The 59,244-nt window shown below is 36.3% G+C and overlaps 4 protein-coding genes across 8 annotated transcripts; 2 read left to right on the plus strand and 2 right to left on the minus strand.

Annotated features, from left to right (window-relative positions):
• Positions 1–486: 486 nt before the first annotated feature.
• LOC107777832 (alpha-mannosidase 2-like) lies at positions 487–7,144 on the minus strand. Its single transcript, XM_016597983.2, has 4 exons — positions 6,448–7,144; positions 5,757–5,906; positions 5,236–5,268; positions 487–3,845 (listed from the first exon to the last, which is right to left on the minus strand). The coding sequence occupies exons 1-4, from the start codon at positions 6,991–6,993 to the stop codon at positions 1,110–1,112; spliced, it is 3,465 nt and encodes a 1,154-aa protein (XP_016453469.2). The 5' UTR covers positions 6,994–7,144; the 3' UTR covers positions 487–1,109.
• An 11,849-nt stretch (positions 7,145–18,993) lies between these two features.
• LOC107777830 (protein transport protein SEC13 homolog B) lies at positions 18,994–21,830 on the plus strand. Of its 2 annotated transcripts, none has more exons than XM_016597980.2 (2): positions 18,994–19,112; positions 20,612–21,830. In XM_016597980.2, exon 2 carries the CDS (start codon positions 20,644–20,646, stop codon positions 21,550–21,552), a length of 909 nt encoding a protein of 302 aa, XP_016453466.1. In that variant the 5' UTR covers positions 18,994–19,112; positions 20,612–20,643; the 3' UTR covers positions 21,553–21,830. The 2 variants fall into 2 exon arrangements, with proteins under 2 accessions (XP_016453466.1, XP_016453467.1); XM_016597981.2 differs by having other exon boundaries at positions 19,105–19,270.
• A 1,195-nt stretch (positions 21,831–23,025) lies between these two features.
• On the plus strand, positions 23,026–28,554 carry LOC107777829 (E2F transcription factor-like E2FF). Of its 4 annotated transcripts, none has more exons than XM_016597978.2 (11): positions 23,026–23,219; positions 25,036–25,103; positions 25,219–25,271; positions 25,342–25,419; positions 25,528–25,584; positions 25,799–25,868; positions 26,033–26,100; positions 26,170–26,242; positions 26,332–26,393; positions 26,493–26,901; positions 27,783–28,554. In XM_016597978.2, the coding sequence occupies exons 1-11, from the start codon at positions 23,128–23,130 to the stop codon at positions 27,815–27,817; spliced, it is 1,065 nt and encodes a 354-aa protein (XP_016453464.1). In that variant the 5' UTR covers positions 23,026–23,127; the 3' UTR covers positions 27,818–28,554. The 4 variants fall into 4 exon arrangements, with proteins under 4 accessions (XP_016453464.1, XP_075090775.1, XP_016453463.1 ...); XM_075234674.1 differs by having other exon boundaries at positions 26,682–26,901; XM_016597977.2 differs by having other exon boundaries at positions 27,664–28,254.
• Positions 28,555–28,629: 75 nt separating this feature from the next.
• LOC107777831 (uncharacterized) lies at positions 28,630–31,001 on the minus strand. The gene is made up of 3 exons (XM_016597982.2): positions 30,844–31,001; positions 30,592–30,680; positions 28,630–29,026 (listed from the first exon to the last, which is right to left on the minus strand). The coding sequence occupies exons 1-3, from the start codon at positions 30,880–30,882 to the stop codon at positions 28,879–28,881; spliced, it is 276 nt and encodes a 91-aa protein (XP_016453468.1). The 5' UTR covers positions 30,883–31,001; the 3' UTR covers positions 28,630–28,878.
• Positions 31,002–59,244: the final 28,243 nt, after the last annotated feature.

Raw genomic sequence — 59,244 nt, forward strand, 5'->3', positions numbered from 1 at the left:
GCTTACTTATGGCAAGTAATTTCCAGATTCAAATAATGAGCAAAACATGAGCCATAAGTTGCCCAAAAATAGTAGACGTAGATGATCTATAAAATCGACTTCAGCTTTCTTAAAAGTTGATGTGATATACAACAAATCCTCTCTGCCCGTCCAGGGTAGGGGTAAGGCTGCGTACATCTCTACCCTCCTCAGACCTCACTTGTGCAAATACACTGGTTGGTTGTTGTACAACAAATATAATTACAAGCTTATTACAGTGCGCAGACGGACTAAGAGGTGATCTTAGCAATTCATGCATAATAGGAAATAGAAGAACTCATTTTTGAATTGTCTATTATATAGAGAATTAGAGATATATATATAGCTAGCCCATATTTGGTAAAGATTCGCCAGTGTACTCAGAGGAAAATTCGACGAGCATTTATCTTAGAAGTTTGATGTTCTTATGTTGAGTCCGTCTGCTACATATTTGTGTGAAGTGGAATATTGCCGAATCAATAAACAAGATGCACTGATATTCCAATTCCCGTTAATATACATGATATCAAGTTTATGAAAGGTAAGCTAGAATGTAATTGAGAAACACAACATGTCCATCCCAGCATGCTGCCATTTACTTCCTAAGGAATCCTTCTTAGACAATTGTGTTTCAAGACTCATTTGGACAAACAAGCAATGCCATATTTAGCATAACAACAAAAGAACTTTGTATTCTAAACAACCTCAATTTCTATCCTATCTGATTCAAAATTACCTGAACATTCTAATCCTGCAAACTTTTAACACATTCCTGGAAGAGAACCATGTGCAATGCACTTCTCCTTTTATGTGATGAGATATACTGTCAACACCAGCAGCTTTGGTAAAGTTCTCTGCATATTTTCTGATGTAGCTGTTACAGCAGGAAAACTTCCCAAGCCCTCAGGCTCAATTGACAATGTCAAAAAACCCACTAGGCAAACCACAACTGTCAGAATTTTCACCTTCATCTTTCCAAATTACAGTAGATGATTCCAGTTATAATTTGGAAAAAGAGTTGCAGTGGTGGCCCTTGCACTAGCACCGTAATTCAGCTTCAGTTGGGAAAAAAATATACCAGTGCTCTACCTTCACTGGTGGGGCCTTAGTTCCAATTTATAAGCCTGTATCTCCATTGGGGAAATGAGGACATGCCCGTCATGAGCTCCATCTCCAAAATGGTCACTATAACCAAGCATCTCTGCATCGTCATGCAAAAGATTTAAAGAAGTAGCCTTTGCATTCAACACAGCTAGGCTCTTGAACATGTCAAACAGATTAACGGGCACATCAGCTACACTTGAACATTCTGACCTGCCCTTTCGACAGTAAGAAGAATCCCAATGACGTCTCTGAAAGACTAGGACAAATCTAGGCTCTTCAAGTTGTTGTTGGGTATACTTGAGAGGGCGAGGAACCTTGAAGTTGACAATATGCAAGTCACATGGTAAAGAAGCTGCCAGGGGAGAAAAGGACCTAGGGGGCGGCTGTACAGAGATTTCCTCAGATTTCTTAGCAATGAATACATGAAGGGGATAGTTTAGGTGGGCACCAACCAAATGCGATAAAAGGGAAGGATGTAGGGGATGAGGACCTGTAGTGTGGTTTGCAGCTGCTGTAATATTAGACTCCAAAAGAATATGGAAAACAACATTCATTGCGCGGTTATCCATCACCGCTTGGCCTAGACCACGTCCATCATCCCTTACCAATCTCCTGTCAAGCATTATCTCCAACCATCCATCCTTGAGACTTGCAACACCCAAAGACTGCCGAGTGTGGACTGAGAAGCGATGTCCACTTGGTCCTTGCATAAATGCAAGGGAAGGCATTGGATAATAGTTGCCCTGTGTAGGGATCTTATCATAGGTTTCTCTACGGCTCATCTGGAATCCATTTAGATCAGAATGGAAAATCCTTTTGTTCTCGATATCAGTCTTGTACCTAACTATCAATTCCCTGTCATTGAATTCATGACCAAGAAGCTCAACATGATACTCCTTCTCAATAATGTGTTCCTGTATGGTATTATGACCATTATATATACGGGTACTGTGGGAAATTGGAGACTTGTCCCATGCTGTCATTGGGTAAGAATAGACCTCCTGTACCAAATGGCCCACCGAGACAACCATTATCCCACCAGCTTGTATGATTGGCTCAGCCTCACCCTCCGGTTTGAACAGGTAGGCTCCACCTGAGCTAGAGTACATATCAATTTCTTCATCTATAACATTTTGTCTGCCATCACTATGGCTTACTTTCTGCAACAAGCCAAACTTGGTACTGAAGGTTACTGTCAGATGTTCATTCTGGATTGCTGCTTCATTGCTGTCCAACTTTGAGCAAGTGTATGGTGCAGGGCAGGAGAAATTTCCAGACGGCAGTAATATTCTAAGTTGTGCAGGTATGGCCTTCTCACATCCAGCAAATCCATTAGCAACGTAATACGTTTGCAATCCCATGGCAGGTACTGAAGCTTTCCAGTAGACACGATGTCTTCTCGAAAAAGTTTTTTCCTTATCATGTGACAATTCTGGAGATATCTGGCTTTTAATACATGTCCAGTTTGAGTCCAAGATTGTTACATCCGGCCTCTCAACAATGACCATGACAACTTCATTTCTAGTCTGCTCTGATGGATTAAAAAGGACCACAGTCTGAACAGTTCCTTCACGAGCACTAATGACTTTAACCACTGGTTGGGCATCATATTTAGATCTCACCTGTGCTGGTTCAAACTGAGAAGGATGTTGGTCATTTTTCTCATGGCGGATCCCTAACAACACCTCAATAGCCTTAGACATAAAAATTTGAAGGTCTTGCAGAGCCATGTGCATCCGTGTCCCGTAGTCCTGCACCACATGGTCCTTGGCAGTACCAGTGACCCCATCATGATGCTGAAAAAGTGCCAAGTTCCTTCTCGCTGCAGTCAACTTGTAGGAAAATCCAGTAGGCAATTTTTCACACTGTGCTCTCTGGCAGTATCCTAATAAGAAAGCCATCAACATTTCGGCGCTGCGAAGGTTATGCTCCAAAACACGATCAACTGCCTTGAAGAAAGGCCTGGAGACATAATAGCCACTCCAGTAATCCTGTTGCCTGTCAGCATAAGTGAAGAAATCACCTGACAGAGAAGGAAAACCTCCAATCTCACCAGAACCAATCTCATGCGGACGAGAATAGTTTATTCTTTCAGCCTCATCACGCAGCGTTCGGAAATAATCATCTAAAGTACCAAACTTTGCCTCTGCATTCAAGCTAGGGTTAGAATTGATATAATCAAACAGCAGTTGGTAATTCCGAAACTGAGCTTCTGCTTCATCAACACTGACATATCGGAAATCATCACCGAGGGGAACAAGAAGTGTATTTGTTCGATATAGTGTTGATTTCTTTCTATACTGATCTAATAGTTTAAGTGCTCTTTCCTTCACATTTTCCGGGGTGGTCTCTTCAGGATTCTCTCCCCAAGGACATCGTTCATAGGGAAACCCATACATTCGAGCAAAGTCAAACTGACAACAAATTGCAGGCTCAGGCCCACAAGTATGTGGAATATCATAGGAATAAAATGGCATCATATGGACAAAAATATCAGTTCTTTCTTCAGCATCCCAGCTCTGCCGCCACACGTATTCCAAATTCTGGTATAAAGCCAGTTCCTTCTTCAACTCATAATGAGTTCTCTGTATAAGCATGTTCTCGAAACCCATACGCCGCAAAAGATATGCCATAGTTGGTGAATAACCAAAAGGATCAATAGACCAAGAATTTTTAGGAATTACACCTATAGTCTCATTCAACCACATATTTCCTTCTGTAATCTGAACATGAATGCAAAAACCAAGATCTACATTAGCGAATATTGAAGAGAAGCACATAACGGAATGAGAAGCATATGAATAAGAGACCATCGTGCATTAAGAAGAAAACAGAATAAGCACCAAAACATGCAAAACAAGGATGGGAGAAAAACTAATTTATCCAATCGGTAGGATCTAATTTAAATCAAGTTAGGTTGGCAGAGAAATTTGCAACAATCTCACAGACTAACTAGAGTTAAATGACATCAAATCTTTTTTTGATTGTTAGTCAAACGACATAATATCTACGTAATGTGAAACTATCACGATGCGGAAATCCAGCATGTGTACCCATATACCAAACAGATTCAGTTGACCTTTAATAATTAATACCCCCTTTAGGTTAATAATCTCAACAACAACAACAACAACAACTCAATATAATCCCACTAGTGGGGTATGGGAAGGGTAGTGTGTACGCAGACCTTACCCCTACCATGAGGTAGAGAGGTTGTTTCCAATAGACCCTCGGCATCCTTCCCTCCAAGAACTCCCCACCTTGCTCTTGGGGTGACTCGAACTCACAACCTCTTGGTTGGAAGTGGAGGTTGCTTACCATCAGAGCAACCCCTCTTGTCAAATAGTATAATCCCATTATTAACCCCTTTAGGTTAATAATCTCAAACAGTGAAATCGATTTGACAAATTTCCATGCAAGATAAATTCTAGTTACAGCCAATATTTAATAACTCTAGACGAAATTTCCTATAACATATTTACTAGAGAAAAAGATTGGATGAATTTTAAGATTTTAGCTATGACTCTTTTGTATATAAGACGTAATCTTTTGATAATTATATGAAGTAAAATATACCAGTTCTAATGCAATAGGATATGGCCTTTATGAGTGTTTGATATCTCATTAATTTTCTCAAAATGAGCTAATTATCATCACAAGAGTACCAAATTTAGCATGCTCACACTATTCTTTTCAAAATGCACCTAATGACTACTAATTAGAAGCTTTTTACGGTTCCTAATATTATTAATCATTTGAGAGTTACCTGAAATACAAAAGCATAACGACATAAACCACTTACTCCATGTGTCAAGTATTCCAACAATCAGCATTCACCACAAGGTCCACAACAACATTGAAGACAAATCTAGAATTATACTTGGAGGACAAAAACCATCATAGCACTTCCCTAAATTAAAGAAATGTTCTCGATTTCTAATAGTGTTCTAATCTGTCATAATTACAAATCATAAGCAAAATTTCATAACTACAACCAAAAGGAAGATACAATCTCCTCTTTTTCATTTATAGATACAATCATTACTGCATGATACAGCAAATTCGCATAGATAACTAAGGCAGTGAAGATTAAAAGAAAAGCCTCTTGCTTACCTGTTCAATGATTGCGAAGTAATGTGAATTAGCCTGCAGAAAAAGAAAAAGATGAAAGGCCGTAAGTCAACCATAATGACATAAGATTGCCAAAAGCTCCGTTTCCTAATGCTGTTTACAGGATTATTCAAAACAAACTTGAATCCTTCAAAAGCAATTTAATATCTGTATTTGGACGAAATTTTCTAATAATTATGGCATTTCCTTTTAAATATTTTAACCAATTTATGCACTGAAAAGCTATTTATCACTGCAATTACACTTTGAATTGCATTACAGGAAGAATCATGACTCCCTCATAATAAGTTGCCATACTAAAACCATGGAAACTTGTTCTTTGAACCGCATGCTTGACCTGATTTTACCTAGTCCTGAATATATTCATGCTCAGAAAGAACTATAAAAAATAACCAACAAGAGAGAGAAAATCAATGATTTTCAAGCATCAACTTCAGAATTCATTTGGCCGTAAAACTAATGTTCTACTGTTTCAAAGCTATGTGACCTTCATGGAGGTTTACCTCATCATTCATCACCCAACCACCTCCAACAATTTCTAGCTGCCCATTCCTCACTAGATTGGCGAATGCCTCTTTCTTTTCCTCTGTTGCATCCCTCCACCATCTCTCCAGATAGGACATCTCTTCCCATATAAATTTCCGCCGAGAGTCCTAGAAGGAACAGAATTCAACAACCAAAAAGTTATTCAGCAATTCAACAGCTATGATAAACAATGAACAACAACTACCACTACTAATATGCCTCAATGCCAAACTAGTTAAGGCATGTTATATGACATGTCCATTCTGCTCCATTTGGGCCAGTTTCATTCCAACATTAATAAAGGGGTTCTTGAAAACTATGATTGCCTAAGCACACACTTAAATAAGCTCAATTAAAACATTAGATAAACAGGGAAAATCAAATCTCATTACAAACCAAATGATCGAAGACCATCACATAACTGCATATAACCACCATACACTGCAATGTCTAATAAGTTTAAGTCCTATGCAGTGACGGTGTAAAATATATTTACACAATCAGGTACTTAAAAAGGTAACTGCAAGTAACACTATTTAACAACATTAATTGGTAACATAGAACAAATGGTAAATAACCTCTGGTGTAAAAAATTAATTATAGTGTCGATGCATATAACTTAAATCCATGCCTAATTACTCTTCTAATTAATCTTAACACTGAAATTACCTTTGGAAGCGTTTCAACAAGGGTATCAAGGATGTGCTTGGACTGTCTATCATAATATTCCTCAACCGTAAGCTTCCAACCAGGATCATTATGTGAATGTGGGACCACAAATATTTTCAATTTCTCAGAATCCCACTCGTCCCCTTTGTAAGTCACCTTCCAACCCTGCTTCCAGGGCCCACCATCTTCATCCTTAAACTGAATCTTATCGTACAAGCCCTTAGTAGTTATATCAACAACCGCGCCCGAAACGGCGTCGCTTCCAGGAGATTTACGGTAAGTGGGCTTTCTGGGACGAGGGAATCGGGCTCTGGAGGCCCGGAAATGGGATGAGAGAAGGGGGTTAGGAACTCCATAGCTATAGATGATGAGAAGGAAGATGAAGATAGAGAAAGAGAGGCCAATTGTGTAGAAGTTTGAGCGGAGGAAGTCTCTGAGGGCGGTGCGTCTGCGAGATTTACGAGGTTGTCGGGAAGGAGATGGTTTGGTGGTGGGGAGGAGTGAATGGGCCCACCCAGCTCCGCCGCGGCGGGAGGAGAAGGCCATGCCAAAGGGCGGTGATGGGCGGCGGAGGACTCAGATCTGCTGAGTAATATGGGTGATCGGAGAGTATCGGAACTACTGAGTACTTCAGTGTGATGGGAAGGAAGACTTTGCGCTATTTTTCCACCTAACATCCGGTTGTTACCATATTGTATAACAAATAATGTTCTTTTTATTTAAAATTGATTGTATCATATAATTAAATTTATTATTTCGAAATAATTAAAAATTCTATTTTATGTAATAACTAATTTTTATTTTTTTTTCTAATTATGCTCTTACTTATTACTGCATAATTCTATTTTATCATTTAATTTTTTTATTTTAATTTTAAATCTCTAACTTATTGACCTACTTTGTCTTCTTTCATCTTTTCTAGAGTTGTTTAACCCTGTTCTTTTTATTTTTGAAGTCTCCCTTTCATTCTTTATCTCTTTTCATCGTTTTAATTTTTTTTTTTTGGTGTTGCTAATATTAGTTAACCTTTTTTTTTCATATTTTTGCTCTTGTTTCCAAGCTACGTAATTAATGATAAATTAGTAGAAAAAGGTTTTCTTAAATTATTTTTATATGTAATTCTTGATAAATTTTATTTAAAATAATTACGGGTATTTTAGTGAACTTATCAGTTATAGTACTGTACGATACAGTCAAACCAACAACAAAAATGTTATTTAACAATATTAAACGATACAATCTATTCAAACGTTGTATCCATAAAATGATACAATATAGTACAGTACAGTACAATACAACATAATACAATACATTATAAAATGATGCCTAACATCATCCAAACATAGTGTAAAGTAGGAAAACTTTTGATGCTGCTCAATCAACAACGATCACATACCGATCCAGTGTTTAATAAATTAATTTTAAAATATATATTATACTTTTTTGTAATAAGAGTGTATTTATTCATTAATAAAATGTCTTTAAAATAATGACATTACAACCCTTTTTACCTTGATAATGTAATTTCTTTACCTTGATTATTCAAATGCTTTTGAATATTCTTAACTGTAAACAATACTTACTGTGAGATTTCATTATTGTTTTGTTATTTGACGAATAAGATTGTTACCTAATGTCCATACGAGTATAGTGGAATTAACGGTTATCTCAAAATGACCAAAATTAAGTTGGCTTCATTCCTCTAATTTTTATTTAGTTAAAAACGGATGTAAAATTGTAACTTTTTATAGTATACTCACTACTACAACTCGGTCTAATGCAGTTAATCAAACATTTGCTAAAAAAATATGCGTACTAAGAATTTCAGCGATTATTAATTTTATAACATTACAACATGAGCATTACAATTCTCACATTCGTAAATCAAATGATTCCTAATGGATTATTTGATTCACATTGCTAGCTACGTAGGAATTATAATATATAAATTGTTTATACAGTGAACTAATAATACATTGAATGTTATATGGGAATTGCCTACTTTGAAGGTATGTGCACATACTTTTATCTCCATATTGCAAATTAATGTTGTTTACCCTAAAACGTATAACAATTGAATTTATATGTGATTTTAAGGACACGTGATTTTATTTGGCACAAACTGAGAAAATATGTAAATTGATATTGAAATTGATTGTAAAGAAAAATAAAAGCAAATCAAATGAGATGTGCAGCTTTGGCCCTCGAGCTAAGTTACCCTCGAACCAAATAAAATAGCAAACAAATGAGATATGAGCAGAGTAACAGAGTATTGAGAACTTAAAGAAAAGAATAGTATATTGCTTTGTATTGCGTGAATATTCTCCCTTTACAAATTATTAGACTCTCTTCATATAGTAAGGGAATCCTACTTATGGTACAATTCTAAATACAGTAAGAAATCCCATGATTAGTTAATTAATCTCTCCTTGATTTGTGCCGTGATTTTCGTCGAGATTCTCCCCCTAATTACGGTTATAACAGCTTTTTTGTTTCTTGGCTCGATCTTGATCCTGGCTGATCTCGATCTTGATCGGTCTCTGGGTCTTCGAACTCGATCTTGGCCGACCTCGATCTTGATTGGTCTCTGGGTCTCGAGCTCGATAACATATACTTCGCACCATGGCTCGATATTACAATGATGAACATTTGACCATCATGTTCCAATATCGATTAATCATACGAAGGCAAAACTCGATTTTGACCGTATACAGATAGTCCCCTCGTTTATCGGAAAGAAGATGACGAGAAACGATATGAATTTCTGTACTCCGACTTGGTGGATGATGATGTCAGTGACGAGCCCGATTATGATGTATCTAACAAACGTCTTGTCGGTCCAGTTACCAAGATGGAGGAAACCAGAGCCCGAAGGTTGGCCTTCCTTAAGGAAGACTCCGAGAGCTCGAGCAAATCTGAGGACGAAGAAAATCCCGAGGACGCAGCCTCCGATGAAGACCAAGCCACTTAGGATATTAGGTTTCTTGTTTTTCTTTTGTATCTTTTCTGGGGCCGATTCGTCCTTTTGTAAAAAAACTTTTGAATATATATATAAGGCTTTTCTTGCTCTTTTGATTCTTGTGTTTTTCCTTTGCTTTTCTGTATTTTACTAAGGTCGAAAATGCCTTAGCATAAAATTGTGTCTGAGGTTTAGACAATTTGATCGGAACCAAACAAGTATAGCCCTTAGGTTTTTCAATCGAGTGAGTGCTTGCTTGAACTCAAAGTAATGTAGCCCTTAGGCTTTTGTAAGAAAGGCTGTTTATGGCTTTCTTCCCTTTTCGGCTTGAAAAAGTTTTTTATCATTTGTATTTGCAAAAAACTCGTAATGCCTTAGCTCGAAATAAGGAATCGTTCAAGAGTTCGAACAATTTTGTACTCATTAGAGTTTTTGAGGCTTGATATTATCGAAACCTTTTATGATTTTGCCGGGGTAGCCTTTTTAACCGATTTATGTAAGAATTCGAATGCTTGTTTTGTTACGAAATTCGGACGTCTCCGACCCATATTAATTCAACCGTAGCCTCTTTAGTTCGGGATTTGCCCCTTGGGCTTATTTTTTCATTTTACTTCGAGCTTGCCTGAAGTGTCAGTCCCCGAGTGGGTTGGCTGTGGCCTATAAAAATCGAGGGTTGCCTAAAAGGTCTTATGATCTCGAAATTTTAATAATTCAATCTCGTTTATTTTTCGGACGTCAGTCCCCGAGCGTGGGGGTAATTATCCGAACTCTGGTTATGGTCGGCCCTTAAGCATGTTTACATAATATATCGAGAGTATGAAATTGTAAAGTAAAAAAACTTTTCTAAGGCATGAGATATCGGTGAAGAAAAATACTTCTCTTTATAAACGATTATACATGCATACATGTTCTTTGCCAGGGCTCGAGCAAACTAAGTGGGCACGGTTCGTTTGACCGTTTGGCCATTACAAATTTTTCCTATCGAGACCCTGCTGCCATGAAGTAACTTCCTCGCATCAAAGTTGACATTCGAAGGCAATGCCCCCCAGTGTTCGAAGTTGATTGTAAAGAAACCTCGGATACTGTCGAAATGTTCTAAGTTAGCACGATCGATGGTTGCCTCATTAAAAACCTCGCCGGAAAATCCTTCTGGGACAAAACCGGTCTAAGGGGAGAAAAAAAAAGTGCAACACGTGCTTTCAGACCTAAAGTCTTCGTGTCGAAGAATCCATCGTTGTTTCTGGTCGAACACCTGCAAGGGTTAGTTTAAAATACAAATGAAAATAGAAGGGGTCATACCTTAGCAGTAGTATCGTTTTAGGTGCGATACGTTCCAATTGCTTGGCAGTTGTTCGCCATTCATCGTGCCTAGCTTGTAGGAACCTTTTCCGATAATTTTGAGAACCTGGTACGGTCCTTCCCAGTTCTGACCCAGTTTTCCTTCATTCGGATTTCGGGTATTGAGGGTGACTTTTCTTAGCACCAAGTCCCCGATGTTAAAATGTCGAAGATTGGCTCTTCTATTGTAATACCTTTCGATCCGCTGTTTTTGGGCGGCCAATCGGACGAGGGCGACTTTGCGTCTTTCGTCCAACAATTCTAGGCTCGTATTCATGGTCTCGTTATTCAACTCCTCTGTTGCATATCGAAACCTGATGCTAGGTTCTCCGACCTCGATCGTATGGCTGATATCGATCTCTGTTTGATCGCGTTTCCAGGTTAATATCCCTTTTAACTCTGTCGATGGTCCTGTTTGGATAAACGGGCCCGGAAGGAGTCCCCAACTGGCCATCCACCCTAATCTTTGACTGGTACCGATTATGCACATCGGCCCGGGTTACAGCTAGATATTCAATCAAGTTCTGTTTCAACTATTGTGAGGCTACCGAACTTCGTATGTTTAGGCCTTGAGTGAAAGCCTGAAGGGCCCAATCGTCGGCGACCGAGGGCAGATCCATACGCTCTATTTGGAACCGATATACGAACTCTCTGAGCATCTCGTTGTCTTTCTGTTTTATTTTGAAGAGGTCTGACTTTCTAGTCTCGACCTTTATCGCTACGGCGTGCGCTTTGACGAAGGAATCTACGAGCATAGCAAAAGAATCAATGGAGTTAGGTGGTAAATTATGGTACCATATCATCATCCCATTTGATAAAGTTTCTCCGAATTTCTTCAGCAGTACATACTCAATCTCATCGTCATCTAGATCGTTTCCCTTTTTTGCGCATGTGTAAGAAGTGATATGCTCGTTGGGGTAGGTAGTTCTATTATACTTGGGAATTTCTGGCATGGGAAATTTCTTTGGAATGGGCTTAGGAGCCGCGCTCGGGGGGAGGGTTTTTGTACGAACTTCTTTGAGTCCAAACCCTTCAAAATCGATGGTGCTCCCGGAATTTGATCAAATCGGGAGTTATATGTTTCCACTTGTTTGTCATTTGCTTCAATCTTCTTCTTCCCCGATTCAATTCACTTTGTCAGCTCCTCGAACATTTTCAAGATAGCGGGGTCGGTTCCTGACTCATTCATATTTGACCTCCCCGATACTGGTTCGGCCCTGTGAACAATTTTATGTGATGGCTCGGATTCGACCCTACTCGGTACGTGGTTCTGATTTTGAAGTTGTGCTATTGCAACTTGTTGAGCGTGCAGCATTTCGAATATTATTCGAAGGTTGATTCTGCCTTCTTCGCCGCCCTGTGCGTTCTGACCAGCTGATCGAACGTCTTTGCGGACGCTATTTTCGGGGTCGACGCCCAGATTTGCATTCAGGGCAACATGGGAATTGACGTCGATGGGGTCTGCAACTGGTACTCCCTCGAGGTCAACTGGAAGCACTTCGTTCCCTGGGGCGGCTACGTTGTCGTTTTCGCCATGAAAGCCAAGGTCGTGCTTGAGAGTGGGTACTGCTTGAGAGTTCGACATGATGATCCTGGAATAAAAAATGCTTACAAGAACAAGTGCAAAACGGTGTGTGTTATGAAAATTAGCACTAGGCAATCACTATTATCCTTAGCACCACGGTGGGCGCCAAACTGTTTACCCTAAAAACGGATAACAATTGAATTTATATGTGATTTTAAGGACGCATGATTTTACTTGGCACAAACTGAGAAAATATGCAAATTGATATTGAAATTGACTGTAAAGAAAAATAAAAGCAAACCAAATGAGATGTGCAGCTTTGGCCCTCGAGCTAAGTTACCCTCGAACCAAATGAAATAGCAAGCAAATGAGATATGCGCAGAGTAACAGAGTATTGAGAACCTAAAGAAAAGAATAGTATATTACTTTGTATTGCGTGAATATCCTCCCATTACAAATTAGTAGACACCTTTTATATAGTAGGGGGATCCTACTTATGGTACAATTCTAAATACAAGAAGAAATCCCATGATTGGCTAATTAATCTCTCCTTGATTTCTGCCGTGATTCTTGCCGAGATTCTCCCCCTAATTGCGGTTATAACTCCTTTTTTGTTTTTTGGCTCGATCTTGATTTTGGCCGATCTCGATCTTGATCGGTCTCTGGGTCTTCGACCTTGATCTTGATCGGTCTCTAGGTCTCGAGCTCGACAACATATACTTCGCACCATGGCTCGATATGACAATGATGAACCTTGGACCATCATGTTACAATATCGATTAATCATACGAAGGGCAAAACTTGATTTTGACCGTATACAAATATATTTTTATGTCGTGTTTTATTATGCACAAATTAATACATTCATGTATGCATAACTTTTAATATTTTCACTAAATAGCTCACTAGTTATATGGAATTATATTTTCATATACGAACGCATTAATCATATAAAAATTATATTTTCTAATCTCTCCAACAAAATATTTTACGGAATTTTACACTGCGATTATTTGTCTTAATTTTCTAACGCAAAAGTTAAAAAAAACATGGGAGGATTATCGGATTAAATATTACAGTAATATTAATTAAAGAAGGAATAGAACAAAATAGTGCATCAAATAATACATTACTATTATAAAATAAAAACTGTAAAGTAAAGACAAGTATCGAGAGAAACTGATATATTATTCAAACTTCAAACTTATGTACATAATGAACTGAAAAATCCTCTATTTATAGAAGAAAGGAAGTAGCTGCGAGGCTTTTCATGAAGCAGCTGCAAGGCTTTTCTTTAGTTGCTTGTAATTTGTCTGCATGAGCTGCTTGCAACATGTCTGTTTAATAAGAAGTTGCTGCAAATCATTTCATTGAACTGCTTGCAATCTGCTTGCATCAGCTGCTTGTAGATAAACTTCAACAGAGTACTAAATGGAGGAAGATTATCCATAGCGGAGTAATAAATGGACATCCATAATATAATTATTTTCAACACTTCCCTTTGGATGTTCATTAAAAGGTATTGTGTCTCGTTAAAACCTTACTAGGAAAAACCTATTTGGAAAAATCCTAGTGAAGGAAAAAGAGTACACATATTTAATAATACGCATTTCTAACTGCCTCATTAAAAACCTTATAAGGAAAACCCTGTGGGAAAAAATCTTAGTAAGGAAAAAAAGAGTACATCGCGTATTTTACTCCCCCTGATGAAAACCTTGTTTCAAATATCTGAGTCTCCACATTCCAATCTTATATACCATCTTCTCAAAAGTTGAAGTTGGCAAAGATTTAGTGAATAAATCTGCTAGATTGTCACTTGAACGAATTTGTTACACATCAATGTCACCATTTTCTGAAGATCGTATGTGTAGAATAATTTTGGTGAAATGTGCTTCGTTCTATCTCCTTTTATAAATCCTCCCTTTAATTGGGCTGTGCATGCAGCATTGTCTTCGTATAAGATTGTGGATCTTTTATCACACTCCAAACCATATTTTTCTTGAATAAAATGAATCACTGATCTCAACCATACGCATTCCCTACTTGCTTCATGAATAGCTATTATCTCAGCATGATTTGAAGAGGTAGCAACAATTGACTGCTTTGTGGAGCGCCATGATATGACAGTACCTACACATGCAAACACGTACCCGGTTTGAGATCGAGCTTTATAGGGATCAGATAAATAACTTGCATCTGCATAACCAACAAGATCTGCACTACCTTTGTTAGCATAAAACAAACCCATATCAAGAGTTCCCTTTAAATATCGCAAAATATGCTTAATCTCATTCCAATGTCTCCGAGTAGGAGAAGAGTTATACCTTGCTAGTAAATTAATAGAAAATGCTATGTCAGGCCTTGTAGTATTAGCGAGATACATAAGTGCACCAATTGCACTGAGATAGGGTGTTTCAGGACCAAGGAGTTCCTCATCCTCTTCTAGAGGTCGGAACGGGTCCTTATTCACTTTAAGTGATCAAACAACTATTGGTGTACTCAATGGGTGCGCTTTGTCCATGTAAAAGCGTTTTAAGACCCTTTCTGTATAGGCAGATTGATACATAAAGATCCCTTTTGCTAAATGTTCAATTTGCAGTCCAAGACAAAGTTTTGTTTTTTCAAGATCTTTCATCTCAAATTCTTTCTTAAGATATTCAGTTACCTTTTGGAGCTCTTCTGAAGTTCCATCAAGATTTATGTCATCAACATAAACAACAAGTATAACAAATTCTTATGCCATTTTCTTTATAAAAATACATAGACAAATAACATCATTTATGTAACCCTCTTTCAGTAAATATTCACTAAGGCGATTATACCACATGCGCCCAAATTACTTTAAACCGTATAAAGATCTTTGTAATCTGATTGAATACATTTTCGGAGATTTCGAATATGCTTCAGGCATTTTAAATCCTTCAGGGATTTTCATGTAAATCTCATTATCAAGTGACATCTACGGATAAGCTGTAACCATATTCATCATCTGTATTTCAAGTCTTTCACGTAAGGCTAAACTGATGAGATATCGAAATGTTATGGCATCCATAACGGGTGAATATGTTTCTTCATAATCGACTCCGGGTCGTTGTGAGAATCCTTGTGCGACAAGGCGAGCCTTGTATCTTTTAACTTCATTTTGGTCATTCCTTTTTAACACAAAAATCCATTTATGACCAACTGGTTTTATACCAACAGGTGATTGGACTACTGGTCCGAATACCTCTCTTTTAGTAAGTGCGTTCAATTCAGATTGAATTGCCCCTTGTCATTTTGGCCACTCAGATATTTGTTGACATTCTTCGACAGATCGGGGTTCACAATCCTCACTATCTTGCATAATAATAAGTGCAACATTACAAGCAAAAATATTATCCACCACTATTTCAGATCGATTTGAATTAATCACATCTCTAGTAGAACTTATTAAAAGTTCCTCGCTCACTTGAGTCTCAGGTTCAATGATTTCTTGAGGAATCTCAGAACTAATTAGATCTTGGGTATGTTCAGGAGATACCTTCATAATATCATTTTGATCATTTGTCGATTTTCTTTTTCTAGGATTTTGATCCTTAGAACCCAAAGGCCTACCACGCTTCAAGCGTGCTTTAGGTTCACTAGCTCTCATGCTTGTAGATGGTCCTGCTGGGACATCAATTTGGATAGGCACATTCTCTACAGGGATATGCGACTTTGTTATCCTTTTCAAATCAGTAAATGCGTCTGGCATTTGATTTGCTATATTTTTGTAAATGGATGATCTTCTGGACCTCCTGATTACATATAGGGGTATGTGGATCAAAGTGAGATAATGATGAAACTTTTCACGCAATTTCTCTTTTGATTTCCTTTTTCCCTCCCCCTAATTGTGGGAAATTTGTTTTATCAAATCGACAATCTGCAAATCGAGCAGTAAATAAATCTCCCGTCAATGGTTCAAGATAGTGAATAATAGAGGGTGATTCAAAACCAATATATATTCCTAACCTTCTTTGGGGGCCCATCTTACTGCGCTGTGGTGGTGCTACTGGCACATATACAACACATTCAAAAATTCGTAGATGGGCAATATTTGGTTCATGACCAAAAACTAATTATGACGGAGAATATTTATTATAATGTATTCGTCTGAGACGGATAAGTGATGTTGCGTGCAAGGTAGCATGACCCCAAACAGTAGTGTGCAATTTTATTTTCATAAGTAGTGGTCTTGCTATCAATTGCAGCCGTTTAATAAATGACTCTGCAAGGCAATTTTGAGTATGAACATAAGCTACATGATGTTCAACTTTTATTCCAACTGATAGACAGTAATTATCAAAAACTTGAGATGAGAATTTTTCAGCATTATCAAGGCGAATAGCCTTTATAGGGTAATATGTGAATTGTGCCCTTAATCGAATTATTTGGGCTAATAACTTTGCAAACGCCAGGTTGCGAGATGATAGTAGGCATACACGAGACTATCTTGAAGATGCATCTATTAGGATCATAAAATATCTAAACAGCCCACTTGGTGGGTGAATAGGTCCACATATATCCCCATGTATACTTTCTAAAAAGGCAGGGGACTCAATGCCAACTTTCATTGGTGATGGTCTAGTGATCATTTTACCTTGATAACAAGCATCACAAGAAAATTCATCATTGTAAGAATCTTCAGGTTCTTTAATGGATGCCCACTCGAATTTTCAGTAATTCGTCTCATCATTATTGATACAGGATGGCCCAAACGGCCATGCCAAAGAACAAAAATATTTGAATCAGTAAACTTCTGGTTTACGATAGAGTGTGCTTCAATTGTACTAATCTTTGAATAGTATAAACCAGAAGATAAAGTTGGTAACTTTTCTATAATGCATTTCTGGCCAGAAATATTCTTTGTAATACAAAGATATTTCACGTTCATTTCATCTATTGTCTCAACATGATACCCATTTCGGCAGATATCTATAAAACTCAACAAGTTTCTTCGGGACTTGGAGGAGAACAATGCATTGTCGATAATAAGTTTTGTTCCCTTAGACAGAAATACAGTAGCTCTTCCGGAGCCTTCAATCAAACTTATATTACGAGAAATTGTTGAAACATTTGCTTCTTCCTTATGCAAATAAGAAAAGTATTTCCGATCTTTGAATATGGCATGAGTTGTTCCACTATCAATTACACAAATATCTTCATGATTGGTCTTTGATCCAAACATAATTTGAGGATTATCCATATTCTTCAAAATGACATAAAAAAATAAATATGATAGTAAACATCATTTTCAAAGCATAACTTTTATTTTTGTACAATAATTACATAACCATACTATCTACTACAAACAACAAAAATTAAAATATTTATATTTCTATAAATTCACTACCGATCACATGACTTGTTTCTCCTTCTGGGAGTGCAAAATAATCAGTTACATCCAAATGCATGAAGTCTAAATTATCTTCAGAAATAAAATTTGCTTCATCATTTTTCTCTGTCTTCTTCAGGGAGGCTTGATACAGCTCAACCATGTGTTTTGGCGTACGACATGTACGTGACCAGTGCCCTTTTCCTCCACATCTATAGCATGCATTTTCTGGCTTTGCTGCTTGCACCTCTTCATGCTTTTGTTCCTTCCTTTTCCACTGCTGGTGGTGAGTAGGGTTCTTTGGTGCATTATTATTACCATGATTAGAGTTTCTTCCTCTACCACGACCATGACCATGACTGGAGCCACATCCTCTTCCATGCTTAGCTTGGTAGAAGTTCGTCTCATTCACTGAGATTTTAGGAAATGGACAAGAACTAGTAGGTCGGCTTTCATGATTTTTCATTAATAGCCCATTATGTTGCTCGGCTACAAGAAGATGTGAGATAAATTCAGAATACTTTTTGAATCCCATCTCTCGATATTGCTGCTGCAGGAGCATATTCGAGGCATGAAAAGTGGTGAAAGTTTTCTCCAACATATCATGATCAGTAATATTATCACCACATAGTTTTAATTGGGAAATAATTCTGAACATAGCAGAATTATACTCACTGATAGATTTAAAATCTTGTAGCCTTAGATGAGTCCAATCATAACGTGCCTGTGGAAGAACAACCATCTTCAGGTGGTCATATCTATCTTTTAAATTATTCCACATGACTGAATATTTAACAATAAGATATTCCATTTTCAGGCCCTCATCAAGGTGATGGCGTAGGAATATCATGGCTTTGGCACGGTCTTGGTTTGATGCTTGATTTTTGTCTTTGATGGTGTCTGCTAGACCCATCGCATCAAGATGAATTTCGGCATCAAGCACCCAAGACATGTAGCTTTTGCTCGATATATCCAGGGCTACAAATTCAAGTTTAGAAAGATTTGACATTATTTAGAAAAAAAAAGTTGGTACCTGTGATACTTTCAAAGTATTTGCTCGAGATGACAGAGTCTCGTGCTGATAACGTGTTATAAAATAAAAACTGTAAAGTAAAGACAAGTATAGAGAGAAACTGATATATTATTTAAATTTCAAATTTATGTACATAATGAACTGAAAACTCCTCTATTTATAGAAGAAAGGAAGTAAGGCTTTTCTTTAGCTGCTTCCAAATTGTCTATTTAATAAGAAGCTGCTACAAATCATTTCATTGAGCTGCTTGCAACCTGCATGCATTAGCTGGTTGTAGATAAAATTAAACAGAGTACTAAATGGATAATCTTATTTATAACGGAGTAATAAATGAACATACACTCTGTAATTATTTTCGTAACAATTACAAAATTTAAGAGCTTTTTAGCAGTAGAACTTAAATATCATCTCTTTGAGGCGAAATAGCAGTTCTCCTCTCTATCGTGCTCGCATACAGGTAAAACATTTCCCTTTCACCCCACAATTTCATCCGGTTGCATTTAGATCTGTATGTGATAATTCTTTTCGCTATATGTCCGTGCTGTTCTATTTTTTCGTATTCGTTTTTTGGTCGACCCGGTTTAAGATCCAAGCAGAAATCCCAGATCTAGTTAGGCATGTATTTTTCGATTTGTTTTGATATTCCCAATTGACGTACTTTTGCCCAAAGATATCGTTTTTACCTCTTCTGTTCTTATGTGTCTATGTGTAGCCTGGAATTCGGCGATCCGCGAATTGGTTGTTTGACACATCTTATTGAACATGGAGAAGCTCAGGGAACCCCAGTTTGGTTTTGGGGAGCCCCTTTGTTTGCCCCTCCCTGAGCAATTTATTGTATCTTGGTGTTAATTGATTAAGTGCTTCTCTTTGAATGTTCTTTATATATATATTTTTTTGAGATGGAATCTTTATAAATGTATATCTATCTGTCTATATCGTAAACTATCGAGTACCGGTCTAGTTAGTACTGGCAAGATGAGATGCTCATGTAAGCCTGGAATTTAAGGGACGCTGGCATCTGCTGCAAAAAGAATGTTACTTAAATGTTGCCCTAGGCTCATTCTCTTATGCCATTATATTGTCCTCAGACAAAAGAACCTTCTTTTAGCACCCAAGGGTGTGGCCTAATGGTCAATGAAGTGGGTGAGAACCATGAGATTCCAAGTTCAAATCTCATTTGACGCAAAAACACTAGGTGATTTCTTCATACCTGTCCAAGCCTTGGTGGACATAGTTACCCGATACATGTTATTGGTGGGTGGTGACAGGTATTCCGTGGAATTAGTCGAGGTCCGCGCAAGCTGGCCCAGGCACCACGGTTATAAAAAAAAGAAAACCTTTTTCTTCTTTTAGCATAGTTTGGGAAGCTATGGGAAATACTCCCTAATAGATCCAGCAGAACAGTACAAATAATTATCCATATCTTGTACTTGCATATCGGTTGATTGGTGCGTAATCTGATTTATATTTTGGTTAATCTGTTTTTGAGTTAGATTCTCTGCTGCCTCAAATTATGGCTATTGAAAGTGACATTTCACCTATGTAATCTTCTCAAAACCCCTATCCTATCTTATTCAACATATAACATGTCCCGAGATAAACCATTTGTCTTTTCTTCGTGCTGCCTGCGTTTATAACACATGAAGGCTTCTCCTTTATCTTCTTCTCTGGTATACTGAAAATTGAAATGAACAAGCTTAAAACCATGGCACGAGAAAGCTCTTATTTTCTCTCTAAAGAATGGATCTGCAAATATTAATTCACCTGAGTGTTCTTATTTACGATGTATATTTTAGTTTGTATTGTTGCTTGAGTTGCATTTCTATTTATAGGCTTTGTAACTGACTTTGGTTGAAGAATCTCTTATTTTCGTAGCCAAATAAGGGTGGGGGAAGAGAACGCTCTTTAAAATTTTATCTTTCTAACGGATATATATACTAAAATTGGATAATGCAGGAGCTTTGAGATATCAGTAGCGGCAAGGGAAAATGCCAGCACAGAAGATTGAAACCGGTCACAATGACATAGTTCACGATGTTACTATGGACTATTATGGAAAACGTGTGGCTACAGCATCTTCTGATACCACCATAAAAATAACTGGTGTGAGCAACAATGCTGCTTCACAACACCTTGCTACTTTGAGTGGTCATACTGGTCCTGTTTGGCAGGCTGCCTGGGCTCACCCCAAATTTGGCTCAATCCTTGCTTCCTGCTCCTACGATGGTAAGGTAATAATCTGGAAGGAAGGCAATCAGAATGAGTGGACGCAAGCTCATGTTTTTAGTGACCACAAATCATCAGTTAACTCCATTTCATGGGCTCCTCATGAACTTGGGCTTTGCTTGGCTTGTGGTTCTTCTGATGGTAATATCTCAGTGCACACTGCTAGGTCAGATGGTGGTTGGGACACTACGAGAATAGACCAAGCTCATCCAGTTGGGGTAACATCAGTTTCATGGGCACCATCAATGGCTCCTGGCGCTTTAGTTGGTTCAGGTGCGCTTGAACCTGTTCAAAAGCTGGCATCTGGTGGATGTGATAACACCGTGAAGGTTTGGAAGTTATATAATGGCATTTGGAAGATGGATTGCTTCCCTGCACTTCAGATGCACACTAACTGGGTGAGGGATGTAGCCTGGGCACCAAACTTGGGACTACCAAAGTCAACAATTGCTAGTGCTTCAGAGGATGGTACAGTTGTCATATGGACTGTGGCAAAGGAGGGAGATCAGTGGGAGGGCAAGGTTCTTAAAGACTTCAAGACTCCTGTTTGGAGGGTCTCATGGTCTCTAACCGGAAACTTGTTAGCTGTTGCCGCTGGGGATAACAATGTCACATTGTGGAAAGAAGCTGTTGACGGGGAGTGGCAACAGGCCAGCACTGTTGACCAATAGAATTGGAACTTCTAAGTAATAGAATTTTTAAGTTTTTGTTTCTTTCTACCATTCAGGCATCTTTCCTAGCTGAGCGAGTTAGCATTTTAATTGAGGACTCTCTTTATTTACTTTGATTTGATTCTTCTCCTTTTATTCAGTATGCCTGATGATTTGTTTCACTTAAGCTAGAGGAGTTGAAATTGAAGCTCATATACCTCTTTCTCGTCTGTCATGTCCTGTATTGCCTTTGTTATGTTTCATTTTGAATACATTTCTGAAGTTATTTTTGTTCTTAATGCCCCTTTTTGATTAACTTCGTATTTACTGCACCGTGAAATTGCCATTTCCACTTCCCCCCGGAATTTAAATTGTTAGGAAAGAAATATGAAAAACTCGTACTTTCATCTTTTTTACTAGTAGCGACTAGCGACACAACATGATACTCTTGGGTTTGTCTGGGTTGGATTATATTTGTGTACCGTTAGAATTAACTAACTAGAAATTTATACGTGATACCTAAAAGATTTAAGTTTACTACCATTTTTTCCTATTAACTTCATATATTTTCTTCATCTAATAATATTACATCAATATTTTTCTTGCCATCAATCTGTGGATTTTATTTAAGGGTGTCCATTTTGACCTATAATAGTGCAATGCCCTCAAATAGCCAGACTTGGTCTAAAGGTGTTGATCCATATCTTAATTCAACTAAATCCAAGTAAGTCAAACGCTTAACCTATCTTAATTCCACTAAATCCAAGTAAAATTTTGACTGATTGGATCTATTTATTGAATTAACATATTTAAACTTGTCCGGGTTGCAGTTAGGTGAGCTTTGGTTTATGGCTTATGACATGTTGCTCCGTCTATCTTGAGATAAACAAAGGCTTGTTGACTCAGAGGCGTTTTAATCCATTCATTTGACAGTGTTAGACAATAATGAGAGATTTTAAATTCTATGTATGGCCAAGAAATTCTTATACCATCACGTTATGTTTATTCATAGAAAAAGTAATTTATTTTATTTTTAAGATTATAAATATCATATTTTAAATATATTTACATATAAATAGTCCTTGATTAATTGGTTGAGTCGCATGCTGGGCTACCCTTGTGTTTAGAGTGAAATAAGATAATTATATTACTCCTTCTATCGCATATTATGTGTCGTGTTTCTTTTTTACACGACCCTTCAAAAATATTAATTAGGAAAGGGATTGGATTATTCTACCCTTATTTATGTCTTAAGATATAATTTTTATTCAATGAATATTTATTCTATTTATGTGTTATCTTCATCTTTAAGAACAATTATTACTAAGGGTAAAAAAGGAAAAAAATAATTAATTTTATCTTGAACTTTTAAAATAATAAATAATTTGAGATAACTATTTTTAGTAACCAATATGAAATGGAGGAGTACATCCTAAGATTAGAGTAAAATAATTAAGGTATATTATTAATTGTACTTCCTAATGCCCGCGAAATCATTTCCCTCTTCCTTGAGCTTTAGCGGTTTATCTCGGAACTATTCATTGCCCTCTCATTTCTATTGATGCTTAACTTTTTTGAAAACAGGGAAACCTAGAAATGTCATCGTCAGTCAATCCGGAAGAAGCCCAATGGAAAAACCCTAACATTTACAGCCGCAAGGAAAAATCCCTCGGTCTACTTTGCTCCAAGTAATCTCTCTTCTCTCCTTTCTTTTTTGTATGCGTGAGATGCTTAGGTAAGTGTATCTACACTACAACGCGATCTTAGAACGAGACGATTATGTATCATGCATAGCAAGTATAGTAGTCGTGTAAGTGATAAATTGATGAGAGAATGTTGATCCCCGCGAGGATTATTATTAGGATTTAAACTTAAATGATTTGACTGTTATGTTAATTTTGAGATATTGAATTATGGATGAGGAGCAGAATAAATTCAATAAGGAAAACAAAGAAAACTCCCTAAGAAGAAACGTGTACAGTCGAGAAGAAACTCAGTGAGAACTTATGTTAGGAGATAGAATCACCGGATGCCCATCTAATCTAGAGTTTGAACAAATTTGATTTCCACCTGAGATACAACATCCCTTTTCAGTTTTATTTTATAACCGTGGTGTCCGACTAATTCCACAGTATACTCCCAGATGGGAAGAAATCACCTAGTATTTTTTGCCTCCGCTGGATTCGAACGTGGGACCTCATGGTTATAAACCCACTTCATTGAGCACAAGGCCACACCCTTTAGTTAACTGCCCTTCTCAGTTAAATTTGTTTATCTTAACATCACTAATCCCAACTGTCTCGTTCGACAAAGGCTTAAGATTAGCTTTATTAAAGATGCAATAAGGTTTTGGAATGCTTCCATGGGACATGTGATTCCTAAAATATCTAATTCTCTTTCCTATAGATTGGCTATCCCAATTATTCATACTATGGTGGCTCTCTTAAAGCACTAATTATGTCTAATTGGAAGGCGATGAGATCCAGGTGTCTTAATCCATACCACCTACTCTTTTGATGAAGTAATGCAAATGTCTGCACGACTAATTACAATTGTTTCTCTTTGGTTAATTGCCTAAATCAGTTGAGCGTATAATTATTCTCGAATATAAAACTACCTAATCAATCTAAAGTATCTCTTCAGTCAACCAAAACTAAACATATTTGGCATAATGATGCTTCATAATGACTTGTGTAAAACTTGGAATTAAATACAATCACCATGCAAGCAAATTGAATTCGAATTAATTACATAAACATTAGTTTCATACACTCCTAACTCAAAAGATCTACTCCATAAAGAATTAAACAAAACCAAGAGAAGTTTACTAGATATTACCATGATAATGAAAGAAAACTAATGGGAAGAAAATCACATGGATTGAGAATGAAGACTTGACCCTTTCTTCGTTCGTTTTATCCTCTTTGGGAGCTTCCTAAAGGGTTTCTCTTCAACTTGAAGCTCTAAATATGGTCTATGACCTCCTTGGAGTCACTTTCTATCAGAACCTTTCATGTCAAATTTAATAGAATGCAATAAAGATGTTTCCTGTAGTGAATTAGGACTTCTCGCAGCCTTAATATGTTGGAGGGACACAATAATGGATGGTTTTCTAGCACTGCGGCTCCGAGGCACTATTTTGCAAATCTAGTACATTGGCCATGTCTCTTTGTAGAATATCAGAATTCAAATTGTTTTACAGCGCTGGAATCTAGACTTAATGGGCTACCATATTCCAAAAATCATGGCTCAGCTTGTTGGAATTTTTTCAATATCAATTGTTGAAGTTGAGAGATTATCTGGTATAATGATAGTATATTTTTTGCCAAAACTATTTTGTTTCCTTTCTCCCGCAAAATTAGGTAGAGATGTATGGAAGAAACCAATGAAATGCCTTAAAAACATAGAAAAACTTATGCCAAAAATCTGGATTATATCAATATAAAAACAACCGTATCATTTCTATCACTACTTTCTTGACCTGATAAGTTTTGTACTATTCAGTTTCTTGAAGCTGTGTGATCGGGAAGGAGTGGACTCCATTGGATTGGACAATGCTGCCGATCAATTAGGTCTTTTCCCTGTCTTCTCATCTTTCAATCCTCACATTATCTTTCCAACTGTGTCAACACAAATATGTAGATTTCTTCTTGCATGTGTTCAAACAGAATCTTTTTGTGGTTGTAGGTGTCGAGAGGCGTCGCATTTATGATATTGTCAATATTTTGGAAAGTGTTGGGGTAATTCTTTATCTTTTCGTCTTCCTCTCATAAATTTATATGATTGAATGACTAAGACAGTTTATTTCAGGTTTTGTCACGAAAAGCTAAGAATCAGTATAAATGGAATGGGTTTAGTGCAATTCCTAAAGCTGTAGATTTGCTTAAGGTAGTTTTCTTTTTGATAAGTAGATGTGCGTAATGTAGTTGATATCCATTTTCCTTGTCTCATATGGACGTTTCCTTGGAATTTAATATTTTTTTGCTTATTTTGTAGAAAGAAGGACTAAAAGATCAGTCCTCTGTCTCCTCCACTAGCCACAATGTTGCAAATGTATGTACACCATGCCTCTTTCTTCTTTCACCCTTCCCCACACCAAGGCATCTATATAGGGTGATTTGGAGTGGGACTGTTAGCAGTAACAGGGTTGAGTAATAGCTCAGTTGTAGATACTCTCCAATTAGTTCACTCAATTAGTTACTTTAAATTTCTCAGCGATTGCATCGTCTTCTTATCATGATATAACAGAGAGCACTTCTTCTACTAGGTAATAGCTTGTAGTCATTCAGATCTCAAGGAAAAAGGGCAAGGCAAGACTTCTGGATCACATAAAATTGGTGAGTTTCTTATCTTTAGGTGTGATGGTTGTGATTTTTGAATGTGTTCAATTCTTGATTTTTTTTCCAGTTGAGGGCATTATTCTAATATTCGGAAGAACTGCTGGATATCAATATATCACATTTGGTATTTAGTGAGACTAACTTGATGTCTGATTGTGTAGACAACCGGAAGGAGAAGTCTTTGATGATTCTTGCCCAAAATTTTCTAAAGCTTTTCCACTGTTCTGATGTAAGTGGAGCACATAGATCTTCTGACTAGTTGCCAACTACAAGTCAGCTAATGCCTTACCTTCTTTAGGTTGACTTGATCTCTCTTGATAAGGCTGCATCAGCTTTGCTTGGTGATATGCACGATCCCATGGCTATGAAGAGTAATTCATATTCTTGTTATGTTGCTATCTTTGACTTATGGTGAAAAACTTGATAGGCAAGTTGTTACTCTCTCATGAATATTTTGCAGCTAAGACCAGACGCTTGTATGACATTGCAAATGTTTTTGTGTCCATGAATCTCATTGAGAAGGTTAGTTATTGAATTTGACTGATCAGTAACTGAATATAATCAAAATAGTGAAGTAGAGAATTATTTCTTTTGATATTGATCTTTGCAATACATATGTAGATACGTAGTCCAGATAATGGAAAACCAGCATTTAGGTGGATAGCCTGGAAAGAAAATCCCAGGACTGGGTCCCCTGCTACTTCTAAATCAGATGATTCAAAGAGTAGAACATTTGGGGCAGAGATCACAAATACAATTTCAAAAAGATGCAGGGCTGATTCTTCATCTGATCTAGTGTCAAATGGGCAGGTAAAGAGGTTGAAAGTTGCAAAAGATGATGAATTGAAAGATAAAAATCAGGAGATGTCAACAGAGCGACTTAATGGACATGGTACAATGGATTTTGTATTTGGCCCTTTTGGTCCAGCAAGTCTGCCCAAAGCAGGAGTTTCTGGAAAAGAAAATTTGAAACAGACACAGAATTGGGAGGATCTAGCTTCTACATATCGCCCTCAGTATCAGAATAAGGGTACTTTCTAAAATCTCATTTGGAAAAGTTAAAGCACCTAGTATTCTACCCATTCCAAGTGAGTAGGGGTGAGACCTATTTTCTCATATATGTTGGTCCAGAAGTTAACTCAGTTCGCAGGCTCCTCATATCAAGGCAGGGTCTTGGGTTTGATCCTGTTTCTGCTCCCCTCTCCCCTACTTCTCCTCTTGAACGAAAGGGAAAAAAAAAAGAACGGAAAAAATTATTCATACACTTAGGCATGCCACTTTTACTGTTTTTGGCCTCTTTTCTGAAAAAACCGTCTTTAACATCTTAATCCACGAGATATTTATAACTAGCAGCTAATCATTAAAGATTTTTAGTAAGTAGACTTCATAATGTTGGGGAACGTATAAGAAATGCCACAAACAAAGAGAAGAAACAAGAAAATGCTACCTTTTATCGCTAAGGCTTTTGCTTTTCTGAAGATTATACTCCAATTTGCTTGATGCTATTTTTCCTGTTTTATATTATATACTTGCCAATTAATTATTTAGCATGACAATTTTGTGCGCCCGACAGTGCTCTTGAAAAGATTTCTAGGTGTCAACTGCTTCTGCCATTTTAAATACTTATGATAGATCACATTTCTCAAATTTAATTTATCCAATTTCTAGCACCCAATTTAGCTACTACTAGAGTAAAATGTGTTTTTTTGTTCATGTGAACCTGTGTTTATATCCCGTGTAGTTATTGCCTTAATGAAGAGGTTGAAATGTTTCCATTTGCCAAATGTTACAGCTGCAAGTGAGCTTTTTGCTCATTATGTTGAGGCATGGGAGTCGTGGCAGGTTGAAGCTGCCAATGAGCTGCACAAACAACATCTGAATTAATGCAATCTTGGATCTCTTTTATTTCAGGTGGCATCGAACACATTCAGCAGGAATATATCTGATGCTGTTACTCTCAGTTTCACTTGAGAGATTAGTGGTTATTGGTTGATTATCTCCTCGACACATCTATCAGTTGAGTATGCAGCATATTATCAGTTTGTGATATCCACACCCTGATGCTAGTTCTGTTCGGTGCTATTGTAGTTCCCAGTTTTATCTGGATGAGTTTCCACTTGCAAGGGCTGGAGCTTACTAGGTTGTAAAAGACAAATACCTGATGATGTATCTGTGTTCGAGTTCCCTCACTCCTATTCAAACCTCTTGAAGCTTTCCAAACTGAAGTTGATACTTCTATTTAAATTTCATTGAGCTAAGTCGACTGTGTTGTAAATAGTATGCAGACATCTTAAATCTTTGCTTGTTATCTCACTTTGGAAGGAATGTACATCAGCAATTGAAATTTTGTTGCATTTCATTGCAAGAGTGGAAGGCCGAAAAACTGTTTCTTCTGACAATATGCACTATGTTGGCCAACTTATATTTGATATGGAGATTCAAGTTGAGACGGGATTTGCCAAGAGTCATTCCTTGAGCTTAAACGAGCTTCTCATACATGCACATTTTGCAGAATGGGTATACCTTTCAAGTTACATTATTTGCAACCTTTAAGTGAGTTTGACAGATTATCGCCCTGGTTAACGAGTTCAAGGTCCGTGATCTTGGTCATATTTCTGGATATACTTATGTACAAGCACAAATTATGTTAATTCATTCAATACATAGACTTGTGGTCATTCATAAATTTATCCCAAGTGCTTCATTTGAACTCTTGATGCGGTAACTGGTAGCACACTTTGATCAACACCAGAATGTCTAAAGAGCCAAATCCAAAATAATGCTATTCATTCATGATAGGACATGAACAATTTTCCAGAAATAAAAAAACAACTGACAAATAGTATATGCAAAGATGTGCCCTGTTACGAGGGAGGAACTTGTATATGAAATTACATTTATTTTTCTTTCAATATTTTTAGGTCCAAAACAGGCCATAAAAATGCATTTCAAGTTATCTTTTTCAATGGAAAAGACAAAGAATAATGATGTTAATCCATGTCAAACTTCACTTTGGATCGCTAAAGAAGCCGTTGATAGATGGCATAATCTCCGGAGACTTGTTTCGGACAAACTTCCTAAGAGCATGCTCAGCATATTTCTCCCCTTCTGAAAAATTGTCCAGTACCCCTGCTGCCCTGTTTTCCTTGGTCACCCTGAATTTTTTGCAAACACGAAGATATCAGTTAAACTAAGTACTGACTGTTAAATGAAAAATTAATGCATTTTTTCACTGTTTACTTTCTTTTTCGTTGGGGGTTGTAGTAACAGAGCTACATGTCGGTAGAGGGTTCAACTGACTCCTTTATATCGAAAAACAGTATCGTGCAAATAGGGTACAAATATTCTAAAAAATAGATAAATTGGGAATCCCCTAGGCCTTGACACAAGAGAAGCTTCCAATATAGTGGCAAAAGTGGCTCAACAATTAATTTACACTGCACGTTCTAATCTCAGGTGTGACATTCATACTTTTTATAGTCTCCTTCACTGTACCAGACTCTGTCACGGGTAGAAAGATGCAATCTAGTACAACACAACTTAAAGTTGGGTACTTTTCATTGCGTAGATGTCATACCAGTTGGTCAACAGATTTAATTTCTACTACCAACAAACAAAAAAATTGAACCAAAAAGGCAATATCCATTGAGAAGACCAATTTTACCAGGTTTTCCTTCTTCCTTTTCAAGGTCTCACAAAAGAGAGATTTGTAACCTCAATTGATGCTCTAGAAGTCCTACCAGTTACATTCTAGAGCCTTTCCTTATTTATCCTATAGTTGAAAATTGTTCAAGACACTTAAGCTAAGCGCAATTAAAGTGTGGGCTTTAGTTAAAAAAAGGCGCAACGAAGAAAAAAATAAAAACATATATGTAATGCAAGAAAGCACATAATGATTTCCTCAAAAATTAATATATCTTTTCACCAATCATATTTAGTGTTTTGTACCGCTTTATTAAAAATAGAACTTATAGGCAATGAGGCGCACACCTGAAGCGCAGCCTAAGTGAGGCGAAGCGCATACCCGGAGCTTTTTTGAGCTTCAGGGCTTAAGTGCGCCTCAAATGAGCCTTTGACAACACTGACGTAGGGCTCTTTTGGTATTATTAATTATGTGATTAAATTTGAGAAGAGTTTATCCCACGTTTAGTTGGAATAAAATCGCGGTATAACTAGTCTCGGAATAACTTGTTATTTTTATCCCTACGGGAGGGAGGGTGGGATAATAATGCCAGGATTATTAATCATGAGATAACTTGTTTCCCAACAAAACCGACCCCTTTGGGTTAGTTTAAAACAAGTAACTTTGGCTCGGGCATTGTATTAGTATTTGTTTAAGAAGCCACTAAATAAATACAAATAATAAATCTTGAACCCAGTAAATCAAATCCTGAATCCCCAAATTGATCACTCAACTAAGCCTGAACTCTAAGCTATTTGGATGCCGGGTCATACGAAATCTCTATATTCATGTCCGATCTAACTAGGCGGACCTAATTTATTCCAATACTAATAAATAACTCCAACACTGACATAGAAGTCTTTGAACAGATAAAAAAAAGTCTAGCAAACACTGGATCTAAAATGATAATTTATCAATCATACTCTTTATTTACTTATCCAATTGAGGTTGAATGAATCATATATACAACAAATTAGACAAGGCATAAACGAAAATATATAAAGAGTGAACAGAGGATAGAAGTCTTAGAAGGGGTACCTGACTTCAGGGTTGCCGCAGATATTACGAACCAATTGCATTCCACAGATCCCTACAGCAACGCCTACGGCTGCAAAAAGTGGATACACCTGTGCCACCATAAAAATAACATCTTCAGTAATTGAGATCTGATCATAAATTAATAGCAAACCCGAAAACAAAAATCCCCAAATTGATCCATAAACAAAATCGTCGATTTTCAGGGCAAATGAGAAGAAAAAAATCAAGTATTTGTAAGGAGAAAAAACAGACCTCGGGCCTCAGCCAACGGTTAAGGGTGGAAGAAGCCATAGAAAAACGGGGAAGCAGAAGAAAATGCTAACTTTACAGAAGACTATTTCGATGATGACCTAAACCTGTTAATTTGGTCCTCTCCCGTATTTATATTCTCTCGGATAGGACTTCCTCATTGGCTGCAATTTGTAATTTATTTCAATTTACGAAAAGGCCCATTAACTTTTAACATATTGAGCTTTAATTTGGATGGAAAAAAAAAACTGTAATTTGTAATTTTTTTTTAATTATCTGAACTTGAAAGTTTCTAAAAAAGGTCACTCTAGCAATTAAATAAAAATAAAAGTGCCTCTAGCAACAAAAGCGTTAATTAACAATATAAAGTTATTAAATGCAGACGATTGGACCGACCATAAAAAAAATTCCAACTGGGTGGCTCTGCAACTTTCAAAAGCGTCGTGGTGCATGAACTATATATGGCACAACTTATTTGACCATTTGCTCGTGCCTCTAGATATGAATAACAATTGATTCTGATTTTTCTCCTTTGGACTACTCTAAGGGGTCGTTTGGTCAAGAAACAAGTTATCTCATATTAAATATTTCGGGATTAATTATTTCACTCTTTATTTCATGGGGATAAAAAATACTATAATCCCGGAATAACTAATTTTGTGATTAGTTATACTATTATTTTATCTCAATAGGAACTAGTCCCGGGATAAACTCATCTCAAATTTAATCCCAAAATTAATTCTCCCTATCCCTCTAACCAAACGAGCCCTAAAGAAACACGTGTCTTTAAAATTTGGCAAAATACACAGGAACTACCATAAGACGTAAAGTTACCCAATCTCAGTCCGGCCTAGATATACAGAGCGGAAAAAAGGTCAAAATTATCCTCGAACTATCGAAAATAGCTCAAATATACCCTCCGTTTGTTTTTGGTACCAAATTTGTCCTCGCCGTCTAAAAAATAGACCATTATTGCCCTAAAAGCTAACGGCTGCCACATCATCTTTTGGACATACTTAAATATTACGAAAAAGGGTCAAAATTACCCTCAAACTATCGAAAATAGCTCAATTATATCCTTCATTTTTGTGTTTGGTACCAAATATGTCCTTAACGTCTAAAAATTGGACCATTGCTGCCCTAAAAACTAACGGTCGTCGCATAAGATCATGTGAACAACAAAAGTCTATCTCCAACAGACGGTCCTCCATCTTGACAAAAGCCCCAACGGATAAAATTTCTTTCTCTATTTTATGCGAGAGGTTGCTGTATTTCTCGTGAAGGCGCAGTGAAGCACTACAGGTGGCCTGCTAGCTAGGCCAGTGAGGAGGGGAAGGATTAGGTGGTATCTAAAAAATGTATCTGTTTATGAGGTTTTGGGTCTAGGTCTTATTTGCGGTCGGTCTTCTTTTCTTTTCTGTTGATGAAGGCTGGAAGTGGAAGGGTATAGTATTTTAGAAGATAATTTCATTCTAATGGTTTTCGAGTTTTTTATGAGAGTTGTTTTTAAAAGGATATATCTTTAAAACTAATTTGTGACCTTTTTGAAATATGAGCTTGGATAACTAGCCATAGGATTACTGTAATATACAACTTTTGTTGTTCTCCACTATTTTTGTGATAAGATTTATGATTTTAAGTGATAAAAGTTGGTAATTTATTTATTGTATAGTATATTGATTTTTTAATTTTATAGATTTGTGAATCTTAATAATAGCCCAACTAAATTTCACATAATAAGATTGGTGTAGCTTTAATTATTTGGAAGGAGCAACACTTCGATGAGTCAACGAATGAAAATGGAGAAAGAAATTTTATCCGTGGGGGCTTTTGTCAAGATGGAGGACCGTGTGTTAGAGATAGACTTTTGTTGTTCACATGAGCTTATGTGACGACCGTTAGTTTTTAGGACAGTAATGGTCTAATTTTTAGACGTCAAGGACATATTTGGTACCAAACACAAAACGAAGGATCTAGTTGAGCTATTTTTGATAGTTTAAGGGCAATTTTGACCCTTTTTCCGTAATATTTAAGTATGTCCAAAAGCTGATGTGGCAGCCGTTAGTTTTTAGGGCAATAATGATCTAATTTTTAGACGGCAAAAACAAATTTGATACCAAAAACAAACGAAGGGTATATTTAAGCTATTTTCGATAGTTCGAGGATAATTTTGACCATTTTTCGTATACAGAATTGTCTTGTGCCATATATATTGAGATTGTTCCGGAGACATAGCCCAAGCCCATTAAAAGAAAGCAACTTAAGTGATCAATGGATATCCGACAACGCCTTTCTTATTATTGCTATCTTGTCAGCACATTTTATTTAAACACTTTAATAAAGCATGTTCCAATTAAGCAATATAATAGTAATAAAGTATCATAATTTCAAATCTCAAGTGCCAGCCCATCTCACTTGATGACAGACGTGCACATGATTAATGTGGAATTGGTGATTAACAACACTTTAAAAAGACAAATTTATTCTTTGCACTTCTGATGTGGGTTTCTGCTTCTCCTATTAATCTAACAAACTCACCAACTTTTGCAATTTAGCACTCCATCACTTTTTAATTAATAAATTAAATACTAGTTAGGTACCCTACACAAATGGGCAGGTGCATTGCAATATTAGGCACGTGCCTCCCTTATAATAACGAGTCACCTTATATACGATTGTCATTTCACAAGAGGGGTTGCTCTAATGGTAAGCAACCTCCACTTCCAACCAAGAGGTTGTGAGTTCGAGTCACCCCAAGAGCAAGGTGGGGAGTTCTTGGAGGGAAGGATGCCGAATTTCTATTGAAAGCAGTCTCTCTACCTCATGGTAGGGGTAATGTCTGCGTACACACTACCCTTCTCATACCCCACTAGTAGGATTATACTGGGTTGTTGTTGTTGTTGTTGTTGTTGTTATTTCATGTTGTAAAATATACATGCATAGTTAACTTATATACCTTAGACTTGAGAAGGGTCGTTGTTTTTAGTGGCCCAATATTTGTTAAATATTTTTGTTCGATAGTGTTGGATTAGTTTGCATACCTTAAATATTTTATCATATATCTACTATTTTTTATTATCACAAAAATCAGGTAACTCTATCGCTAAAACTTATGCAATATTAAGAAATGAGAGCACAATAGAACAATATACTAATGAAGACAAAATATATATGAGGGAGAATGATCTTGGTGTGTTATTCATAGGGTCAAAAGTTTTCTATTTATAAAGATATAAATACATTCAAAGGTTATAAGTTAATGTACTTCTTAATTGAGTACATGAATACAAAGTACATTAAATGGATAGACAAATGCATTCCTCTCACTCACATGCATTTATCTCATTTATAACACTCTCCCTTGGATGTCCATTTAAAAGATAATGTGTCTCGTTAAAACCTTACTAGGAAAATCCAGTGGGAAAAAGCCTAATGAAGGAAAAAGAGTACACATATCTTGTAATACGCATTGAGTGCTGCCTCATTAAAAACCTTACCAGGAAAATTCAATTGGGACAAAACCTTGGTTAAGGGAAAAAGAGTACAACGTGTATTATACTCCCCCTGATGAAAGCTTTATTTGATATCTCGGAGACGACGTATTCCAATCTTATGTCTCAGCTTCTCAAATATTGATATTGGCAATGCCTTAGTGAATAAATCTGCTAGATTGTCACTTGAACGGATTTGTTGAACATCTATCTCACCATTTTGCTGAAGATCATGTGTGAAAAAGAACTTTGGTGAAATGTGCTTTGTTCTGTCTCCTTTGATATATCCTCCTTTGATTTGAGCTATGCAAACATCATTGTCTTCATACAATATCGTTGGAATCTTCGTTTTTAAAGAAAGACCACACAATTGTTGAATATGTTGAGTCACTGATCTCAACCATACATATTCTCGACTAACTTCAAGAATAACTATTATCTCTGCATGATTGGAAGATGTAGCAGCTGAAGTTTATTTTGTTGAATGTCATGAAATAACTATACCCCCACAAGTAAATAGATAGCCTGTTTGAGATCGAGCTTTATGTGGGTCAGAGAAATAACCTGCATCTGCATAACCAATCAACTGTGAATCGGATTCATAAGAATAAAATAATCTCATATCAATAGTCCCTCGGAGGTATCTAAAAATATGCTTAACACCATTCCAGTGTCTTGTTGTTGGAAAGGAACTAAATCTTGCTAATAAACTTACTGCAAAAGTTATATCTGGTCTAGTATTATTTGCAAGATACATTAGTGCCCCAATTGCACTAAGATATGGAGTTTCATCACCAAGAAGCTCTCCATCATTTTCATTAGGTCGAAATGGATCTTTATTTATATCAAGCGATCTCACAACCATCGGAGTACTTAATGGATGTGCTTTATCCATATAAAAATACTTTAGGATCTTTTCGGTATAAGTTGATTGATGGACAAAAAATTCATCTTTCATATGCTCAATTTGTAGACCAAGATAAAATTTTGTCTTTCCAAGATCTTTCATTTCAAACTCTTTCTTCAAACAGTCTAATGCTTTTGGAAGTTCCCCAGGAGTTCCAATGATATTTAGATCATCAATATACACAACGATTATGACAAATTCAGATCCAGACCTTCTTATAAATACATAAGGAGAAATTGGATCATTCTTATACCCTTCTTTCAGCAAATACTCACTCAGGCGATTATACCACATTCGCCTTGATTGTTTCAATCCATATAACGATTTTTGAAGCTTTATTGAACAAGTTTCCCAAAAACTTGTATTAGTTTCAGGAACTTTGAGCCCTTCAGGGATTTTCATATAAATTTCGTTGTCTAATGTGCCATACAAATAGGCTGTGACAACATCCATTAGACGCATATCAAGTTTTTCATGGACTGCCAAATTTATAAGATACCTGAAAGTGATTGCATCCACCACAAGAGAATATGTCTCCATATAATCAATGCTAGGTCTTTGCAAAAATCCTTGTGCCACAAGTCGTGCTTTATATCTAACAAAAACCCATTTGTATCCCACTGGTTTTCGCAAAAAAACCCATTTGTATCTTACTGGCTTTATTCCTTCAGGTGTTCGGACTATACGTTCGAATACTTCACGTTTTTCAAGTGACGCTAATTCTGCCTGGATAGCATCTTTCCATTATGTCTACATTCATTGACAGAACTTGGTTCAAGATCCTCATCTTGTTGCATTATTTCAACAGCAACATTATAAGCAAAAATATTCTCGACAATAATATTATTTCGGTTCCACCTTTCTGCCGTAGAGACATAACTTATTGAGATCTCTACATTCTTATTATTTTCAGGTACCTGGACCTCTTCTGAGGTCTTATCATTTGTTATGTCACATGGCTCATTTTGAGCAATTACCTCCATATTATGATCTCCTAGATCATTTGCTCCTTTTCTCTTTCGAGGGTTTTTATCTTTGGAACCAATTGGTCTATCACATTTCAAGCGTGGCTTAGACTCATTTGCATTTATAGTTTGACGACCCAAACCGATAGGCTGTGATGGGCACCCGGTACCTTACTCAACCGAGTACCAACATAACATATCTTTTCATATCATACTATCATAGATAACTAAGCCGGAGAGGCTGCCATAAGATAAGTAGAATACAACATAAAATACCAACTTATACTTAAGACATACAGGCCTACAAGGCCAAAACGACACTCTTATACTGAACATAGGCCGACAAGGCCATGCAATCTTTCATATACATGACATCTGTCTACAAGCCTCTAAGAGTACATAAATATCATAAAGGTCGGGACAGAGCCTCGCCATACCAATCAACATATGTTCTAATCATACTAACCAAATAGCAACTCCGAAGCAATTGGAGCGCACCAACACCTCCCGCTGAGCTGATGGTCTACTTGGAGGACTCTCATCCTGTCTAACGGAACCTACGGGCATAAAACGTAGTGTCCCCAGGAAAAAGGGACGTCAGTACAAATAATGTACCGAGTATGTAAGGAATGAAAATCAGTAAATAATAGACATGAGAGAAACATGGAGTAAAAGACTCAACATGTAAGTCTAAATAGCTCTGTGAATCATTTAATATTATAATGGCATGCATATGCGTATAACTGTCATACCATGCATAGGTATATACGTTCATAACATCATCAAGCCTCTGAGGGCATCCCATCATATCATCTCGGCCACTGTGGGCAAATCATCAACGTATACCATCTGATCAGGTGGTGTTGCGTATATAACGCCGTAACCTTTTCCCATATCCCATATACATATATTTACAAATATACGCGTATATAACGTCATCTAGTCATGGGTAAATGCACATGTACGAAATGCATGAAAAATACGTAATAATCTCAATATTCCTTCCGGATAAATTTTTCCAACTGCGTATTATTTTGAGACCCATGAACAGAAGAAAATAATAATTCTCATGGGGAATCAAGAATATAGTCAAATATGTATTTTTCTGAGACCCATAAATAGAGGATATAATAATCATTCACATAGGGAATCAAGAATATAGACACCCCTAGTATTTCTATGAATAGAGTCATTTATGAAAGTTGCATATTTTGCTCGTTTCGTTTGTATCATTTGGATCATGCCAAAAAGAAAGAAGGGATAGCCTTAACATACCTGGACCAATCCTCTTGACGATCCCTCTAACACATGTCTTTTGCGAAAACACGTAACGCCGGATCGAAGTAGGGAAAAATCCATATGATGTTCTTGAGAAAAATTATACTGTACTCTCTTAGAATTGCAAATCCCATTGCTATTACATTACATAGTCTTGTATGAATTTTGTTGAAGCAATTTGCCATAGAAGATCTGTATGATATCTTTCTCAAATGAATTTGATCAAAATCTTTCATGACCTTTGTTGAAGTGAATTACGTTGCCAAGATGCTTAAGGAATTTTTGCTTGAATTCTTGAATTCTTGCTTGAATTCTTGTTGAAGCAGAATGTTACTAAGTTGCCTAATTTTAGTATAAGCACTCACGTTGCTAATGAAGTTCACCTTGCTGAAGCCTTTCACATAGATGTATTACATATTTAGTTTGAATTAAGATATGGGTTTTAAGTCTTGGTGGTATGGGCCCCACCTTTCAAGACTTGGTGTCACATATCTTCTTTAAAATGCGCCACCTTTCCACTTAATTCAAGAGTCATTATATGGCATAGTGGACTGCCACGTTTGGGAGCTCAATCAAAATTATCTTGTAGACAAAGTGAATAAGATAAGTATTAAATCCTTAGGTATGGACCCCACTTTGATTTTGCTTAAAGCTTTTTCTTAAGATATGAACAATTGATAACGTTGATATTGCAAAGTTTATCTTGCGGAAGCTTTCCATTATTACCTTGACTAATTTACTCATCACTTGTTTGAAATAGTGTAATACTTATAATCCCAAAATAATCTCATTCTTGAACTTACGTCGATTAACTTACGATGAAACTTTAACGTACGAAAATGCGGGATGTAACATCTCATTTCCGAGCTTCCATTAATTTATTTATGGCGTACTTTCACGTTTGAAAACATGGGATGTAACATCATTACCCCCTTTGGAATACTCGTCCTCGAATGTTGACTGATGCACTTAACATTTTCGTAACCCATAACTCTTGCGAATACTTTAATACTCTTCTTGCCATTTAGGCAACTGTTCTTTGAATAAATCCAAAGGCCAGGGCATTCCCCCCTTTTAGGCCTCTTTCTCACAGCACGGTCTGTGGTCGGAATTCTTTCAATCTCATAACTCTTGCTACCTTTTGTTATACAGCCTGTACGACTTTTTTCTTGTATGTGTGCCTATGCGACTCTTCTCTCCTTTTTCCTCCAGTTTTTAGTCAATCTCTAGGCCTCACTTTGTAAGCATATACAGAGCTTGATAAGATGTCTCTCCGGGCATCTATAAGTATACTGAAGTTCTTTGCTCGATACTTTGTTGAACTTACGAATATTGCTATATCTTATTTCATAGACCCGGTTATCCATTCGTATGACTTTACTGCATCTAGGTAGGTCATACTATACCATAACTCTTACTTCGATTTATCGTTACTGAGGTCTACTACCGAACTCTAGGTTACTTTCGTTGCTTATCCCATATGTATAAATCTAAGTCCTTTAATGCTTCCTCATTACTGTTCGTCTTAAGAATGACGGCCTAATCTCATCTCATACTTTATGACTTTTGTCCATCCATTGTTGATTCACCTCAATATTGATCTACAATATACCACTGATAACTTGAAACTTCTTACGTAATACCTTGCCATTAGGGCTTACGTTGCATCGTGGAACATTTGAAGTAATTAGACTGATCCACATAGGGGCGATACTATACTTCCATAACCGTATTTCATAGCATCCCAATGTGATTCACCTTACGTGAGTATTTTAATCCTGTACAATTCATAAAATCATTACTCAATCAAAGGCCCAAACGCCATCCTCCATCTATCACAATTACACCCTCATTCTACTACCAGGGCAGTATTCCATTTCTTCTAAATGCTACTAGTCTTAGACTCCTTTGAGTTCATTCAGGCTATACTGAGCTTTCTATAACTTAGAGAAACCATAAGCTCTCTTGTTTTCATGGGCTTAATCCTAAGGACATCCATTCTCGTCACCTTCTCACTCGCCCTTTCTTATCCTTATTCTTGTCTTCCTAAAACCTTGTCGCTTTACCATACTTTAGCTTGCGACCTACATATATTCGTTTATACTACTCGCAACCTTCCTTTAACTTGCTTGCACCTCAGATTTCCTTATGTTATTCTGGAACATCAGGCGAGATATCACATCGTCTCTAACTCTTCTTTATTCTCTTAATTAGACTTCTCAATACCTAGAAACCATAGGTTAGAAGGTATGCCACTGCCGACGCTGCTATCAGGACTGGATACTGAATCCTAGTGCTTCTAACCTTCTATCTGAAGTATGGACTATTCACAACTTTCCTTTACCTTACTTGCCTTAAAATCTCGCATCACATCTTTTATATCTTTAATAACCTTCCTTCCACATAGGTATAATTTACATCTACAACTTGAAGCTCTATTATAATACTTGCACCTTTGGTGCATACCCAATACGGTGAGAGCTTCATACTAACTTATTATAAGGCTGGTACTCTTATGACTGGCTTTATCGTAGAGCTGTTATGGAATATGGCTATTGTACTATCTCTCTTGTACTTCTGATATTTAAGAGTGATCCTGCAATGTTCTCAATCGCGAGGTCTATAATTTTCTGGGTCCAATAATCAAACTCCTGATTTACTTAGTTGATGTAACTCTTTAGTTTCTTCTTCCTTCTGATCAACCTTCATGTAGGCTTAAGCTATCTTCCGATATGCGGCTCCTGGTATTAGTTATTACTTTAGCCTTTAATGGGCGCTATGAAATATCTATGACACAATCTTCTAACAATTCAATCCTTTATCTATGCCCTTGGCTCAATTCTTTCTTTTAACTTATACCGGAGTCTTCTACGGCTATATGATTGTCAACATATATGCTGCATGGATAATACTCCAAAATCTTAAGTGCGTTTATAACATAACTAACTCTGGATCATTGATTGAATAATTTCTTTTGTTCCTTCTCAGCTTTCTTTAAACATACGCTATTGCTTCTCCTGGTCGTTCTGCCACTTGTTGCGTGCATACTTAGCTTATTTTAGTTCCCATGCATGTCGGAATTTTGTGCAATTCATATGGTCTCGAATATTACTTTTTGATTTTTTTTACTCCTCGTTCATTATCCATGGTAGGTGCCGCTTTGTTATAGAGTGCATACAACGTTGTAGTGAGACTGTTTTACATGACCCTTTCTTCTTCAAGTTACTATGCTTAGGTTGAAGCCTTCTTTCTTGTTCATTCAGCTAGTCTTTCATTGTAGTACTTAGGGAGGACCCTCTGACTCTTATAAAGCTGCGAGCTTATTACATTCTATACTTGAAAGAATTTTTGATGTCTTTCCTCGCCTATAATTATCCGTCATTGCTTACTTCCACGCCCTTGTGCTTGTAGGGTTGCTTCTGAATTGATATTTTGACTGTCTTCCCAGTGGAATTCTTTTTTATTTTCGTAATACTCATATGGTACCTTTAACTACCCCAACTCCTATCTGAATATATCTCAAGTATTGCAATGTCATATCTGCGAGGCTGAATTCACTATATTGGGTTTTACTATGTTTATCTTGCACGATCTGCTGATTTGTCCGTGTCCTCTTGTCTAGCCATTAACTAGGCTCTTCCTGAATCAACTACTAACTACTCATTGGCCCATTCTCATATCAATAGTCCGTGTAATCTTTCTTGGGTTATTTCCTTTGTCTTAACTTACCTCTCGCACTAGCTCCTTTTTTTATCAATAACATCCCGGGCATGAACCCTTACTTCCTTTCCTTGACGGCGTGCTTGCATAATATTTTAGAATCGTAGCATATCAGTAGGATTTGGATAATTACAGTCTCATTACTTTCTTATTTTTATCGCATTCTTCCTTTACCATTCCATAGTTACTAGAACCACTTAATTCTAACTTAATGCCACATCACAGCATATTCCCCCTTTTAGGGGAGCACTAAGATTTAGTGCTACGATGATCTACGTATAGATGTTTTACCTCTTCATCTTTGGCATCTTTTCACATCATTGATGATCCTTACTCGCCTCGCGGTAATCCTTCTATACCAAGGATAAATTTCCTTATTTGCGAGGGTGAAACTTAGCATAACTGGCACATACAGCCCCTTAAGCTTAACTTTGCTCACATTGCTTGCTTTAGGGAAGTGTCTTCCTGAATGATTATTCTCTGAATTTCTCATGAATCTTCTTCTGTTGTCCATTCTATTATCGCCGGAACGAAATCTGAAATTCTTATGATGTCGACCATTCTTAAATCACTCAGTCCCTAATTTATGTTTAGTTTATCTTGTTCATCAACCCATACTGATTTCTATTACTCTGGGGTCTAACTTTCCTTTTGGTAGTCGCGTTGGAATCACGAACTTATTTCTCAAAATAAGGATATGACTTTATGGCCTATACTCTTTTGTTGTCTCAAGGCCTGTCACCTCTCGTCTCTTCCTTTACTTAACTATAGACTCTGTAATACTGTCATTGTTTTTTGATTTATCGTTGTCATCCATGTATCACATCTTATTCATAATGCTTCATTAACTCTCTTCTTATTTCCCTACTGACATCTCTGTCTATCACTTTATTTTAAAAATTCCAACAAGACATTCTTTTGCTTTTAGCTCCCCTTGCTCTATCCCCTAGCTCTTCGGGTTGCCTAACATTCTCGCTCTACTAGGGACGGGAGCCACACTAAGGCAATATTTATCCCTTCAAGGCTTCCAGTACCTATCCTTGTAGTACTCATATCTAGTTGTACTATTTTAGAGTGTACCATCTGGGTGTCTCACAAGGAGATCTATTAGCACATTTGCAATATCCTTCGAAAATGTCAACTAACACAAACAATCCATTCACCATTTTGGGTTACTCTTACCCCAGCCGGATCCTGATATCCCTTTCTTTCTCTTAAACTACACCTGTCAGCTCCCATAAGCATAATTGAGATGGGTGTGGCTAATTGTGTATAACTCCGTTACTATTGAAAGTAACTCAGAATGCTTATATTTCTATGCTTGAATTGTAAAAACTGTTAACCTTCATTAACTGGGTACCTCGTACCCTTCTTCACCTTGCTTCTTTTACTTGCTGAAACTTGTGTCTACCTTTCGATTCTCTTATTCCTTTTTACCTAAGAGTGGATAGATATTCTTGCCTTAGGGATCCTTATCAAGAAGCTTACACATCTTAGTATACATATAATCTGCTGAATACCTCATATTTATCCATCATAAGCATGATGCAAAATCTATTTCCTCCGACCCCACTCTTCCACAGCTATATCTCCTACCATCATCTTTCTGGATGTAGGTATCATCTTATTACGAATAAAATAGAATTTAGGAATCTGAATTCTTACAAGTGAGTTCTACCACACGATCTAGAGTAAGAAGAAAGAGTGACAATCCTAAATGCCTTGTAGCCTCCTGCTTATAAGTGTGGTGTACAACACACCTATAAACAAGACTCTACTAGACACGGCTTGAAGACTCCCTAGGACAGAACTGCTCTGATACTACTTTTGTCACGACCCAAACCGATGGGCTGTGATGGGCACCCGGTACCTTACTCAACCGAGTACCAACATAACATATCTTTTCATATCATACTATCATAGATAACTGAGCCGTAGAGGCTGCCGTGAGATAAGTAGAATATAACATGAAATACCAACTTATACTTAAGACATACGGGCCTACAAGGCCAAAATGAGCACTCTTACACTGAACATAGGCCGACAAGGCCATATAATCTTTTATATACATGATATCTGTCTATAAGCCTCTAAGAGTACATAAACATCATAAAGGTCTGGACAGAGCCCCGCCATACCAATCAACACATGTTCTAATCATACTGACCAAATAGCAACTCTGAAGCAAATGGAGAGCACCAACACCTTCCGCTGAGCTGATATCCTACTTGGAGGACTCTCGTCCTGTCTAACGAAACCTACGGGCATGAAACGCAGCGTCCCCAGGGAAAGGGACGTCAGTACAAATAATATACCGAGTATGTAAGGAATGAAAATCAGTAAATAACAGATATGAGAGAAACATGGAGTAAAAGACTCAACATGTAAGTCAGAATAGCTCTGTAAATCATTTATTATTATAATGGCATGCATATGCGTATAACTGTCATACCATGCATAGGTATATGCATTCATAACATCATCAAGCCTCTAAGGGCATCCCATCATATCATCTCGGCCACTGTGGGCAAATCATCAACGTATCCCAGCTGATCAGGTGGTGGTGCGTATATAACGCCATAACCTTTTTCCCATATATATATATATACATGAAACGCAGCGTCCCCAGGGAAAGGGACGTCAGTACAAATAATATACCGAGTATGTAAGGAATGAAAATCAGTAAATAACAGATATGAGAGAAACATGGAGTAAAAGACTCAACATGTAAGTCAGAATAGCTCTGTAAATCATTTATTATTATAATGGCATGCATATGCGTATAACTGTCATACCATGCATAGGTATATGCATTCATAACATCATCAAGCCTCTAAGGGCATCCCATCATATCATCTCGGCCACTGTGGGCAAATCATTAACGTATCCCAGCTGATCAGGTGGTGGTGCGTATATAACGCCGTAACTTTTTTTCCATATATATATATATATATATATATATATATATATTTTCCCATATCCCATATACATATAATATACGCGTATATAATGCCTTCTGGTCATGGGTCAATATACATGTATAAATTCATGAAATGCAATAAAAATACTTTAATAAGATTTCTCGAATATCATAAAATCAATATGCCTTTCAGACAAACTTTATCAAATACGTATTTTTCTGAGACCCATAAATAAAGGATATAATAATAATTCACATAGGGAATCAAGAATATAGACACCCCTAGTATTTCTATGAATAAAGTCATTTATGAAAGTTGCATATTTTGCTCGTTTCGTTTGTATCATTTGGATCATGCCAAAAAGAAAGAAGGGATAGCCTTTACATACCTGGACCGATCCTCTTGATGATCCCTCTAACACATGTCTTTTGCGAAAACACGTAACGCCGGATCGAAGTAGGGAAAAATCCGTATGATGTTCTTGAGAAAAATTATATTGTACTCTCTTAGAATTGCAAATCCCGTCGCTATTACATTACGTAATCTTGTATGAATTTTGTTGAAGAAATTTGCCATAGCAGATCCGTATGATATCTTTCTCAAATGAATTTGATCAAAATCTTTCATGACCTTTGTTGAAGTGAATTACGTTGCCAAGATGCTTAAGGAATTTTTGCTTGAATTCTTGAATTCTTGCTTGAATTCTTGTTGAAGCAGAATGTTACTAAGTTTCCTATTTTTAATATAAGCACTCACGTTGCTAATGAAGTTCACCTTGCTGAAGCCTTTCACATAGATGTAATGCATATTTACTTTGAATTAAGAGGCGGATTTTAAGTCTTGGTGGTGTGGGCCCCACATTTCAAGACTTGGTGTCACATATCTCTTTTAAAATGTACCACCTTTCCACTTAATTCAAGAATCATTATATGGCATAGTGGGCTGCCACGTTTGGGAGCTTAATCAAAATTATCTTGTAGACAAAGTGAATTAGAGAAGTATTAAATTCTTAGGTATGGACCCCACTTTGATTTTGCTTGAAGCTTTTTCTTAAGATCTAAACAATTGATAACGCTGATATTGCAAAGTTTATCTTGCCGAAGCTTTCCATTATTACCTTGAGTAATTTATTCATCACTTGTTTGAAATAATATAATACTTATAATCCCAAAATAATCTCATTCCTGAACTTACATTGATTAACTTACGACGAAACTTTAACGTAAGAAAATGCGGGATGTAACATCTCATTTCCGAGCTTCCATTCAATTTATTTATGGTGTACTTTCACGTACGAAAATATGGGGTGTAACATAATTCCCCCCTTTGGAACATTCGTCCTCGAATGTTGACTGATGCACTTATTATTTTCGTAACCCATAACTCTTACGAATACTTTAATACTCTTTTTGCTATTTAGGCAACTGTTCTTTGAATAAATCCAAAGGCCCGTGCATTCCCCCCTTTAGGCCTCTTTCTCACAGCACGGTCTGTGGTCGGAATTCTTCCAATCTCCTAACTCTTGCTACCTTTTGTCATGCAGCCTGTACGACTTTTTCCTTGTGTGTGCGCATATGCGACTCTTCTCTCCTTTTTCCTCCAGTTTTTAGTCAATCTCTAGGCCTCACTTTGTAAGCATATACAGAGCTTGATAAGATGTCTCTCCGGGCATCTATAGGTATACTGAAGTTCTTTGCTCGATACTTTGTTGAACTTACGGATATTGCTATATCTTATTTCATAGACACGGTTATCCATTCGTATGACTTTACTGCATTTAGGTTGGTCATACTATACCATAACTCTTACTTCGATTTATCGTTACTGAGGTCTACTACCGAACTCCAGGTTACTTTCGTTGCTTATCCCATATGTATAAATCTAAGTCCTTTAATGCTTCCTCATTATTGTTCATCTTAAGAATGACGGCCTAATCTCATCTTATACTTTGTGACTTTTGTCCATCCATTGTTGATTCACCTCAATATTGATCTACAATATACCAGTAATAACTTGAAACTTCTTACGTAATACCTTGCCACTAGGGCTTACGTTGCATCGTGGAACATTTGAAGTAATTAGACTGATCCACCTAGGGGCGATACTATACTTCCATAATCGTATTTCATAGCATCCCAATGTGATTCACCTTACGCAGGTATTTTAATCCTGTACAATTCATGAAATCATTACTCAATCGAAAGCCCAAACGCCATCCTTCATCTATAACACTTACACCCTCATTCTACTACCAGGGTAGTATTCCATTTCTTCTAAATGCTACTAGTCTTAGACTCCTTTGAGTTCATTCAGGCTATACTGAGCTTTTTATGACTTAGAGAAACCATAAGCTCTCTTGTTTTCATGGGTTTAATCCCGAGGACTTATCCATTCTCGTCACCTTTTCACTCGCCCTTTCTTATCCTTATTCATGTCTTCCTAAAACCTTGTCGATTTACCATACTTTAGCTTGCGACCTACATATATTCGTTTATACTACTCGCAACCTTCCTTTAACTTGCTTGTACCACAGATTTCCTTATGTTATTTTGGAACATCAAGCGAGATATCACATCGTCTCTAACTCTTCTTTACTCTCTTAATTAGACTTCTCGATACTTAGAAACCATAGGCTGGAAGGTATGCCACTGCCGACGCTGCTATCAGGATGGATACTGAATCCCAGCGCTTCTAGCCTTCTATCTGAAGTATGGACTATTCACAACCTTCCTTTACCTTACTTGCCTTAAAATCTCGCATCACATCTTTTATCTCTTTCATAACCTTCCTTCCACATAGGTATAATTTACATCCACAACTTGAAGCTCTATTATAATACTTGCACCTTTGGTGCATACCCAATCCGGTGAGAGCTTCATACTAACTTATTATGAGGCTAGTACTCTTATGGCTGGCTTTATCGTAGAGCCGTTATGGAATATGGCTATTGTACTATCTCTCTTGTACCTCTGATATTTAATAGTGATCCTACAATATTCTCAATCGCGAGGTCTATAATTTTCTGGGTCCAATAATCAGACTCCTGATTTACTTAGTTGATGTAACTCTTTAGTTTCTTCTTCCTTCTGATCGGCCTTCATGCAGGCTTAAGCTATCTCCCGATATGCGGCTCCTGGTATTAGTTATTACTTTAGCCTTTCATGGGCGCTATGAAATATCCATGACACAATCTTCTAACAATTCAATCCTTTGTCTATGCCCTGGGATCAATTCTTTCTTTTAACTTATACCGGAGTCTTTTACGGCTATATGATTGTCATCATATATGCTGCATGGATAATACTCCAAAATCTTAAGTGCGTTTATAACGTAACTAACTCTGGATCATTGATTGAATAATTCCTTTTGTTCTTTCTTAGCTTTCTTTAAACATAAGCTATTTCTTCTCATGGTCGTTCTGCCACTTGTTGCGTGCATACTTAGCTTATCTTAGTTCTCATGTATGTCGGAATTTTGTGCAATTCATATGATCTCGAATATCTTTTTATTTTTTCTTTTACTCCCCGTTCATTAGCCATGGTAGGTGCCACTTTCTTATAGAGTGCATACAACGTTGTAGCGAGATTGTTTTACATGGCCCTTTCTACTTCAAGTTACTATGCTTAGGTTGAAGCCTTCTTCCTTGTTTATTCAGCTAGTCTTTCATTGTAGTACTTAGGGAGGACCCTCTGACTCTTGTTAAGCTGCGATCTTATTACATTATATACTTGACAGAATTTTTGATGTCTTTCCTCGCCTATAATTATCCGCCATTGCTTACTTCCACGCCCTTGTGCTTGTAGGGTTGCTTCTGAATTGATATTTTTACTGTCTTCCCAGTGGAATTCTCTTTTATTTCCGTTATACTCATATGGTACCTTTAACTACCCCAACTCCTAACTGAATATTTCTCAAGTATTGTAATATCATATATGCGAGGCTGAATTCACTATATTGGGTTTTACTATGTTTATCTTGCACGATCTGCTGATTTGTCCGTGTCCTCTTGTCTAGCCATTAACTAGGCTCTTCTTGAATCAACTAATAACTACTCATTGGCCCATTCTCATATCAATATTCCGCGTAATCTTTCTTGGGTTATTTCCTTTGTCTTAGCTTACCTCTCGCACTAGCTCCTTTTTTTATCAATAACATCCCGGGCAGGAACCCTTACTTCCTTTCCTTGACGGCGTGCTTGCATAATGTTTTGGAATCGTAGCATATTAGTAGGATTTGGATAATTACAGTCTTATTCCTTTCTCATTTTTATCGTATTCTTCCTTTACCATTCCATAGTTACTAGAACCACTTAATTCTGACTTAATGCCACATCACACCATATTCCCCCTTTTAGGGGAGCACTAAGATTTTGTGCTACGATGATCTACGTATAGATGTTTTACCTTTTCATCTTTGGCGTCTTTTCACATCATCGATGATCCTTACTCGCCTCGCGGTAATCCTTTTGTACCAAGGATAACAAATTTCCTTACTCGCGAGGGTGAAACTTAGTATAACTGGCACATACAGTCCCTTAAGCATAACTTTGCTCACATTACTTGCTTTAGGGAAGCGTTTTCCTGAATGATCATTCTCTGAATTTCTCCTGAATCTTCTTCTATTGTCCATTCTATTTTCGCCGGAACGAAATCTAAAATTCTTATGATGTCGACCATTCTCAAATCACTCAGTCCCTAATTCATGTTTAGTTTATCTTGTTCACCAACCCATACTGATTTCTATTACTCTGGGGTCTAACTTTCCTTCTGGTAGTCGCGTTGGAATCACGAACTTATTTCTCGAAATAAGGATATGACTTAATGGCCTGTACTCGTTTGTTATCTCAAGTCCTGTCACCTCTCATCTCTTCCTTTACTTAACTATAGACTCTGTAATACTGTCATTTATTTTTATTTATCGTTGTCATCCATGTATCACATCTTACTCATAATGCTTCATTAACTCTCTTCTTATTTCCCTACTAACATCTCTGTCTATCACTTTATTTTGAAAATTCCAACAAGACATTCTTTTGCTTTTAGCTCCCCTTGCTCCATCCCCTAGCTCTTCGGGTTGCCTAACATTCTCGCTCTACTTGGGACGGGAGCCACACTAAGGCAATATTTATCCCTTCAAGGCTTCCAGTGCCTATCCTTGTAGTACTCATATCAAGCTGTACTATTTTAGAGTGCACCATCTGGGTGTCTCACAAGGAGATCTATTATCATATTTGCAATATCCTTCGGAAATGTCAACTAACACAAACAATCCATTCACTATTTTGGGTTACTCTAACCCCAGCCGGATCCTGATATCCCTTCCTTCTCTTAAACTACACCTGTCAGCTCCCACAGGCATAATTGAGATGTGTGTGGCTAATTGTGTATAACTCCGTTACTATTGAAAGTAACTCAGAATGCTTATATTTCTTTGCTTGAATTGTAAAAACGGTTAACCTTCATTAACTGGGTACCTTGTACCCTTCTTCACCTTACTTCTTTTACTTGCTGAAACTTGTGTCTACCTTTCGATTCTCTTATTCCTTTTTACCTAAGAGTGGATAGATATTCTTGCCTTAGGGATCCTTATCAAGAAGATTACACATCTTAGTATACATATAATCTGCTGAATACCTCAATTTTATCCATCATAAGCATGATGCAAAATCGATTTCCTCTGACTCAACTCTTCCACAGCTACATCTCTTACCAATCGTCTTTCTGGATGTAGGTATCATCTTATTACGAATAAAATATAATTTAGGAATTTGAATTCTTACAAGTGAGCTTTACCACACGATCTAGAGTAAGAAGAAAGAGTGACAGTCCTAAATGCGCTGTAGCCTTATACTTATAAGTGTGGTGCATAACACACCCATAAACAAGACTCTACTAGACACAGCTTAAAGACTCCCTAGGATAGAACTGCTCTGATACCACTTTTGTCATGACCCAAACCGATGGACTGTAATGGGGACCCGGTACCTTATTCAACCGAGTACCAACATAACATATCTTTTCGTATCATACTATCATAGATAACTGAGCCGGAGAGGCTGCCGTGAGATAAGTAAAATACAACATGAAATACCAACTTATACTTAAGACATATGGGCCTACAAGGCCAAAATGAGCACTCTTACACTGAACATAGGCCGACAAGGCCATACAATCTTTCATATACATGACATCTGTCTACAAGCCTCTAAGAGTACATAAACATCGTAAAGGTCGGGACAGAGCCCCGCCATACCAATCAACACATGTTCTAATCATACTGACCAAATAGCAACTTCGAAGCAAATGGAGCGCACCAACACCTTCCGCTGAGATGATAGCCTACTTGGAGGACTCTCATCCTGTCTAATGGAACCTGCGGGTATGAAACGCAGTGTCCCCAAGCAAAAGTGATGTCAGTACAAATAAAGTACCGAGTATGTAAGGAATGAAAATTAGTAAATAATAGACATGAGAGAAACATGGAGTAAAAGACTTAACATGTAATTCTGAATAGCCGTGTGAATCATTTAATATTATAATGGCATGCATATGCATATAACTGTCATACCATGCATAGGTATATGTGTTCATAACATCATCAAGCCTCTGAGGGCATCCCATCATATCATCTCGGTCACTGTGGGCAAAACATCAACGTATACCAGCTGATCAGGTGGTTGTGCGTATATAATGCCGTAACCTTTTTTCATATCCCATATAAATATATATACGCGTATATAACGCCTTCTGGTCATGGGTCAATGTACATGTATAAATGCATGAAATGCATAAGAAATACGTTAATAAGATTTCTCGAATATCATAAAATCAATATGTCTTTCGGACAAATTTTATCAAATACGTATTTTTTTGAGACCCATAAATAGAGGATATAATAATAATTCACATAGGGAATCAAGAATATAGACACCCCTAGTATTTCTATAAATAGAGTCATTTATGAAAGTTGCGTATTTTGCTCGTTTCGTTTGTATCATTTGGATCATGCCAAAAAGAAAGAAGGGATAGCTTTAACATACCTGGACCGATCCTCTTGACGATCCCTCTAGCACATGTCATTTGCGAAAACACGTAACGCCTGATCGAAGTAGGAAAAAATCCATATGATGTTCTTTAGAAAAATTGTATTGTACTCTCTTAGAATTGCATATCCTGTTGCTATTACATTACGTAGTCTTGTATGAATTTTGTTGAAGCAATTTGCCATAGCATATCCGTATGATATCTTTCTCAAATGAATTTGATCAAAATCTTTCATGACCTTTGTTTAAGTAAATTACGTTGCCAAGATGCTTAAGGAATTTTTGCTTGAATTCTTGCTTGAATTCTTGTTGAAGCAGAATATTACTAAGTTGCCTATTTTAAATATAAGCACTCACGTTGCTAATGAAGTTCACCTTGCTGAAGCCTTTCACATAGATGTAATACATCTTTAGTTTGAATTAAGAGATGGATTTTAAGTCTTGGTGGTGTGGGCCCCACCTTTCAAGACTTGGTATCACATATCTTCTTTAAAATGTGCCACATTTCCACTTAATTCAAGAGTCATTATATGGCATAGTGGGCTGCCATGTTTGGGAGCTCAATCAAAATTATCTTGTAGACAAAGTGAATTAGAGAAGTATTAAATCCTTTGGTATGTACCCCACTTTGATTTTGCTTGAAGTTTTTCTTAAGATATGAACAATTGGTAACGTTGATATTGCAAAGTTTATCTTACTGAATCTTTCTATTATTACCTTAACGAATTTATTCATCACTTGTTTGAAATAGTGTAATACTTATAATCTCAAAATAATCTCATTCCTGAACATACATTGATTAACTTACGACGAAACTTTAACGTACGAAAACATGGGGTGTAACATATAGATTGTCCAACCGGGCCATCGATTCGAATATGAGCATTAGCAGCTGGAATATGTAACTTAGTCACCCTTGGTAGGTTAGTGAATGCATCAGGTAGTTGATTTATAATATTTTACAAATAAATTATCTTTTGAACCTCGTGTTCATATTGATTTATTCGAGGATCTTAATGAGATAGTGATAATGCATTCCAATCTATCTCCTTTTGTAGCTGCTTATTTTTTCCCCCTAATATTGGGTATACTGATTCATCAAAATGGCAATCAACAAATCTTGCCGTAAATAAATCTCCAGTCATAGATTTTAAATATTTTATAATAGAAGGATATTCATACCCAACATATATCCCCAATCTTCTTTGGGGTCTCATCTTTGTGCGTTGTGGTGGAGCAATTGAAACATATACTGCACATCCAAATATTCTAAGATGGGAAAAATATTTGGCTCCTGACCAAAAGCCAATTGTATTGGGGAGACTTTATGATAACTTGTGGGTCTGATCTGCACAAGAGCTGCTGCATGCAAAATAGCATGCCCCCATGCCGAAATGGGAAGTTTTGTTCTCATAAGCATTAGTCTAGTAATTAATTGGAGGCGTTTGATCAATGATTCCGCTAGACCATTTTGAGTATGAACATGAGCAACTGGATGCTCAATTGTTATCCCAGTTGATATGCAATAATCATTAAAGGCCTGAGACGTAAATTCACTAGCATTATCAAGGCGAAGTGTCTTAATTGCATAATCTGGAAACTGTGCTCTTAATCTTATTATTTGAGCTAGTAACTTCGCAAAGGCCAAATTGAGGGTTGATAACGAGCACACATGTGACCATCTTGTAGATGCATCTATCAAAACCATATAATATTTGAATAGTCCATATGGAGGGTGTATGAGCCCATATATATCACCCTCTATACGTTCAAAAAATACAGGAGATTCAACTCCAACTTTAATTACTGATGGTCTAATAATCAGTTTTCCTTGAGAACATGCAGCACAAGAGAATTCTTTAGTTTGAAGAATCTTCTGGTTCTTCAATGAATGACCATGTGAATTCTCAATTATTTTGCGCATCATATTATAACCGGGATGGCCCAACCGGTCATGCCAAATAATAAAATCATTAGTAAACTCCTTGTTTATTATGGCATGTGATTCAACTACACTAATATTAGTGTAGTATAATCCGGAGAAAAATGCGGGAAGCTTTTCAAGCACATACTTCTTTTCCACTTTTATTGTAGTAATATAAAGGTATTCAACCTTTCCTTCATTGGTGGTCCTAATATGATAGCCATTTTGGCGAATATTTTTGAAACTCAACAAGTTTCTTTGAGACCTACTACAATATAATGTATCATTAATAACCAATATAGTTCCTCCTGGTAGTAATACAGTCGCTCTTCCAGGGCCCTCAATTAATTTTGTACTAGAAATATTTCTTATCATTTAATATGGTGTGCGTCGTAGCACTATCCAGAAGACATATTTTTTCTTTATTATTCATACGGATAATTGAAGACTGGGAAGTTTTCATATTCTTCAAGAAGAAGAAAAAAAATATATCATAAGTAATATTGAAAAATTTAAGAACAAAAGAAACTACATTTATGAAATTAAATAATGACAACATAAAAAGTTTTATTCAAAATATGAACTTCATAAAAAGAAATACTTTTATTCTTATAATTCCAATAATAAGTCTTCAGTTATGATGCTCAAAGAAGTCTCCAGCTTCTAAATGAGTAATATCTGCAAGGCTTTCAAAAATATCATCTTTATAGGCAAGGTTTGCTTCAACTTTATCATGATTATTCATAGGGCCCGCCTCAATATCTTTTTGAAAAGTCAAGTGAGTCTCAACTTTATTTTGTTTTCTTTTTATAGATGCTTGATAAAGTTTGACAAAATGTTCAGGTGTACGGCAAATTCGTGCCCAATGATTTTTCATACCACATCGGTAGTAAACATTACCTTTGCCTTTTGAAGGATTATTCTAAGAACCCTTATTGTTCTCTTGTTTATAATGACCATCACCATGACGATTATTATTTCGCCCCTTGCCACGCCCACGTATATTTATACGACCATGATAATTATTTTATCTTTTTTCAGACTTTGGATCTATCATTCCCAGATTCTCTTCTGGAAATGGAGCTGATCTAGTGGGGCGACCTTTATGATTTTTCATTAAAAGGGCATTATGTTGTTCAGCCACCAAAAGGCATGAAATTAACTCAAAATATTTCTTAAAGCCCTTTTTACGGTATTGTTGCTGTAACACCATATTTGAGACATAAAAGTGGAAAGAGTCTTTTCCAGCATGTCCTCATCATTCATAGGTTCCCCACATAAGTTTAGTTAGAAATTATTCTATATATAGCAGAATTATATTCATTTACGGTCTTATAATCTTGTAGCCGTAAGTGCATCCACTCACGACGAGCTCTTGGCAATACCGTGGCCTTTAAGTGGTCATAGCGTTCCTTCAAACTAGTCCATAATTGAAATGGATCTTTCAAGGTTAAATATTTACTTTTTAACCCTTCATCGAGATGATGGCGAAGGAAAATCATGGCTTTTGCCTTATCCTAACTTGATGCTTCATTTCCTTCTTTAATAGTGTCACCAGGACCTTTAGCGTCAAGGTGAATTTCAGCATCAAGTACCCATGGCAAATAGTTATTCCCAAAGATGTCAAGTGCCATAAATTCAAGCTTTGACAAATTCGACATAGTGAAAACTATCATAGAAGTAAGTAAAATAGAATGACAAGAATTATTATCAATTCAGTACAGTACATAATCGTGTATTAATATTCTATATGTAAAATTATCAAACAAATAATTATATGCAGTACGATGATAAATTAGTGTTTAATTTTACACACAAAAACTTTAGACATGTAAGTATATTTCCATAAAATAAATAAGTTGAATTAATATATACTAGTATAATTTTTTTCTACTTAGAATACATTTCAATAAGCTAAGTAGGCATAAAACTAGATGATATCAATTCTGACAAGTTTCAACATTCAATACGATTCATCTAATAGTTCAGTCGTTAATTTTAAAGTCATTAATTAGTTTGTACACTTAGGTGATAAATTTATTGAAGACACATTTAAGCCTTTTGAAAATTTTGCAAGAATTCCTTCTAAATGTATATTCTCTTAGAATATTTGTATGTGGGCTTAATTAGTCTAATTATTGTAATTCAATTTTAATATTTATTTATTTATGTGTAGGATTAAACTTCTTCGTAGTTTATATAATGAAATAACAATTTAACCGAAACTTATTATTTTCATACCAATGCAATTATTATAATCATATTCAAAATAAGTTATGCATATGGTAATTAAATTGCAGGTTAAAAAAAATCCTAATAGAAATGTTATAAACATAGGAATGTATACCTGAATCGGAAAAGAAACCGACTACCTCTTTTAGGAAGAAGATAAAATTCGGATGAAACAGATAACCTCAGTTGGTTAGAACCTCGTGCTGATAACGTGTTAAGAAATGAGAGCACAATAGAACAATATACTAATGGAGATAAAATATATATGAGGGAGAATGATCTTGGTGTGTTATTCATAAGGTCAAAAGTTCCCTATTTATAAAGGTACAAATACATTCTAAGTTAATATACTTATTAATTGAGTATATGAATACAAAGTACGTTAAATGGACAAACAAATGTATTCCTCTCACTCACATGCATTCATATCATTTATAACGTAAAAATTGCATGGGGCGCCCTATTTGGTCGCCCTCTTTAACTTATACCCGTTTTGTTTTTCCGTTTGTATCCGTACCCATTTTTTTTGTTAAAAGCGTTTTAAAAAGATGATTTTGCCCTTCAGGACTATTGACAAAACTGTAGACTGCAGGACAACACTTCAGCATGTTTTTGGCATGAAGTTTTAGCAAATGAACTAAATAACTTAAGCATATTTAGTCTGAAGTTTTAGCAAATAAACTAAATAACTTAAGCATGATAAGTCTGAAGTTTTAGCAAATGAACTAAATAACTTAATCATGTTTCGTTTGAAATTTTAGCAAATGAACTAAATAACTTCGGCATGTTTAGTCTGAAATTTTAGCAAATGAACTAAATAACTTCAGCATGTTTAGTTTAAAATTTTAGCAAATGAACTAAATAACTTAAGCATGTTTAGTCTGAAGTTTTAGCAAATAAACTAAATAACTTAAGCATGTTTAGTCTAAAGTTTTAGCAAATAAACTAAATAACTTCAGCATGTATTAGCAAAAACTCATTAGAAAATTATATATTGCAAGACAAAAACTTAAGCATGTTTAGTTTGAAGTTTTCCAAATGAACTAAATAATTTCAGCATGTTTAAACTGAAGTTTTAGCAAATGAACTAAATAACTCGGTATGTTTAGTTTGAAATTTTAGCAAATGAACTAAATAATTTCAGCATGTTTATACTGAAATTTTGGATAAAACTCATGACAAAACTGTTGACTGCAGGATAAATAACTTCATCATGCATTAGCATGAAGTTTTAGCTTCAATGTAAAATAACTTCAGCTGCTACTGTAATTGGCTGAAGTTTTACACCATCTCGCATACAACAACAACAACAACCCAGTAAAATCCCATTAATGGGGTCTGGGGAGGGTAGTGTGTACGCAGACCTTACCCCTACCCCGAAGGAGTAGAGAGGCTATTTTCGAAAGATCCTCGGCTCAAAAAAACAAAAAGATAAAAGGGGCAAAAAGGGAGACAATATTAGTATCACAACAACAATCATAGGATAAATAGGAATACCATGAAATCCAGAAGAAAGATGCTAAGTAAAGGGAGACAATATTAGTAAATATTAGTATCACCACAACAGTCATAAGAAAAATAGGAACCTCATGAAATCTAGAAAAAAGATGTAAAGCAAAAGCGATAGCTAGTAAATAGGACCTGCACTGAAAAGAGAAATAGTAAGCCACAACATTCCAACTAGTTATCTTAGAAAGAAAAAAAAAACTACATGGCTAGTCCCACCATGTTACACCATCTCGCATGCTAATGAATAACCCCTGGTGCTGTAAAACAACGTCATCTCCAAACATTAGCATGCTGCTACGTTTATGAGGGCTTGTTTTACAGTATTCTAATGCGAATGAGGTCATCTCCAAAGTAGCATGCTAATGCTAATACTATCAGAGGTGTAATTATCATATTATTACGGATTTTTTGTCAACTGGCTACCAAATCAATAATTTTTAAAAATAAGGTACAGCTTAAAATGTGGCACAAATATAGGGTGCGACTGCAAATCCTCCATTTATAACATTCAATAGTTTATTCTATTTATAGAGGGTATTTAGTAATCTTAATGTGAAATTGGCGGTTGTGTCTATCGAATGAAACCTTCATTAAACCGTGTCGCGTCCGCAGGAATTGACAACCTTAGCTCAGCGTCAAATAACACAATTCCGTTGAATTAAGAAAGGAAGGCAACTTTTACTTGTTAAGGAAGCTTGTGATTGTAATTTATTATGCAAACAGTAGTCCAATGTGATGGATTAATATAAGCAGCGGAAGTATCAAAATCACATGTAATCTAGACAATTAAGCATATACGGGGTTTCACGGGTTACCTCTTGAATCGTGAACATATTTCTTCTACACGTTAGCCTTCAGTTTCATAACTTCTCAATGGAATCTCCATCACCCGTATAATCTTGATACTCGAATGTTTTACGGTCTTCTACTGTGTTACCCAAATAATATCTGAAAATAACAATTTCGTGTGGGCGAAATTTCAAGGGAAAAGGGCTAAAATTCGGCTACCATATATTACCCCTTCTAGGTGGAAAACCTTATGTATTTATAGCACAAGTTTTATTCCAAAACCTGTTAGGTTTTTCTTTCCACCAGAAAAAAGATTCCTTTATTTCTTATTATTTAGGTACAACAGAGACCACAAAATTTAATCAACAAGGCTTCCAATTATGGAATTAATTTTTAATTTTTGAAATTAATATCCACTATAATTAATTACGAATTATTCCACTAAAAATTTATAATTGTACTCCTTATTCAATTTCGAAATTCATCCATTAAATCTTATTTAACTCCCCATGTTAAGATTCAGATACTAATCAATTAAATTAAATTACTGACGATTTAATTTGTTGATTATTTCTTTAGACTTTTGCTTAACTTATTTCATGTGTTGGATACAAAATTCACCGACCGGGTTTACACATGAAAACTTATAAGTTTTCATAAAGGTGTATCATCAATCTCTAAACCTAGACATGAATTCCATCAACTAACTATTACTTCGCCAATGTACATTATTATTATCCAATTTATCAGGCATATTGACCCACGAAAGGATCTCGCCTTTTAATAAATCAAAACAATAATAATATACACATATAATAATAATTATATCAAGATTAAGAGTATAAGTGCATTTAATGGCTAGAGAGTTTATTTTATAAGTCAGTATAAAATACTTGTCTCTACTTGGTCCGTTCAATACATGCAAAATGTACTAGCACAAAAAGTTGGAATTAAATCATTCCCATAATCAAGATAAATTATATTTAATCTTGTGCTACCATCATCCATGATGGTTTGTTCAATTCAATCATTAGATTGTGAACTCAAACATTATACTTATAAGAACCGATGATCTAATCTTCCGTGTATAAGCTAAACTCTATACACTAAATCATCTACTATATAAGCAAAAGATACAGACTAATATATGATCTATTTAAAACTTTATTAAAACTGAACAAATAATTATTTCATAATAAATACTATATCTAAACCAAACCCATAGTTAATAGTATATATCCCAACACAATGGACTAATTGTAATGTGTTAAGCGACTTGTGTTTTCGTTTTGTTTATCGCAAGATAATACTTATGGAAAACAATTGTCTTTTGGTTCTTTAGAGTCAAAAGTTGAATGCCATCCATATAGTCATTCAATGAAACAAAATCAAAAAGTATATTTTATTTATCTATAATCGTGATGTTCGGATTATCTGTTATTTTTCATTAGTCGGCTTAACTCACTTTATTGGTTATTAGGCTACACATTATTACATGATAAAGAAAACTTATATAAATGTGTATACGGTTAAAATCGGTCCCATCCGATTTTACTATTTGACCGAGACCGAGAGATTGCATCGAAGGACGGTCTCGTAACGGAACAAACAAAATCACGAGGACTA

Source organism: Nicotiana tabacum, chromosome 17 (assembly GCF_000715075.1).
Source record: "Nicotiana tabacum cultivar K326 chromosome 17, ASM71507v2, whole genome shotgun sequence".
Classification (NCBI taxonomy): Eukaryota; Viridiplantae; Streptophyta; class Magnoliopsida; order Solanales; family Solanaceae; genus Nicotiana; species Nicotiana tabacum.

Coding starts and splice junctions, on each gene's coding strand:
- LOC107777832 (XM_016597983.2), bottom strand. CDS start 6,993: ATGGCCTTCTCCTCCCGCCGCGGCGGAGCTGGGTGGGCCCATTCACTC. Junction 5,907..6,447: donor TTGTTGAAACGCTTCCAAAG/GTAATTTCAGTG, acceptor TGTTCCTTCTAG/GACTCTCGGCGGAAATTTAT. Junction 5,269..5,756: donor GTTGGGTGATGAATGATGAG/GTAAACCTCCAT, acceptor CTTTTTCTGCAG/GCTAATTCACATTACTTCGC.
- LOC107777830 (XM_016597980.2), top strand. CDS start 20,644: ATGCCAGCACAGAAGATTGAAACCGGTCACAATGACATAGTTCACGAT.
- LOC107777829 (XM_016597977.2), top strand. CDS start 23,128: ATGTCATCGTCAGTCAATCCGGAAGAAGCCCAATGGAAAAACCCTAAC. Junction 25,869..26,032: donor TTCTGGATCACATAAAATTG/GTGAGTTTCTTA, acceptor CTGATTGTGTAG/ACAACCGGAAGGAGAAGTCT. Junction 26,101..26,169: donor AGCTTTTCCACTGTTCTGAT/GTAAGTGGAGCA, acceptor TACCTTCTTTAG/GTTGACTTGATCTCTCTTGA.
- LOC107777831 (XM_016597982.2), bottom strand. CDS start 30,882: ATGGCTTCTTCCACCCTTAACCGTTGGCTGAGGCCCGAG. Junction 30,681..30,843: donor ACCGTTGGCTGAGGCCCGAG/GTCTGTTTTTTC, acceptor ATGGTGGCACAG/GTGTATCCACTTTTTGCAGC. Junction 29,027..30,591: donor TGCGGCAACCCTGAAGTCAG/GTACCCCTTCTA, acceptor CAAAAAATTCAG/GGTGACCAAGGAAAACAGGG.